The sequence below is a fragment of the Amborella trichopoda genome, chromosome 12 (assembly GCF_054954075.1).
Source record: "Amborella trichopoda isolate Santa Cruz 75 chromosome 12, AtrichopodaSantaCruz75HAP2 v2.0, whole genome shotgun sequence".
NCBI classification, from domain to species: Eukaryota; Viridiplantae; Streptophyta; class Magnoliopsida; order Amborellales; family Amborellaceae; genus Amborella; species Amborella trichopoda.
This window is the reverse complement of record NC_142347.1, coordinates 22,459,354-22,531,442: the sequence shown is the minus strand read 5'-3', so window position 1 is coordinate 22,531,442 and position 72,089 is coordinate 22,459,354. Positions and strand designations below refer to the sequence as shown.

General features: G+C 43.3%; 1 protein-coding gene and 1 long non-coding RNA gene across 2 annotated transcripts; both read left to right on the top strand.

Moving 5' to 3' along the window:
- Positions 1-32,713: 32,713 nt before the first annotated feature.
- On the top strand, positions 32,714-43,508 carry LOC18426844 (ubiquinone biosynthesis COQ9-like protein). The gene is made up of 6 exons (XM_006833482.4): positions 32,714-33,141; positions 33,224-33,331; positions 41,800-41,961; positions 42,061-42,232; positions 42,413-42,486; positions 43,239-43,508. Exons 1-6 carry the CDS (start codon positions 32,926-32,928, stop codon positions 43,317-43,319), a joined length of 813 nt encoding a protein of 270 aa, XP_006833545.3. The 5' UTR covers positions 32,714-32,925; the 3' UTR covers positions 43,320-43,508.
- LOC148779494 (uncharacterized) lies at positions 35,850-37,973 on the top strand. The gene is made up of 2 exons (XR_016046211.1): positions 35,850-35,946; positions 37,738-37,973. It is a non-coding gene; the product is annotated as an uncharacterized LOC148779494 (long non-coding RNA).
- Positions 43,509-72,089: the final 28,581 nt, after the last annotated feature.

The window sequence follows — 72,089 nt, the reverse complement described above, 5'->3', positions numbered from 1 at the left end:
CTAGGAAGCCCCTATACCCTCTTTTTCACCCTGTCGAAATCCTCGTTGAAAATCTTCTGATAGCACTATTGTCCTTAGGTAAAAGAATTTTCTTTTTTTAAGATGGGTGAAAGTGAAAGGGGGTTTTACTCTTTTATAGTTGGGTTTTCCCTATTTCACCCCTCTCAAAACCAAGAATGACACACAAGTCTTGAAGGACCCAAGTGTCATTTCAAGAAAGGCCAAGGGCAATTTCAAAAAAGCAGAAGCATGAAGAAGGCCAAGAGGTGATAGGCAGGGTCGAGCCTATCGAAAGCCCGACTCTAAGGCCCCAACAAATGGCCGAAAGTATTACCGACGCAGCCATTGTGTTTGTCCTCCCGCTTAACCACCGCGGGTGTCTTCAGCTGTCGTGCGTGTCTTCTCTTCGCCGTCGCGCATGTTCTTTCAACCGCCAAGAGTGTCAACCACTACAAATGTCTCTATCAGCCACCGTAATTTTTTTCACTGCCACGTGCGTTCTCTCTCATTTAACCATCGCACGTGTCTTCTCCTCACCACCGTGTGTATTTTCTCTCTTGTAATCTCCACGAGTGTCTTCAACACCGTGTGTATTCTCTCTCACTCACCATCGTGTGTGTTCTCTCACTAGACTACCACACGTGTTCTCTCGCTCAACCACCGTGTGTTCTCTCTTACTTATCACCATGTGTGTTCTCTCATTAGACCGCCTCTCGTGTTCTCTCGCTCAACCCCCACGAATGTCTCCTCCTCACCACCGTGCGATTTCTAGATGATTTAGCGACACGTGTCTCAGGTTTCAGGGGAACCCGGGACTTGAGATCGCTCTCTCGGGAACCTTGCTCAAGAATAAGGGCAGGTATACCAACCGATGAGAGATGAATTTAAGGTGCGTTCGGGACTTACTCGGGCGGGCTCACATGGGTGCCCTCTTAGATCATAAAGAAAGGTCCCTAGTCCTACAACTAGTATGGAATCGCCTCCCTTGGCTTGTATTCTCTTGTTTCTGCATTCACACACACACATGGTTAATGTTACTAGACAAGTGGGCTAAAGGACCCCACCTTGTCTTTGAGTGAATGCACACATGCATGCACATTCGAAGAGAAAAGAGAATATATGATGAGTGTTTGAAGACATTTTTTAGCACCATGGGTCCCCCGATGCGGAATAAAACGGAGAAGCCAGTCAATAAAGCTTGACAAACAGTGAAAATTTTGACAGTCTTAGAATGACCCCATAGTTGGTCAAGATCTTCATCAAGACTCTTAAAAGTCTCCTACTAAGTTTCGTCGTAATCCGACATGTCTAAGGTAATGCAGAATAAGAAACAGTTCCAGCAGAATCAACCTTTAGCACCGTTAAATGGACCCCTATAACTGAAACCCTATTTTTGAAGCATCAAACAGCCATGGGACCACCACCATTGAATCAGACATGGTTGAAAACCCTCAAGAGTCAAATTTCAACTTAAACTGACACTCCAGGAAGAAGTTATAGTAAAAAGATCAAAATAGGAGGAGCCGCACACTATTCCCGTGCAGCCACCCTGCAACTAAACTCCATTAAAGGGAAAGTCACGAATAGTGACTTGCAATGCTCATATCTCACTCGTCTCGAGTCAGACCATGCTCAAATTTTGTGAGTGTGATCGTCTTGTCAAGACGAGTGTTTAGATAGGTGGCGCGCCCCTTGACAATGCCAGAGAGAAGTTGTCGATCTGTGAAGAAAGTTGTAGGAAAATCAGTAGCTACACGCCTCACTTGAGCAGCCCAATCACGATGCTTGCAAACCTAATCGATGTGAAACCAGTTGCATCGCATGCTTAAGGTCCATGGCTACCACTGGTCCAAACCCTGCGCATGACATACGGTCAGATTTCATGCACAAAACTGATGAAGTGGTTGTAAATCCTGGTGCTGAAATTTCAGATTCCGGCCAAAACTCAAAAGTTGTGAAATCTTCGTCCGGGCACGAAATCGAGCTGCATTTATTGCCACGCGATCTTGACGGCATGCTCAGTGTGATTCACCGAAAAAATCATGAAAAAACATCAAGAAATGAACACACTATCGATCCGAAGTTCGCAAGATTCATCCAAATTTTAAGTCGCACGATCGTGGCTTAAAAACATGATCCATGACTCGAAGTTGGTATCAAATCGATCGCCATGCTGAGCCCTACAAGAACACAATCATCTTTTGGACAAACGGGCACCAGAGAAACCCCAGATCATCCATGAAAGATCACACACATTCTAAGGCAGCAGCATGGACTGTTTTAGAATTCGATGAATTGTTAGGAAGGGGCAAATAAGTCATTTTGTACCCTATTTTCTTATTTTGTTTAAATCAATTAAATCTTAATTTTTAGTAATTAGGTTTAATTTTGATCAATCCACCCATGTTTGGGCAAAACTCTAAAATTTCCATGGGAGAACATGGGAGAACTTTGCTTAATAAAATTTCCATCTCTTTTTATTGTTGGGTCAAGTTTTGAGAGAGACAGGAAGGAGAAAGAAAGTTTTGGGAGAGACAAGAAGGAGAGAGAAACTTTTACGTCGGTGCCCCTAGGCTTAAGGTAAATCTCTTTCTCTCTCTTCTCTTCTTTCCTCTCTTCTTCTCTCTCTTCATCTCTTTCTTTTCCTTCGTCTAAGTTTTTTTCAGAGGCCATGCACGGAAGTGGTAGTGTTGTGCATGCCTCTTTCATTCTTTCCTTTCTGGTGGTTTCACAGGTCGTGCATGGCGATGGCAGCGTCATGCGTGAGTTTCTTTCCCCCTCTCTTCAATCGTCTCTATCTCTCAACGAAGTTCGTAGACAATGTTGCTCATCGTTTTTCGCAGGAGTATCCTCGGTGTCGCGCATAAGCGCTGATGGCGATGCCTATTGCCACCCGCAGGGGTCTCATCCTGTTGTGCACCTATTACAGACGACCATTCCTATCGTCGTCCCCGAAGGGTTGCAGAAACACCTATTGCCGTCCGTAAGCTTCTCTTGCGTCCGTGCCTATCACAAATGATGATGCCTATCGGTTCGTTGCCAGCCCCTTTTTGCACGATATTTCATGGCATCTCGGTTATTCAACCCGTTCATCCAAGTTGGGGATTTTCTCATCCCCGCACTCGTGATCGTCCCAGGGAAGCGAGCTTCTCAAGCCTCGTTCCCTACACTTCTATTGAGTTAGGACTCACAATCCGGCTCCCAGGTTCTCTCCTGGATTGGTGCGAGAAGGGACTTGAAGGTTCCTAACTCCCCACTTCCTGACCCCGGTGGACCCTCCACCAAGGCCCTTCGCATTAGTGGCACACATGCCGCCACACACAGCCTGCACCCTGCTACTGACAAGTGACTTGCCAGCCACATTGCTAAGGTATGCCAAAAGGCTGCCCTGGCTGCTTTCGTGAAAGGAAAACAAGTTGTCATCACCATTGAGGGTCGCCGCAAGGCCACCCCCCATATTCCTTCATCACCCCGAACCTTTATGTCTAGAGGCTCGACATATCAAGGGGGAGATCCTAGGGCCTCTACCTCTCACGCACACCTAAAGACTCGTGGTCCGTCCACTCGAGCCACACCTCAGGGAAACTTTCATGCTGCCTTGAGTTCATGCTCAAGGCTAGGCCTTCTCGTGCCGAACCCTACACGTGCCATGCATTTGTATCTCACAACTCGGGGTAAGCCAATTCTGTGCCAACTTGAGCACAAGAGGGTTGACCACTTCGTCCTCCCTCTCTGCACACACGACTGCATCCTGAGAGAGATAGGCTCCTATCCAGTCCCTCACAGACACGAGCTCTTAGGCCTTGGCCTCCTAAGGTCGAACCAACTGACTGAGCTCGGGCTGACCCCCAAGTCACCCGGATGGCTACCTTCAAAAGTGCACATGCACCAATGTCACAGGTTCCTCCTTGATCCTGACTTAGGCGGAGTCATGATCCAGCTCTTTTTTCTGTCGCTCTTCCTTCGCCAGGAAAACACCTTGAGACCTCGTACTCAAAGGTTTTCCCTAAGAGTACCATCTTGAGTCAGCCACCCTAGGTCAGCCATGCACTCGAACCTCATAAGGGAATTCGAGGCAAAGGCCTGATGGCAGAGAGAAGCCTACAGACTCCAAGGCGGCAACCCTAATTTCCCTCTATCCTAGGACCTCATTCTCTACTCCAGTTGATAGACACAACCCTCACATGCTCAAGAAAGATGGGGCAGTCCAAGTCTGAAGCTCGATTCTTAACTAAAATCTATTGCAGTCTCAGGATCAAGCAGAAGAGGGGCCTACAACTCTTGATTAGAGAGACTCCTAACGCAATTGAAGTTACTACTCTTGATGACCTCTTGCCTCACAAGCCCTTCTTCCCTCTTCGGATTCCAAAACCTGAGCATGAAGTTCAAGATTGCTCGGTGGTTACCGTCACAGGAAAAGATCGAGCTGCCAAGAAGTCACGGTCCCAAGACCGTCAAGAACCGGTCCTCACACGGTAGGCATACAAGGTTCGAGTCCAGTCAGGGCATGTTGAGCCCCTACAGACCGTCTTGGCATGTACGACTCGTCAGCCTCAGCAGTTCATAACTCCACTTGGCTTCGACCTTCCAGAAGAAAAGTCAGTGTCATGGTGATCAACGAGCCAGATGAAGCCCAAGAAGAGCGGATGAACAGGTTCGAGGTGATGATGCATTCCATTCTTGAAAGGATGGATTTCATAGAGGCCTCTAAGTCCCCTACTTCGCCTCCTCACGCCAACTCCCAACCTTGAGAGGGCACAGCTCCCGGGCAAACTCCCCCACTAGCCTCCCAAGATAGCTACGCTCCCCGCATGGCTTTGCAAACCGACATAGATGCCATGGTGACTCACAGTCTTAAGAATAAAGTCTCGGGCATGCAAGGGGCGCCGCTTTACTAAAAGACGTACCCCTCGTATATCGATCAGGTGTCGTTTCCCTGAAACTATCAAAAAGGGAAGCTTCCCCTGTTCAATGGTACTACATCCTCGCACCAGCATACCTCTCACTTCTAAGAAGCTTGTTGAGAGACGACAACTGACAGGCGACTCCTCCTCCGTCAGTTCATCGAGACTCTCGAATGGTCAGCCTTCCAGTGGTATGCTCGGCTACCTCCAAGCTCGACACACACATGGCAGAAAATGGAGCAATTGTTTTACCAGCGCTTCTATGAAGTCCAGAGAAATGTGGAAACCATTGAGCTACTCACTCTAACTCAAGACCCTAGTGAACCAGTCGATAAGTTCATCGCCTGATGAAGAGAGTTGACAACTTATCATGCTACTTCCATGACTGAAAGACAAGCAGTTCTAACTTGCATACGAAATATGCTGCCCGAGATCGCCTTGCATGTTTAGGCCTCCAATCCACCCTCCATGTCAAAGCTCATCTCTAAAGCAGTTCGTAAAGAAGGTCTGTCCAGCACAATGGTGGATCTCACCAGCGGCCCTCTAGCTCGAGAAACGGTCGCGCCAAGGGCAATTCGAGAAGCAGCATCAGTCCTATAACATGGTCCCACCCTCTAAAAATATAAATCAAAGTGACTACTGGATCTAGCACCAAAACAAGGTGTACCCCTTCGAGAAGGAGTGGGTTTCTGTGTTGCTTGGATTATTACTAGAGCAAACATGATCCAACTGCAGGAGGTCAACACCCCATAACAAGTTGGACAGGAGACACACAAGAGGTATTATGCCTATCACATGAGAGTAAGCCACCCACTCAAGAGTGTTATACGCTCAAAGACATTATCGAAGCCCTTATTAACAAGGGTCAGATAAAGCTCGTAGAGCTAAAGAAATCATTCAGGGCAACTGCGGCTTCCCACATAGTGACAATCCAAGAAGATGATGAGGCACATGCTATCTGTGCACTATTCTCAATAATGCTCGAAGAATGTCTCCCCATGCCAAAGCCGACAAGGCAGCCCAAGTTCCTTCCGCCAGGAACTGAGAACCTCTGGTGTCCGTGTCATCTGATACGAGGCCATGACCTGAGCGAATGCACTGGCTTCCACGAGCTCTTGGCAAAGAAGATGCAGTAGCACCAAGAAGTTCATGGTAGCCCAGAAAGACACTCCGAAGTCCCTGGTCCGCCAGGGCAAGAAGGCCTCCCAACACCAGCCCAAGGAATTGCTGAGTTAGACCCTCTGCAGGCCCTTTTCGAGGCGATTCTCCAACAGGGTCGTGTCACTCCTAAGCCCGCCAAGCATCCTAGGTGTCTTGCTAGGGTATAGAAAATTTTTGGTGCCCATATCACCGGGTATGAGGCCATGAGCTTGCAGAATGCTTTGAGTGCGAAGCTATAGTCTCGGAGAAGGTACAGGAAGGCCACATTGTTTGCATCATTCTCCCATAACACTTCCAAGCCATCACTCCCGTCCAAGAGGAAATCCCACTACAGGTCCCCTATGAGCCTACATTAGACTCTTCAGAGCCGTCGACTTCTCAATCCTGGGAAGTCTACATGGAAGAAGTAGGCCCAAGTCCTTGTAGCGTGAGGAAGTCCGCCAAGTCAGGGCTACTCATCAGCTCGATAGGACAGACCAAACATCTCCTAAGGGATCCAAAAGGAGACGATCACTCAGGTCGGCTCGTCAAAGGAACCACAATCCTCAACCACCAGTCGAGGAAGAATTCCTCAAGCCACTTCCTCCACTGCTGACCTTACAAGACTTCATCCCAAGCGCAACCCTCCTTATCCTTTCGTCCAATCAGGTGCCAACTGCACGAGACTCATCCAATATGAGTGACGACGTTAAAAGCATCTCCTAACAGTAGGAGCTGAGGCAAGACGTAAAATACCACCTACACGGGGTCCAATTCTGGCGATAATGTAAAAAGCTACCTAGAACATTCTAACTCTGTTTCTTCTCCTTATCCTTTCGCTTCCTCTTTATCTTTTACAGCTATAGGTCGGCAGTGCCCATATTTTGACGCTCTAAATAGAGAGCGAGAACGCACCAACATTATCAGGTCAGACCAGAAGCGTCTAAGAAGATGCTTGCCCAGGCCGCTGGATTCTTGACAGTCGTTGACGCTCTGACAGCCCAAGCCAAATCCAAGCCATCTTCGAGCTCCTATTCTCATGAGGCCTGTCACATGATTCAAGTCCATGAAGCGCCACCCAGCTCGGGGCAAGTACCAAGTGACCGCAAGCATGATGCCATGGACTCCATGTTTGAAGTTGACCCTTTCATTGCTTGGCCCGGTCAGAAACTGGAAATCGTCTCCCACATTGGGACCCTCTTAGAAGCCTAAATGTCAGAATCATGGGTCTCTGCACTCGAGATTGATAAGAAGCATCTTGAATCCCTGGACAAAGAGTTGCTAGAAGCTCCGAAAGAGTGGGAAGAAGGTGGCCAGGCCACAGTTGACGAGCTTGAAGAGATAAACTTAGGGGATGATGCCGACTCAAGGCCAACTTTCATCTCGATAAAAATGTCTAGAGAGGAGAAAGAAAGTTATATTTCCCTCCTCTGAGCAAACTGGGACGTCTTCACCTGGCATTATCATGAGATGCCTGGTCTAGATCCTCAAATCGTTGTTCATCATCTCGGTACTAATTTGGCCATCAAACCCGTAAAGCAAAAATCAAGAAGGTTTAGACCCAACCTCGAGATGCAGATCAATGCTGAAGTGATCAAGCTCAGGCAAGTTGGATTAATATGTGAAGTCAAATACCCAAGATGGATGGCAAATGTTCTCCCAATCAAAAAGAAAAATGGCCAAATTAGGGTCTGTATTGACTTTCACGACTTGAACACCGCTTGCCCCAAGGACGACTTCCCCTTGCCGTACACCGAGATGCTTGATGATTCTACGACTCATTGTCAGATCTTCTCCTTCATGGATGAGTATTCTGGTTATAATCAGATCAGGATGGCATCAGAGGATGAAGAGGCCATTGCATTCTTGACACCAAAAGGTGTCTTTTACTACACTGTGATGCCTTTTGGGTTAAAAATTGTCGATGCCATGTACCAGCGAGCTATGACGACCATCTTCAAGGATATGATGCACAAGGAGGTTGAATGCTATGTCGATGACTTAGTGGTGAAGCCTGAAGCAAAGGATGCTCACATGAAGGACCTTAAAAAGGTGTTTGAGTGGCTACGGCATCACCAACTCAAGATGAACCACTTGAAATTCCCCTTTGACGTATGCTCAGGAAAGTTCTTAAGGTTCATCGTGAGGTATCATGGGCTAGAGATCGAGCCAGTCAAAATCAAGGCGATTCAGGACATGTCATTGCTTACAACCTTGCGTGAGCTTCGATCTCTCCAAGGTCAGCTAGCCTACATTTGAAGTTTCATCTCGAACCTCTTAGGACAATGCAGACCCTTTTCACACTTGCTGAAGAGAACACTCCCTTCATATGGGACGAGGTGTGCCGAGCTGCACTTGATGATATCAAGTAGTACTTGTTGAATCCTCCAATATTCTCCATGCCGGTGTTAGGAAGACCTCTCATCCTATACGTGATCGCTCTTGATGAGTCAGTTGGGGCACTCCTAGCATAGAACAATGACGGGGGAAAAGAAGCAGTAGTCTATTATCTCAGCCGCAGGATGCAGGGGGTCAAGAAAAATTACCCTCCCATCGAAAAGATGTGCCTAGCCTTGATCTTTGTGGTACAAAAGCTCCGCCATTACTTGCTCGGTCACGAAGTCAAACTAATCTCAAAGGCAGACCCTATCAAGTTCCTTATGACCCGGCCATGCCTGTCAGGATGCTTGGCCAAGTGGGCATTATTGCTGATGGAGTTCGACATCACGTGGGAAATGTACTTTGACGGAGCATTCAAGTCTGATAGAGGGGGTGCTGGAGTTGTGCTCCTGACTCCCGATGGTGGAATGAGTCCTCTATCCTTCTCACTCGCGGAAGCGCCTCCTCATAATGAGGCTGAATATCAAGTCCTCGTAATCGGATTGGAGATCGCCCAGGAGCTAGACCTGAAGCAGCTGAACATCTTCAGCATCTCTAAGCTAGTAATCCGATAGCTTAAGGGGATTTATGACAAGCAAGAATACTCTCAAGCCTTATCATGGCACGGCCAAATCTTATATGGCTCAGTTCGATGATATCTCTCTAAGTCATATCCCTAGAAGGCTAAACTCGCAGGTCAATGCGCTCTCAAAAATTGGGGCCACCATTCAACTATCCTCATTAGGGCCCATGCCTGTCTCGATAACAGAATGGAGATATGTTGATTTAAGAACTGAAGTTGATGCAGATGATGAGAGAGGTCTTCCTTGAATTCCCACCTTATCCATTCGGAGCACTCCTTGCAGCCAAGGATGTCATTAAGGCAGAACGGGGAATGTCTCGAGATAAAGAATCTAAGGCTAAGAAGCAGGAGCCCGAATTCTTTGACCCAATATGTACAGAGGTTGAACAAAAGTGGAAGACTGGAGGGAGCCTATCATCAACTTCATAAAGCATGGAAGGCTGCCTGAGGATCGTGCGGAACGCAATGGTATGCGACTGATGTATACCAAGTACACCCTTCTTGATGAGGATGTTCTCCTTCACTGATCATTTGACAGAATTCTACTCAAATGCGTCCATGCGCCAGAAGCAAATAAAGTATTGAAAGAAGTGCATTCAGGTATCTGTGGGCTGCACCAATCTGTCCCTAAGCTCTATGAATGCATACGCAGACTCGACTATTATTGGCCTTCAATGGTGGCTGATGCCTAAAATTATGCTAAAAGATGCCAGATGTGCCAAGTGCACTCAAGCCTCATTCATCAGCCTCTAGAGCCTCTCCATCCTACAGTGACATCATGGCCCTTTTCCCAATGGGGTGTGGATGTTGTAGGACTCATTGACCCGCCTTCTGCCTTGGGTCATGTCTTCATCCTAAAGCAGGTTCGAGGGGCCACTGTGGTCAATTTCGTGCATCACCACATCATATACCAGTTCGGGGTTCTGGACCGAATAATCTCCGATAATGGCCCTCAGTTCAGAAGCCATCAGATTGATCACCTAGTTAACCAGTTCGGTTTTGAGTGGAAGTACTCGACCATGTACCACCCTCGAGCCAATGGTTTAGCTGAGGCGTTCAATAAAACCTTGTGCGGGGTGCTCCAGAAGTCAATTTTGAAGTCAAAGAAGAATTGACATGAGAGGCTGCCTGAAGCCCTATGGGCCTATCACACCACCACTCGGAATGCTACAAACTCCACTCCTTATTCCCTGGTTTATGGAGGTGAGGCAGTTTTACCGCTCGAGGTTCAAATACCCTCACTCCCTGTCGCTATACATCAGGGACTGACTAAAGATGAGAGGGTCAAGCTCCGTTATCAAGAGTTGGATTCCCTTGCTGAAAAGAGACTAGATGCCCAGCAAAACCTCGAGCTCAATCAGGGAAGAATGAAGAGAGCCTTTGACAAGTCTATCACGGCTCGCTTGTTCACTCGTGGAGATCAAGTCTTAGCAATCAAGAGATCGATTGTCATGCATGGGCGCCACAAAGGAAAGTTCGAACCCAAGTGGGAAGGTCCCTTCATAATAAAAACGGTCACCCAAACGGGGCCTATATACTGGCAAACTCTAATGGAGAAGAAGCAATGCCCCCTATCAATGGGCGATACCTAAAGAAGTACTATCCTTGATGTGCTCGTAAAATGCAGTGCATGCAATAAAGAGAAAGAAATGGAAAAGAAAAATAGCAACCCAACTCAAAAGAGATTCATTTCTTTTATTGCAAAAACTTATTATTAAGAAGGTTACAGATATAGTTTCAACAGTTTCTCTTGCTTCAGAGAAAAAGAGGATGTTCATGCTGAAGTGTTACTCTTGCTTCCAAAGAGGACCAACCATTTCCTAGTCAACTTCAATCCATCTGACAAATTACGGTTGGTTTCCAGGAGAGGGAAGAAGTACTCTGATAGAGTCTTTCAGACATACAAAGTGGACTTCTCTGGCAAGGAGCTGGCCTATGGTGGATGCCCTTCCTCAAAAACATTATGGACTTCACTGTTGTGCTAGAGGACTTGGCTTCCAACAGACCACAATGGCTAGGCCTTCTCATTTTCCATCACTCTTGACCCTCATAAGGAATTTCCGTCCGTGGTCACCGCCGCGTGAAACTCAATACCGCATGTGATCATCGTTGTGCATGGCTTAACGCCGTAGGTGACCACTGCCACGAGCAGCTCAATGTCGTGTTCTACCATCACTATATGTAGGCCAACACCACCTACGATCATTGCCGTGAGCGGCATGCTATCGAGCATGGCTGTCACCATGTGAAGCTGAAGGCCGCGTGAAGGCAGCACTGCATGCGACTTAATGTCGTGCTTGCCCTTGTTGTGCTCTGGTTACCATTGTCCCTAATTCCCAGGGGGCATTAATCCTCGCACCTCTTTAGTTTCCCCAATTATCGCCCCTCGGTGACGGTCAACCTTCTCACGACCTTTCTCTTCCCCTACAATGCTTTGGGTTTCACACAAAATTCACCTCCGTCTGCCGGGAACCTACTTCTGACCATGTTCTTTCCCCTACTGGTGTTTCTTCTCCATGCCAGGAATTCACTCCTACTCACTGGGAAACCCTGCCCCGTCTATTCCCTCTCTTCCACTAATGACTGAAGCTAATGAAAAACCACTAGAATTCTTGTAGAAGCTCCCCTGTGACCCTTTGGGTTTCCCTTCTCCCTTCTTCTCACTCCTCTATCTATCGAAAAAATTACAGAGTTTCCAGCAGAGCCATTGTACCTTCTCCTTCCCTATCGCTGAACGCAAGACTATCAGAAGCCCACCAAAGACTCCTTGTGCACACCGCAAATAGTATCACAACCTGATGGCACCACTATTTCTCTCACGATAGCTTCAATGGCCACCGTTCTTCACCAGAAAAACCTCGGAGAAGCCCTGTGAAGCTCCTTGTTCCCTACTCAAGAGGCCTTGACACTCTTTGAAAACATTCGCAAAACACCCCATAAGGCTCAAGACTTGCTAAAGAGCTCCTGAATGCTTGCACGCTGCGAGTTTTGATCGGAAGTTCTTGTCAGAAGACTCTCAACCAAAGCACTGGCTCTCTCTAAAACTGACTTCACTGTTTTACCTTTCGGTAAAATAGTAAAATGGGCTTTTACCCCCTTTTATAGTCTGCAGTGTCGCAAAGTGCCCCTCACGAATTCAAAATGACGCTCCAAGTCCTTGTCTTCTGACAGCGTTAGGTCCAGGTCGAGGAGGGTCAAGCCCGAGGCCCGAATACGAATTGCTGCCTCCTATTCCTCATGAACCTGCTATCATCTGTTGCTATCGCTATGCCTTATCACCATCCGTCCTTCGGATGCTATCGCCGCGCACTTCACTAGAGGTTATCACTGTGCGCCTTACCAGAAGCTATTGTCGTGTGCTTCACCAGAGGCTATCGTCACGTGCCTCACCAGAAGCTATCACCACGTTCTTCACAAAGGGCTATCGTCGCATTCTTTTCCAAAGGCTATCACCGTGCACTTCATCAGAGGCTATCGCCGCGCACCTCACCAGAAGCTATCGCCGACTGCTTCACAAAGGGCTATCACCACACGCTTCACCATAGGCTATCATCGTGCGCATCACCAGAAGCTATCGCCGCACGCCTTTCCAGAAGCGATCGTTGTGGGCTTCACAAAGAGCTACCGCCTTGTGCTTAACAAAGTGTTATCGCCGTGCACCTCACCAAAGGCTTAAACACCGTGCACCGCACCATTTAAACTTTCCTATGCTAGCGCCGTGCTCATGCTATAGTGCTACTGACTGTGGATTTTTCGCACTTTCCTAAGATCGTGACCTGTCATCCCCATAATCTTGCCACCAGTTTGCATCCCCAAGGAGTCAATTCTCCAGTTATGGCTCTATTCCCCATGGAGTCACATTCCCTACCCACCTAAATAGTCTAGGTGCACGACCCTAAACTACATGGTTCAAACTATATGACCTTAAACTGTAGCGGAGGTCTAGTTGCATGACCTTAAACTGCACAGTCCTCGTTGCATGACTCTAAACTACAAAACCGTGGTCCAGATGTATGACCTTAAACTGTAGTGCACGTCTTGACCGCATGACGTTAAAAGGCTTAGCACCATGATCCAAACTATATGACTTTAAATTGTAGCGGAGGTCTACTTGCACAACCTTAAACTACATGGTCCTAGCTGTAGGACTTTAAACTACATAACAATGTTCCAAGCGACAAGACCTTAAAACTGTACCGCATGTACATGTAGCAAGATGTTAAAACGGTGCGACAAATAGTCCATGTGCATGACTTTAATCTATGAAATGGACGCACCTCCCTCACCCCCAGTAGGAGTCACATTCTTATACCGGTTCATTATCTCCAGTGGAGTTAGGGTCATTCTTATCTCTTCAATCCCTAGTGGGGTTGCACCTGTGCTCTGGCCTGTCATTCTCAGTGGAGTTATAGGCATACTATTGCTCATTATCCCCGTGGAGTCATGCTTACCCCTTCAATCCCCTTGGGTCAATCGTGCACCAAGCTATCCTATCCCAAGGAGTTGGGTTACTTTCCCATGAGCCATGAAGTTCCTTCTTTCAACTTAGGGAGTCATACTTGTCCCCTAATCCCCAGTGAAGTCCGCTTCTCTATCTAAACCTCTTGTTGGTTTTAACCATTTTACCCCTAGGGAGTCGAATTGCCACTCACAAAATTATTTCTCATGGAGCTTTACTTACACGGCAACCCACCTAAATGGGCTAGGTGCACGATCCTAAATTCCATGGTCCAAACTATATGACCTTGAACTGTAGTGGACGTCTAGTTGTACCACCTTAAACTCCATGATTCCTGTTGCATGACTTTAAACTGCATAGCTGCAGTCCAAGCTATATGACCTTAAACCATAGTGTGTGTCCTAGCTGCATGACGTTAAACTGCTTTGCCCAGGTCCAGGAGGCATGGCCTTAAAGACGTCCCCACACATACGCACATGCCCTTTACATGCATCTTATCGCATGCCTTCCCTAACCGACCCGTTCGTGTGCACGCACCACCTTCATCATTACTATTCATCATTCCTCAATGAGTCTCACCCATGCTCACAAAATGGTGAACCATCCCGTCATTCATACTCGTCGTAAGCTAGTGGGTCACCACTTTTCATCTTGCATTCATACATCTTCCACTTTTCATAAGTAGCCTCGTGTCATCTCCCCAAAGTGAGTCAAAACCACCACCACACTCACTCCATGGCCTCTACAGACTGCCATTCATCTCCACTATGGTCCAGCTATATAACCTTAAACTATATTGTACGTCCTGGCCGCATGACCATAAAAGGCTTCACACAAGTCCTGAAGGCATGACCCTAAACACATCTTCACAAAAACAAAAAGAGAAAATAATGGGCATGGTGTATACATGGATAAGGGAACACCATGAGTAAAAATGACGGACAACATGGTCATGAAATCATGAGTAAAAGAGTTATGTGAAAACGAAAACCGGGGCACGGTGGAAACCCCAAAAGGGCATCGTAAGAAAAAACAGATGAAAGGGGTGGACATGGCCGTGAGGTCATGGGTAAAGGAGACCAAAATAAAGGAGGTTGGTGAAAACCGTCTTTATGGCACCACTTCCCCAGTCTAGGAGAAAACCCACAAAGGGCACTTGGACCAATAAAGCAGGTTGACATAGCATCACAGCCTCAGCCGTCACCCAGTTGCCAAACAGGTACAATTCTGGCTAACGACGTCCATACAAAGTCCTCAGCTATCAGGATTTAATCAAAAACACAAGATGGCTCACCTGAGAGTGAGAGCCTCATAAGATCTCCTAAACACCAAATAAAGAAGAGTCCCTAAGGGTAGGGGCGATGAACAATATATCCCTCAAAATAAAAAAGAGTCCTTGAGGGTGAGGATGAAGTTCGAAAAGATCCCACCAAAAATAAGAAAAGTCCTTCAGGGTGAGGACGATGACCGAAAGATCCCTCCAAAATGCTAAAGACACTCACGAAGGCAAGAAACTAACAAAGCCAGGGCAGAACCTGTCAGAGACTTCAGGGTGATGCCTCGCCATGAGGTCGCCTCGCCAAAATCCCTCCCTAGCCGACAAGCCCAGACTTTCGGGACAGGCCAACAAAAAAGCCCCTGATTGGACCTGGCAGGATGAGAGCCCAAGGAGGTACCTTGATTGTCAAAATAAAATCTGATATAGCAGCAAACAATGCCGACCAAAGGCTCATAGCACTTGACCTCCAAATAGGCCCAATTCTGACCAACGAGGTCCACACAAAATCCTTAGCAGTCAGAATCGCAAATAGTCTCTCGAGGGTGAGGGTGTTGAACAAAAGATCCCTAAAATCTCTTCTCCCCCTAAAGTCTCCATGGATGGACCTGTAGATTACATCCAAACATCTGAGCATCCTAGTTACAGGATTGCGTGGATCTCCTCGACGTTCATGTAGTCATGTGGCTAGGAAGAAAAAAGAAATAAAGCCAGAGGAAATTTTTTGAATGTTGTCCTTCTCGCTGCTCTCGAAGCACAACATTCGGCGGGGCGTGCTATTTGAAGATAATTTTTAGCACCATGGGTCCCCAATGGGAAATATAACGGAGAAGTCGATCAATAAAGCCTGACAAATAGTGGAAAGTTTGATTGTTCATAATAGCCCCAGAACTGGTCAAGATCTTCATCAGGACTCTTAAAAGCCTCCAGCCAAGTTTTGTCACAATTCGACATGTCTAAGGCAGTGCAAACTGATAAACAGTTTCGACAGAATCAAACTCTAGCACCCTGAAAAAGACCCCTATAACTAGAACCCTATTTCAGGGAATCAAACGGCTATCAGACCACTGCCATTGGATCCGACATGATTGGAAACCCCCAAGAGTCAAATTTCAGCTTAAACAAACACTCCAGGAAGAAGTTATAAGTAAAAGATCAAAACAAGAGGAGCTGCATACTATTCCCGTGCGGCCACCCTGCAACTAAACTCCATTAAAGGGACAATCATGAATAATGAATTGCGATGCTCATATCTCACCCATCCTGAGTCAGATCGCACTCAAAATTTATGAGCGTGTTCGTCTCGTCAAGACGAGCGTTTTGATAGGTGGCATGCGCCTTGACAATGCCCGAGCAAGGAGAAAAGCTAAAGTTACAAGAAAATGAGTAGCGACATGCCTCGCTCGAGTGGCCAAATCACGGCGCTCATAAGCTCGATCAACATGAAACTAGGTGCATAACATTCATAAGGTTCATGGCTATCACTGGTTCGAACCCCACACATGATAAAAGATCAAATTTTGCACACAAAACTGATGAAGTAGCTGCAAATTCCAACGCCAAAATTCCAGATTTTGGGCAAAACTAAAAAGTTGTGAAATCTTCACCCAGGCACGAAATCGAGCTACGTTTGTTGTCACATGATCGTGACGGCATTCTCAATGTGATCCAGTGAAGAAATCATGAAAAAACACCAAGAAACTATCGATCCGAAGTTTACAAGATTCATCCAAATTTCAAGTTGCATGATCGTGGCTTAAAAACACTATCCATGCCTCAAAGTTGGTATCAAATCGATCGCCATGCCGAGCCTTAGAAGAAAACAATCATCTTTTGAATAAACAGGCACCAGAGCAACCCCGAATCATCCACAAAAGATCATGCACGTTCTAAGACAGCAGTAGGGACTGTTTTAGAATTCCATGATTTGCTAAGAAGGGGAATATCAGTTATTTTGCACCCTATTTCTTCTCTTTCTTCTCCTTTGTCTAAGTTTTTCTCAGAGGCTATGCATGACAGTGGTAGTGTCGTGCATGCCTCTTTCTTTCTTTTCGTTCCTGTGGTTTTGCAGGTCATGCATGGCGATGGCAGCACCATGCATGAGTTTCTTTCCCCCTCTTTTCATTTGTCTCTATCTCTCAATGAAGTTTGTAGACGGTGCTGCTCATCACTGTCCGTACGTGTATCCTCGGCATCCCGTGAGCTTCTCTCTTACACCCTGTGCCTATCGTAGACGGTGATGCCTATCGCCATCCGCAGGCTTCTTTCGTGCCCTCGGTGCCTATCGTTGTCCACAAGCTTCTTTCGTGGGCTCGATGCCTATTGCCCAGGCTTCTTTCATGCACTCAGTGCCTATCACTGTCCGCAGGCTTCTTTCATACACTTGGTGCCTATTGTCTTCCTTGAGCTTCTTTCGTGCACTCGGTGCTTATCTTCGTGCACAGCCTTCTCTCGCATCCCACGCCTATCGTAGTGCACTTCATAAGAAGCTATCGCCGCCCACGGAGGGATGTGTTGCCTTCTTGTGTTGCCAACAGCGATGCCTAACACCATCTAAAGTTCGCTTCCTGCCCCATTCACCGTGAGTAGTAGTGTCCAACGCCGTCCAGGGGACACGACACTGTTACTCCACGGCCGTGGGTGGTGATCTTCACGCCGTCAGGACCCTCCCTCTTCACCGTCTCTCACCTTCTCTTCTTTCTCTTTTCTTCTCTTCTCTCCTCATTCTTGTTTGACTAAAGGACAGACTCAGTCTAGTACTGTCACAGTGGTCTGGTTGTCGAGCAGTATTGCCATCATGCTGGTTCTGGGTACCATACTCGTGTTGCTGCCACACCAGATTAGGACAGTCATATCGACCTTGGTTTCGGGTAGTATTGTTGTCACGCCGGTTTGAGGTATCGTGCTCGTCTTGCTATCACTCTGAGTCGATCACTGTACTGGTCTAGCTATCATGCTAGTCTCGTCCCCTTATCAAGTTCTCTTCTGTTTTCTTTCTTTATTCGAACCTTCTTCTTCATCACCATAACTTCTCATCTTCTCTGCCATATGAATGTGCATTGCCCTAAGACAAGGGTGGGTCCTTCGACCCACTTGTCCATGACAGTCTTATGCAGAAAATAAGGAGACTGTAGGTCAAGGTAGGCAATTTTGAACTAGCTGAAGTAGTTGGGGGGCTTTCCGTCATAATCTACAAGGGGGCCTGTGCGAGTTAGCCCAAGTAAGTCACAGACCCAGGTGAGGTTGATCCCCACCTCACGAATAAAATTCCTCTCTCACTAATTGGGCAACTGCCCTTGTTCTGTGAACAAGGTTCTCGAGAGAGCGATCTTAGGTTCTGGGTCTTCGAAACCCTAGACACGTGTCACCCGATCACCTAGATCCGAGGACGAGAGATCGAGGCATACGACCAATGAGATGTGGGTTGGAAGAAGGAAGAACAGAGAAGAAAAGAAAGAGACATTCTACCGGTGGTTAGTCTAATACAGCCACTAGATTAGCATGATGATTGAACTGACGTGGTAGCAAGACAAGCACGATAACTTAGACCGGCACAACAGTAATACTACTCAATGAGAAAACACTAATATCAATCATCCTGATAAAATGGCTAGTTCGACGTGGTAGCAAGATGGCCATGGTAACATAGACCGACGCAGTGGCAATACTGCTTGATGACAAGACTATCATGAAAGTACTAGAGTTAGCCGATCTCTTGATTGAATGAGAGACGAAGAAGAAAGAAGAGAGAGACAAAAGAGAGAGGAGAGAAATGACAGAAGAAGAGAAATGAAAGAGAGAGAAAAAGAGAGAAAGAAGAGAGAAGAAGAGAAAGAAAGCAGAGAGGTGAGACAAAAAGAAGGGGGACAGAAGCATAGACGGCGATAGACTTCTGCGATTCATGACAGAGGAAAGAAGAGAGAGAAAGAACATGGACAGTGATATACTTCTACCATCCATGATAAAGGAAAGAGGAGAGAGAAAGAACATGGACAGCGATGGACTTCTGCAGTTCATGACAGAGGAAAGAGGAGAGTGAAAGAACATGGACAGCGATGGACTTCTGCCGTCCATGGTAGAGGAAAGAGGAGAGGGAAAGAACATGGATGACGATGGACTTCCACCATGCATGACTGAGAGAGAGACAATAAGGAGAAAGGAGAGTCATATGTAACGATGAGAATCGCTGTGCACAACATAAGAAAAGGGAAACTTGAACAGAGGCCCAACCCGCCACTCGGGATAAGGCCCAGCTCATTATTCATGTTCCCAGAAGATAAGAGAAGCATGGAAATGTCATGCCCGGCGATGAGGATCACCGTGGGTGACTGGAGAGCAAAGAGACAGGAAGTAATAGAGTGAGCGCAAGAAAGACAGGGAAGAAGAAAGTGGATTTAAGAAAGAGGAAGAGGAAAGGAAGGTAATGAGAAAAGAAAGGAAAGAAGGGAGCAAGAAACACGCACGGCGTTGCCATTCCCCTGTGTGCTAAAGAGAGAAGAAAGCAGAGAGAGAGTTTCATGCACAGTGTTGCCATCGCCATGTATCTGAGAGAGAAGAAAATAGGGAGAGAGATTCGTACACAACATTGTCATCGCTGTGTATGTTTAGACAAAGAGAAAGATAGAGATGGGAGAAACAGAAGAGAAACGGAGAAGAAAGAGGAAAAGAGAACAAGAAAAAAAAGAAAGCATAGAAAAAAGAGGAAAGGATAAGAAGAAAGAGAAAGACAAAGAGATGCACGGCGATGATTACTGTCAGGCATGTTTGACAAGGACATGAGAGACAAAGGGAAGAAGAGAAAGAGAGAGAAAGAAAGAGATGAGAGAGAAAAGAGGGAGACAAGAGAAGGAGAAAAAAAGAGATAGACGAGAGGAAAAGAAGAGGGGAGAGAAATATAAAGATGAGAGCAAAGAGGAGGAGAGAGAAAGATAAAGGTGAGAGAAAAAGGGGAGGGCAGAGAAAGATAGAGATGAGGATAGAGAAAAGAGGAGGAGAGAGAAAGTTACCTTTGTCGAGGGGTACTGAACTTTTTCTTCTCTCTCCTCTCTCTATCCAAAATGCATCTCTCAAATTCAATGAAAAAACTCAAACTTTATTGATCAATTGAAAATATGAGGGGGCCCTTTTACAATTAAGTTTAGCATATATTTGTAGAATTGGGCCCAAAACATGGGTGGATGCCGAAAAACTATCACAATTGATGATAATTACACTTATTTTAAATCAAAATAAAATCTAAAAATGGGTGTAAAATGAATGTTTTGCCCTTGCCTAACAATTCATGAACTTCTAAAACAGTCCTTGCTATTGCCCTATAACGTGAATGATCTTTCATAGATGATCTGTGTTGCTCTTGCTCGTTTGTCGAAAATATGATTTGTTTCTTGCAGGGATTCGTATGCCAATCGATTTGATACCAATTTCGAGCCACAGATCGTGTTTTTAAGCCACGAACATGCGACTTAAAATTCATGCGAATCTTGAAAAACTATGATCGATAGTGCAGTCGTTTCTTCATATTTCTTCATTGTATTACACTGAGCATGTCGTCATGATCGTGTGGCAACAAATGCAGCTCGATTTCGTGCCCGGACGAAGATTTGCAGCCTTGAGGTTTTGGCCGAAATCTGAATTCCAGCCCCAGAATTTATAACAACTTTGACGCATTGGTGTGTGAAGTCCGACTCTTCATCATGTATGGGGGTTTGGACTAATGTTAGCCCTGAACCTTACGCACACAATGGAACTGATCTCAAGTTAATCCGTTGTACGAGCGTCGTGATTTGGCCGATCGAGCGAGGCGTGTCGCTGATTATTTTCCTATAACTTTCTTCAGGAATCGGCAACTTCTCTCTAGCTTTTCTCCCCACTCGAGTGTCATCATGAGGCGTGCCACATATCGAAACGCTCGTCTCGATGAGACAAACACGCTCACAAAATTTAAGTGCAATCTGACTCGGGATGAGTGAGATATGCCTCCAAAATTTACTGCCTGAGACTATAAAAGCAGTCACCTTTAATGGTGTTTTGGTGCAGGGAGGCCACACGAGAATAGTATGCAGCCTACCCCTTTTCTTTATTTTACTCATAATGGTGTCCTAGAGTATCCGATTAAGCCAAAACTTGACCCATAGGAGTTTTGACCATGTCAAATCCAATAGCGATGGTCCCACAGCTGTTTGATGTACCAAAAATAGAGTTAATAGTTATAGGGTCCGTTTTAGGGTGCTAGAGGTAGATTTTTCCTAAATTGTTTATTTGTCTGCATTACCTTAGACATGTCAGATTGTGACAAAACTTGGCAGGTGGCCTTTTAAAGTGCTTAAGAAGATTTTCACCCATTTTGGGGCAATTCCGAGACTTTCAAGAATTCCACTGTAATTCAAGCTTTATTGACCGGCTTCTCCTTTTATTTCACAATGGAGACCCAAGGTGTTAAAAAATGTGTTCAAACAGCTTGTCCCACCGAATGTTGTGCTTCGAGAGAAGCGAGAAGGACAACATTCGAAAAATTTTCTCGACTTTATTACTTTTTTCTTCATAACCACAGGACTACGTGAACACCGAGGAGATCCTCGCAATGCTGTAATTAGGATGCTCAGACATTTGGATGCATTGTTCGCTGGTCCATTCGTGGAGACTTTAGGGGGAGAAAAGACTTTTTGTGAGGGATCCTATTGAAGTCCTCACCCTCAAGGGACTATTTGTGATTCTGACAGCTGAGGATTTTTTACGGACCTCGTTGGTCAAAATCAGGTCTGTTTGGTGGCCAAGTGTCGTGCTTTAGGGTACTCTTCCCATTTGTTCTGGGTTTCTGTATCCTCTGGTGTTGGTCCATGTTTCGAGGATTTTGTTTTGTTTGTTCTAGATGGTCTGCGAAGGGCCTTTTGTCGGCGTCCGTCTACATTGTGCACCAGATATTCCTTGACGGGCAGGGTACCTCAGTTTATCGAGGTGACCAGCTTTGGGTATACCCCTGCTTATTGTTAGCAGTTTCAACAATCAGGATACCTCTCTTCTTTGTCTGAGGCAACCCCATAGGGCTCAATCCCGTTGCTACATAACAGGTCCAAAGTCATGGCTGACTTACCCTTCTTTGTGCATCTTCAGCATCTTGGAGTGCGTTTAGTGACATCCTGGGAATGATGTTTTTCTTCATGAGACTTGTCTCACCTTTTGGTGAGTCTTCTGTCATGCGAGTCCTTTATCAAATGGACTCAATCTATCTGAATTTTTCCTTGATGCTCGTGTTTTTAGGTCCTGGTATTGTGACACCAGGGATTTTTCTTTTAAATGATGGCTGAAGCCGCCTGTGGAGATGAACGCTGCATCAACCTGCTTATTGTTGTAGATATGAACGTTGCATCAACCTTTTAAATGATGACTGAAACCGCCTGAAGATATGACACCAGAAATATTTCCTTGATGCTCATTTTTTTGCGGATTTTCACTTGGAGTGGGAAGTGGCGTCGTAAAAACGGTTTTCACTAACCTCCTTTTATTTGGGCCTCTTTTACCCATGACCTTCGGCCACGTCTACCCTTTTCTTCTATTTTTACTCACGGTGCCCTTTCGAGTTTTCATTGTGCCCGGATTTCACGGAACTCTTTTACTAATGGTTTCGTGACCATGCCTGTCCGTCATTTTTACTCATGGCGTTTCCCAATCCAGATGTATACCATGCCCATTATTCTTTTTCTTTTTTCCTTCTTTTTTTTTTTTTTAATGAAGGCGTGTTTAGGGTCAGGCCTTCAGGACCTGTGTGAAGCTTCTTAACGTCATGCGGCCAGGATGTGCACTATAGTTTAAGGTCTTACAGTTGGACCATGGTAGATATGGATGGCAGTCTATAGAGGCCATGGAGTGAGTATGGTGATGGTTTTGACTTACTTTGGGGAGATGGCACAAGGCTACCTGTGAAAGATTGATGATGTATGGATGGAAGGTGGAAAGTGGTGACCCACTAGCTGACGGTGAGTATGGATAGTGGGATGGTTTGCCATTTTTTGTGAGCATGGGTGAGACTCACTGGGGAATGATGAATGGTAATGAAGGAAGGTGAATTGAATGTGGGTTTGATGAAGATGACATGCGCATGAGCCAGTCGGTTAAGGAAGACGTGCGAGAAAATGCACGTAAAGGGCATGTGCTAGTAAGTGGGGCATGTTTAATGTCATGCCTCCAGGACTTATGCAAAGCAGGCCAGGATGTGCACTATGGTTAAAGGTCATACAGCTGGACTGTGGCTATGCAATTTAGAGTCATGAGCCTTGGACCATGCAGTTTAAGGTTGTGCAACTAGACCTCCGCTACAGTTTAAGGTCATATGGTTTCGACCATGATGCGAAGCTTTTTAACGTCATGCAGCCAAGATGTGCACTACAGTTTAGGGTGGTATAGCTGGAACAAGGTTGCGCAGTTTAGAGTCATGCAACATAGACCATGCAGTTTAAGGTCGTGCAACTAGACCTAGGCTATGCAGTTTAAGGTCATGCAGCATGGACCATGCGGTTTATGATCTTGCAACTAGACCAAGGCTGTGCAATTTAAGGTCATACAGCATGGACCATGATGTGGGTCGCCATGTAGGTGAAGCTCAATGAGGGACAGGTGTATGGATAGTGATCCGATTCCCTGGGGATACACAAGTAGAGGGCTTAAACAGAGTGGCAAATGGAAGCAGACTTCACTGGGGGTTAGGGGGCAAGTATGAACCTTTGGTGAAAAAATGAGACTCCATAGGGAGAGTAGGTTTGTGGATGATAATCTGACTCCCTGGGATAAAATGGTCAAGACCAGCGAGGGTTTTAGATGGATAAGCAGACTTCACTGGGGATTAGGGGACAAGTATGACTCCTTAAGGTGAAAGGTGGAACTCCATGGCTCATGGAAAGTAACCTGACTCTTGGGGATAGGATAGCTTGGTGCTCGACTGACCCACAAGGGATTAAAGGGGTAAGCATGACCTTTTGTCATACACCTAACTCCACCGGGGATGATGGGTTGTGGCCTTGGGATAACTCCTAGTGGGGATGATGCTATAACACACACAGTGATGAACAGATTCTGACATGCTCGGCGTTAGCCATGGCTAGTAGCAACACATGCAGCGGTAACATTAACATGCACGGTGCTGGCAATTGCCAACGACACGCACAACATTGGTTGCATGCGGCGTTAGTTACAGGCAGCGATAGAGACCATAGCTGGCGTTAGCCTGCTATCGGGCCTCGAGTCTGAGCCCAACCCGGTTCGGCCTTGACCAATCTGAAAGTTAGTGATCAGCATTGTACAGGCAATGATAAGTGTCTGTTCAGGCCTCGAGTCTGAGCCCGACCAGGTTTGGCCTGTTGCTTGTTAGACTTCGGGGACCTATCTGGTATTATCGCTTTGTGGGGGGCACCTTGGGGAAGCTTGTCGTATATGACGAGGAAAAAAAAGCTCCATTTTACTGTTTTTCACCAAAGGTAAAATAGTAAGAGTGAGAGAGGGAGAACAACTTCCGGCGTGTGGATTCCGGCAAGCTCGCAGGGTATTTGCGAGAGTTCACCGGCGAGCAGTGCCACGCAGGGGGCTTCACGAGGGTAGTGTTGCCGGAGTGCGAAAAGAGTTGGCCGAATTTGGCAGTGATTCTAAGTCACCGCTGAGGAGGGAGAATGGTAGGCGAGGGTCACTAGGCATCTCCATGAACTTCTGGTCGTTTCTCGATGGTTCTATAGTGTTGTAGAGGGAGAAGGGAAGGTGTGTTGGCAAGTTTCCAGTGAGTGGAGGTGGTTTCCAATGAGTAGGGGTGCTTTCCCAACGAGTGGAAGTCTTTTCCCGACAAGAAACCGAAGGTTGCAGGGAAGGCAACAGTCGCAGGAAGGCGAACAGTCGTGAGGAGACGAAGAGTTCTCCGGAATTCGATTCATCGCAGAAGACGAGAAGTCTCGGGAGTTCGATTTGTAGCGGAATATGAGGAGTCTCGAGAGTTTGATCCGTCACGGAAGATGAAAAGTCTCGGGAAGTTGCACAGTCACCGGGGAGATGAAAATTCATAGGCAGCAGAGAGGTCACGGGGAGTGAATACAGCCGGCATTAGCTTCAGTCCGCATTAGCCTCAGCCAGCATTAACCTTTTGTCCAACACAACCGACGTTAGCCTTAGTCGGCATTAGCCCTTGGTCAGACACTGCCGGCGTTGCTTCTGAAAATCATAGCCAGCATTAGCCTTACGCAGTGCTCATCAGCGCCTCAGTTGCTCGTGGTCAGCGTCATGACACGCACGATGTTGATTACGTGCGGCGGTGGCTACTTACTTGATGATCCTTTCATGAACGACAGTAAGTTGCTTTCATCTATGGTTATGCTAGGCAAAGAGTTGCGCACGGCAAGTCACAAACGGCGAAGACTTGGGTAGACAAAGGGTGATGGCCAATGGTAAGGCTGGATTTATGATGCCTATTGGAAGCCAAGTCCTCCAACACAACAATGAAGGCCATGTTGTTCTGTGGAAGGCCACTCACTGTGAACAAGGTATGCTCTCCATCATAGTCTAGTTACTTGCCAAAGAAGTTTGCTTTGTATGTCTGATATACTTGATCAAAGCGCTTCCACCACCTCCTATTGTGAGAGCCATTTTTGGCCTTTAACCATCCTCCTTTCCTCATATGCAAGAGCGATGATGTGGTTAGTTGTCCTCTTTTCTTATGATGCGAGAGGAATTTTGGGCTGTAACCATCCTCCTTTCCACAGATGCAAGAGCGACACTGGGGGTCAACCGTCTTCTTTTCCTTGGATGCAAGAGCAACACTTCGGCATAGTTTTTCCCTTTTCCTCAAATGCAAGAGATTTGTAACCTCCTTAATAATGGCCTTTGATTGTAACTTGTAACTCCCTCTAATGCAATAAAAAGAGTTAAACTTTGTTTAGACTGTCTCGCTTCTTTTCCTTTCCTTTTCTTTTATACTTAACTATTTTCGATTGTACATTGGATCTTTTAAGAGTGTATTAGTGATAATACTTCTTCAGATACCGCTCATTGATAGGGGGCATCGCCTCCTCCCCGTCAGGATGTGCCAGTATATAAGCCCCATTTGGCAAGACTTTCTTAACTATAAAGGGACCTTCCCATTTGGGTTCAAACTTTCCTTTGCATTGCAATGCATAACAATCGGCCTTTTGAAGGCTAGAACGAGGTCCCCACGAGCGAATGAGCGAATTTTGACAGACTTGTCAAAGGCCCTCTTCATTCTCCCCTGGTTGAGCTCGAGGTTCTGTTGAGCTTGTAGCCTCTTTTCATCGAGCGCATCCAACTCTTGATAGTGAAGGTTGACTCTTTCATCTTTAGTCAGTCCTTGATGTATGGCGACCCATAACGAGGGGAGTTGAATCTCAAGGGGTAAGACTGCTTCATCCCCATAGACCAGGGAATAAGGAGTGGAATCGGTGGCATTTCATGTGGTGGTGCAATAAGCCCACAGTGCCTCAAGAAGCTTCTCATGCCAGTTCTTCTTTGCCTTTGATACTGCTTTCCTTAGAACACTGCATATTATTGAAAGCCTCGGTTAAGCCATTCGCTCGAGGGTGGTAGTTGAGTACTTCCACTCGAAATCGAACTGGTTAACCAAGCGATCGATATGATGACTTCTGAATTGAGGTCTGTTGTCTGATATAATCTGGTCAGGCACCCCAAATCGGTATATGATGTGATGCCGCACAAAACTGACCACCGTGGCCCCAGGAACTTACTTGAGTGGGACCGCTTCAGCCCATTTTGAGAAATAATATGTCGCTGCCAGAATAAAGACATGTCTCATTATAGAAGGAGGGTTGATAGGCCCTACGATATCCATGCCCCATTGTGAAAAGGCCCATGATGCCACTGTAGGGTGTGGAGGCCGATGAATGAGGCTCAAGTGCACTTGGCAAACCTGGCACCTCTTGGCATAGTGTAAGGATTCGGCAATCATCAAAGGTTACTAGTACCCCAATCTGCCTATCCGTTCATAAAGCTTAAGACCAGACTGATGCAGTCCATAGATGCCTGAGTGTACTTCTTCCAACACCTTATTTGCTTCTTGTGCATCTACACATCTGAGAAAAATTTTGTCAAAAGATCGACAGAAGAGAATATCTCCATCGAGAAGGGTGTACTTGGTAGACATTCGGTGCACATTATTACACTCAGTACGATCTTCAGGCAGTCTACCATACTTTATGAAATTGGGGATCAGCTCTCTCTAAGCTTCCACCTGCTCAATTTCTGCACATATTGGATCAAAGAACTATGGTTCTTTTCTCTAAATATCAGTTCCTTGACTTTGTATGATTTCTTGCTAGCTTTAAGAACCTCTTTGGTTGATAAAAGTGCCCCGAATGGATAAGGTGCGCACTCAGGGAAGAGATTTCTCTCATCATCCGTGTCTACCTCGGTCCTCAGTTCAATATATATGCACTGCCACCCAGACAGGTGCGGGTCCTGGTGAGGACAATTGAATTGTAGGCCCGAGTTTTGCGAGTGCATTGGCCTGTGAATTTAACCTCCTAGGGATGTGACTCAGGGATAAGTCCTCAAACTGATCCATATACGATTTTACAGTATCATGATAAGGCTTGAGAGTGTCTTTTCTCATGTCATAGATCCCCTTAAGTTGTCGAATGACCAACTTAGAGTCGTCATAGATTTTTAGCTGCTCCAAGTCTAGATCGAAGGCAATCTCCAACCCAATTATAAGGGACTGATATTCTGCCTCGTTATGGGAAGCAACTTCGGTGAGAGAGAAGGATAAAGGAAGTATCCCTCCCTTTGGAGTCATGAATACTACTCCAGTGCCTCTGCGATCAGATTGGAAGGCATCGTCGAAGTACATCTCCCATGCTTGAGAAAGTTCTACACAAAACACTTCTCCATCAGGTAAGTCATCTGACAAAGGAGATTTTGCCTGTGCTAGATGTGCTACATGAAAATCGGCTAAAGCTTGACCCTTGACAGCCTTTTGAGGTACATATGTGATGTCAAATTCCATCAATAATAACAACCACTTAGCAAGGCGTCCTAATAAGCATGGACACACGTCATGAGAAACTTTACAGGGTCAACTTTCGATATGAGTTTTACTTCATGACCGAGTAAATAGTGACGAAGCTTTTGTACCACGAAGATTAGGGTCAGGCACATCGTCTTTATAGGGGGATAATTCTTCTTGGCCCCTTGGATCCTGCGGCTGAGATAATATAGTGCAGTCTCTTTCCCCTCGTCATTTTTTTTGTGTCAATAAGGCTCCGAGTGACTCGTCGAGGGAAATCACATACAAGATGAGAGGTCTTCCCAACACTGATGTAGAGAGCATTGGAGGATTGAGTAAATACTGCTTGGTGTCATCAAGGGTCGCTTGACATGCCTCATCCCAGATGAATGGGGTATCCTTCTTTAACAGGTGTGTAAAGGGTTTACAACAACCCGAGAGATTTGAGATGAACCTCCGAATATAAGTCAACTGTCCTTGAAGGGACCGCAGCTCACGCAATGTAGTTGGTGGCGGCATTTCCTGAATTGCATTGATCTTGACAGGCTCAACTTCGAGGCCTCGATGTCTAGCAATAAACCTTAAGAATTTTCTGGAACTCATGCCAAACACGCATTTTAGCGGGTTCATCTTGAGTCGATAAAGGCATAATCGTTCGAACACCTTCTCAAGATCTCTCATGTGAGCATCTTTCTCTTCGAATTTTACCACCATGTCATCCACATAACATTCGACCTCCTTGTTCATCATATCTTTGAAGATGGTTGTCATGGCTCGCTGGTACGTAGCGCCTGCATTCTTCAACCCAAAGGGCATCATTGTGTAGCAGAAGATGCCTTTTGGAGTTAAGAATGCAGTGGCTTCCTCATCTTCCTCCTGAACTGTTACTGCATGGGAGGCTTCAGTGCCTCGAATGCTTTCTTAAGGTCTTCGAGCTTGATCTAGCCCTTTTGGATTAGAGCCTCGATGAGGTCTTTAAGTGTATATCACTCTTCTGTGGAGTGGTTTACCCTTCGATGATAAGCACAGTATCTTGCATGAGTATCGAGACCACCTTGATCGGGGAACTTGATCTCGAGCAGCTCAATCATGTTCTGTTCCAATAATAGTCAGAGCAGCACAAGAACCCATTCCTTTTCAAAAGGATATACCTTATTCTGATGTCTAATCCAATAGTCATCTCGATTAAGGTTTGCAGGTGGGGGTACTCGGTTGTATGACTGTTGTTGTTTGCCTGCCTGAGTGCTGCCTTTGTTGTGCTTACCCCTTTAGAGAGGTCCAAAGTCTGAGAGACAAGCTTTTTTGGATCGCTTATGGTGACGGCCACACTGATCACTCCTTTTTGTTGATTGTCCAGGGCGTTGGTCCGAGAATTACCATTGCCCCGATTGTTTCTCAAGCTTGAAGACTGTTGTCGTGACCCGCCATGGTGGCGTCACAAGGTCTCTATGCGAACCAACTTAGCGATCAACTCTGACATGGAGGTCGGATTGGAGGCTTCAACATGTAAAGCAATCTCATGGCGCATGTTTCGCACACAGATCTGAACTGCTTCCTTCTTAGGCATGGGATTGGGATGGCGAGGGCAAAATCCCTCCACCTTGCTATGAATTGATCCATGGGTTCGTCAGGTTCTTGGGTTAAGGTGAGGAGGTCTATGGTTTGGACCTCTCACTTGACCTCATAGAAACATTGATGGAACAGTTTCTCCATTTCCTCCCAAGTATGTACTAAATTTTGTGGCAGTCGAGCGTACAACTGGAAGGCTGGGCCATAAAGAGTTTCAATGAACTGACTGAGGAGGAGTCTCCCATCAGCCGTTGTCTCTCGACATGTTGTTTGAAAGTGGGCGATATGATGGTGCGGGGATGTGGTACCATTGAACACGGGAAACTTCCCTTTCTTGTAGTTTTAGGAAAACGACACCTGATCAATGTATGAGGGGTACATCTTCTGGTAAGCGTTACACCCTGTATTACTGGGATTTGTCTCCTCTTTAGGCTGTGAGTTACCATAGCATCAATGTCTGCCTGTGAGACAGGGTGAGGGACAAAATTGTCCTGTGAGGCAAGAGGAGGAGGCTGCCTTCGAGGTGTATCATCTGGATGATGGGAATTGGCCTCATGGTTAGCCGAGTGTCGCACGGCCTCTATGCGATCAATCTTTTTCATCATTTCTTGCACCATCTGTTCAAACCTTTCCATGTGTGCTTCCTGGTAGTCGCTCGGTTCGTTTACCACCATTACACTGACCATTTCTCCAAGGATGGCAGCTTTAGGTGTGGCTGAAGGTTTCTGAGCTTGACAGGTTTTATGTGCCCCGACTGGACTCGACTCTTGTATAACGAGCGTGTAAGGACCGGTTCTCGACGGTCTTGGGACCATGGTTGTTGAGTGGCTGGTGGTTAGGTGCCTCTATCTTGCCCTCCTGGTAGGGTTGACCTGGTGGCGTGGTTCTAGGTTCGAGATGGACCCGAGACTTGAAATCGCTCTCTCGGGAATCATGTAAAGAAGACGTGGGCAGGAGTACCAACCGGTGAGAGAGGAATTAGGGTCATGAGGCAGGACTTATCTCAAGTGGGTCCGTGACACACTCGAGCTAGCTCGCGTGAGTGCCCACGTAGATCACGTTGGAATGCCCTCTAGCCCATGGCCGGTTTGGAATCGCCTCCCTTGAGCTATTTCTCCTTGCCTACAAACACACACACACATTAGAAGTACCAACAAGTGGGGCAAGGTCCCCACCTTGCTACAGGATGAAATAAAAATAAGAGACATGAATTAAAATAAAAATAAAAATAAAATAAAATTAGAAAATAGAATTAGAATTAAAATGGAATGAAGTGAAGTGAAATAAATAAAATGAAGTAAAATAAAGTAAAAAGGATGGAAGAAAATAAAATAAGATGAGATAATTAAAATAAAATAAATGGGTAAATATAGAGTAAGGGATAGTAGGATGAAATAAGTGGAATAAAATAAATAAAATAAAATGGAATAAATGAAAATGAAATAAAATGAATGAGGTGAGAAAACTAAAATAAAATAAAGAAGATAAAGATAAATTAAAATAAAATAAGTGGGGTAAATAAAATAAGGTAAAGGAATAAATTAAAATAAAGTAAGGTAAGATAAAATAAATGAAATGGATAAAATAAAATGGGATGATGGAAATAATATAAAAAGAGATAAATTGAATAAAATAAGGTAAAGATGAATGAAGATAAAATGAATAAATAAGATAAATAAAAATAAATACAATTAAATGAAGTAATTGGATAAAGTGAACTAAAGTATAATGGGTGTTGTGAGTGAAGGTAAAGCAAAATAACAAAAAAATAAAAAACGGATAAATCTATTAAGAGAAGGAGAGAAAAGGTTCAATAAAATAAGGTAAATGAATTAGTTAGGAGAGAGAGAGAGAATGTTTGTTTGTTTGAGTTGAGAGAAGTAAAAAAAACGTTGGCCCAAAAATGCATTAGAAGATTTACTATTTTCAAAACTTGAAACCCATTTTTTTTCTCATGCTCATGCATCTTGAGGTTGAGATGATCAATTTGAGGATATTTAGGCATCATAACAACCTCTTCTAATGGAATTTTTTAGTTGCGCCCTAATTTGCTTGTTTAGAGCCTCACACTTATAAAAATGTTTTCCAAATTATAAATACCCTCCTATTTTGTACTTTTTGGGCATGTCTTTCCCCCTACCCCTACCCCACTCCTTTTGATACTACACTATTAACCCCAACACTTTTTTGTTTTCGGGAAAATTACATATACCCCCAACTTGGACTTTCTACAAAACCTCCCCCCAACCAACTTTATTTTCACTACTTTTACAATAAAAAATATTTTTCTAGGAAATTCCCCCAAGTCAAAAGTTATAGTTATTTAGATCAAAATGCCATTGTCCGTACATGCTCGTGTCACATCTTTATAAAATACACAACCAAACATTGACTTCCAGACCGTAGTAAACAATTGTCGGACTGACGCAAAGACGTGCTGGACTGAGGTAAAGACACGCCGGACCGAAATCATCACGTGCTGGATCGTGTAGAACAACTGCCAGACTGACATAAAGACGTGCGAGAACGACGTAAAGACACGTCGGACTGAAGTCATCATGTGCAAGACCGTGTAGAACAATTGCCAACCCATAAAAAATTTGCCAGACTGAGGGCACCCAGTGCCGGACCACATTTCCTTTTGCCAAACTAACAACCTAGACAGAAAAACAATTGTCAGACCGAATGTTGGATGTGTCGGACCACGTGCAGTTAGTGTCGGACTACCTATCCTATTGCCAGATCGAGACCATGACTGGAAAAGAGAGAGGCCTTTAACTTAAAAGAGGGCATTTTGGTCTTTTATTTATTTTGACTTAAGGTGTATTTGCTAGGAAAGTAGATTCGGGGTAAAAGTTGCAAAGAAAAGTTTTGTTCAGGAGAGATTGCATAGAACGTTCAAACTTGGGGGTATCTGCAATTTTTCCGTTTGTTTTTCAATCAACCCAAGTAAAAAAAAGTTGACTTTGTTTTTACTAAAATACTCTTTTCTTGGGGCATGTTTTCCACTCTCTCTAAGTCGGTTCGATGAAAAATGTACCAGACTGGCAGAAAGTGAATATATAACCGATCCAATGCATTTTGCGTCAGATTGGTACAATTTAAATATAAGCTTCTTCGACACATTTTGTGCAAAGCCGGCCATTTTAATGTCAAAAGCAGGCCCGACACATATTGTGTCGGATCGAGAATTATAATATTAAAAGTCTATCTATCACAATTTTGTGCCAGACCGAAAAAACCTAGTTCAAACATTTATACCGGACCGATCATGTTGGCGTGTGATTTACCGCCATATGTTGGGAATATGTTTTAAAAACATGTGTTAAAATGGGGGGTTTCGTTTGTCCACGAAAATGTACCTTTTTGATTGGGAGATTGGAGTGATTGTAATGGTATCAAAAGTGCTGAGAAATATACCCAAAAATCCCCCAATTCAAAGCTCTAATGGCGTGTACAGCTCTCAGGAAAATGCGCATGCCAAGCACGTATTCCATATTTAAACTACCCCTCACTCGTCGGATGACCCGACTTCAATCACAGTTTCGGAGAAGTGAAAATTAACACACAGAAAAGAACCAATCCTCCATTTTTTGTTAGGGTTTCATAATGCTGCCACTGCGGCCTTTTCAGTCCAGGAATTTGTGGCGGCAATTAGGTAGAATGATGCCCCTTTCTACTCTTTATCGTCCCTTTTCAACTAAACCACACACAAATCACAAGAATCAGAAAGAAGCAGAAGGAGACAAAAGGAGACAGAGAGATTGCAGAAGAGAGTACAGAGATGAGCAGGCTTGTGTTCTTGATGCTGCAATTTCCCACGTGGTAGAGACTTTTTGTTTTTTTTTCCTCTCCTATTTTAGGGTTTAGTGTTTAGCTTTGATTGAAAGTGAATCCCTGGTTTTAGGTGAGATTGGGATGGAGTGAGGAAGCGATGATTTGTGGTGCAAAAGACGTGGGCCTTTCTCCTTCAATTGTTGGATCATTTGCGAGGAAAGAAGCTGCACTTGTTGAGGTAATCTGCTGTCGACTTCTGGGAATAAGCATGGAAATGCTTCTTCACGTTTTATGATTCTTTAGTTCTTTTGTGCATTTGGTGAATGGTATTGAGTTTATTTCTTCTGTTATTATTGTTACTTGTATTTCTGCTCAGATTTGATTGGAAACTATCATTTCCCTTGTTCTTCTGCTTTTTTTTTTTTTTTTTCCGTTTACTCAATTTTTTCTTTTCTGTTTCTTCTGTGGCTACTGCATTTAGTCTGAAGTACATATGCCCAGCTAATTCTCTTCTTGCATTCTGAGGTTACCCTTAATTTTACTTTTTCTCATCAGGATGGAACTAATATAAGTCAAAGATGGATTGCAGTTTAATTTCTCTAAGTCGTCCTGCTAGCACGTAATAAACCTTAACTCCTTGAATGGTGTGAGGTTGAGCCACCTATCTGTTTGCTTACTAGTAGTTATTCATGAATTTCATGAGCCAGTTAGTGTATTGTACTGCCTTATGTTTTGGAGAATTTTATGACTGATTTCCGAAGAGGTTCTTTCTAGTTTCTAGACCCATGCCTTCCACTGTAAGGAGTGTGTACAGCCTGTGATGGCAAAGGTTCGGTTCTAGAAATTCCAATCATCTTTTCATTTATAGAATCTTGGCATAGAACATGATGATGATTATGATAAACAAGGGGATCAATCATATCATGGCTTTGTAAACAAGATTGTTCCTATTAATATTCACACAATTTTGATTAAAGCATTAGAAAATGGCTTGAAATGTTTTGAAGTGGGCAATTTAAATTGATGGAACACATAAATGTTGTTGATAAGAGGATCTTAGTATTTGCTTATGATCTGATTTTTTATGAATGTTAGACTTTGTAATGCCCAAGACTGTGAAGTACATGTAAAGAATATTGTGGCTAGCAACAACTAATCCAACTGTGCACCTTCTGTAGACCAACAGTTCTCCACTTTTACATTGGAGGCATGAAGCATATGATAGTGTCCTCCACATTGGTTCCACTGTTCCTCATATAAATTGTTGCCTTTTGATAGAAAAATAATCAATGTGACCCTTAATATTATTAAGGATGATTCGAATGATTCTCAAAAAAACCCAGATGCTGGCCAAGCTAGAGGTATTGTTTATTTGATCAGTGTGCGATGTTTCATACACATCTGAGCATTATTTCTACTTAAGCAATAGTTTCTTAAAAAAAAAAAAAACAGAAAAAAAGGAAAACCAAAAACATGATAGCTGATTAATGTTGAGGGTCGGATTTGCATTGTGATATAGCCAAAACCACTTGTTGGTCTCTTCTATTTAATTTGTGCACTAGATGTCATTCACCATACTGCAGTTACTACAAGTTTTGACATCAGGTTGTTCTAACTTGTAGTTAAAATGTTTTTCTCTTACAGTAGTTGCAATGCCAAAACAGCTAATTTCATCAAATATCGCTTCCCTTTTAATTTGATTACAACATTACCTTCTAACTATATCCTCACCTTTGCATAAACATTAGAAAGCCATTTCAGACAAATGGTATAATACTTGCTGTGTTTCACGAGTGGTGATTCAACTGGTAGATGTCTTCATTATTTAGCTAAAATAGTCACCTCAGATGTTTCTTGTCATTTCCTATAGTTTTAGTGTCTAACATTGATGCTGGATCTTTTCCCCATCTTTCTTCAACTAATTTCATCCATATGATGCAAGAAATCTTCTTTCTTCCTTTTTCTTAGTTAGCTGGGTTGGAGGGCTTAAATAAGAGCTAACATGATGGTAAAAGGATGTCTAGAGATCCTTGTGGGTAAGGAAGGAGTAGCCATTTAGAAACCCTCATTACTTAAATATTGAAGTTGTTATTGGATTATCCAAGATGTTAGTTTCATCTGCCATTTTTTTGTGTTCACAATGAAATGGGTGGAAATTATGACAGTGTTCTATTTTATTTTGAAAAGATTTGAATAATACGCTGGAATTTCAGATATGTATACCTCTTAGAAGCAGACCAACGTATGACAAATATCCTTCTTTGCTCTAGATTCCTTAGGTAAGAGTGAGTGGCTTCTCATCATTTGTAAGGGCCCAGACTGTTTTGCATGGAATTCCTAATCGCCGTGTGTGTAATTCCTGCCTGACCGCCGCGTGTGTAATTCTTGACCTTTGTGTGTGTGTAAATTCCTGACTGTCGTGACCATTGTGTGTGTGTTTTCCTGGCGCCGTGCGTGTTCTGTCTAGCCGCCATGCGTAACGTTTTACGATGGTGTGCGTTGAATAGGGTGGTCCAAGGGGGGGACTTCCTCTCCTTTTTCTCCCCCTTCTTTTCCTCACCCATGTGCTGCCACCTCATTGCCACCTTACCCCATGCATGTGTGCCACATCAGCTCATGCATGTGGACACCTCTCTCTCTCTCTCTTTTTGCATGCAAGCCACTTGGCCTTGCATGCAACCCTCTCTCTCTCTCCCCCTTTAATTTATAAAGGCCCTCCCCCAGCTCATTCACCTTTTTGCTCTCTCTCTCTCTCTCTCACTCACGTTTTCCCCTTTAGACTTTAGAACCTTAGGCACTGAAGCCACACTAATGAGCTTGACAAGGGAAGGGAGTTGGAATCCCATGGTGCAGGTAAGTAGGATCTTCCCCATGCTTTCATGCCTTGTGTGATGCATGTTTAATCTATTGCTAAAGTATGAAATTGATTTGTGTTTTTTTAGTGCTGCATGCTTGATTTGTTGGTAAAAACATGAAATTGAAGTGTGATTATGCATATGCTTGTGAAATGGGGGTGGAGTTATGTTGTCTAAATTTGGTTAAAAATTCCTGTAATTTTCTAGAAATATGTATTCCCTGTAAATTGCACTTTTCACCGACTTTTATATGTCCAAATGAGTTCAAATTTGATTCAAATGAAAGATGGGTGAGTTCTCTTCAATTGTTCTTATGGTTGCAGAGTGAGATTCTTTATGAATTGGGAGATAGGCTACATTTTCCAAAAGAGTGTCACCTGAAATTCTGAGATTTTCCAGAAAACCACACTCTCTGTGCATTGCACTTTTCACCGACTTTTATATGTCCAAATGAGTTCAAATTTGATTCAAATGAAAGATGGGTGAGTTCTCTTCAATTGTTCTGAAGGTTGTAGAGTGAGATTCTTTATGAATTGGGAGATAGGCTACATTTTTCAAAAGAGTGTTGAAGGTTGTAGAGTGAGATTCTTTATGAATTGGGAGATAGGCTACATTTTTCAAAAGAGTGTTGAAGGTTGTAGAGTGAGATTCTTTATGAATTGGGAGATAGGCTACATTTTTCAAAAGAGTGTTGAAGGTTGTAGAGTGAGATTCTTTATGAATTGAGAGATAGGCTACATTTTTCAAAAGAGTGTCGCCTGAAATTCTGAGATTTGCCGGAAAACTACACTCTCTTTGCATTGCACTTTACACCAACTTTTATATGTCCAAATGAGTTCAAATTTGATTCAAATGAAAGATAGGTGAGTCCTCTTCAAGGTTGCTTTTGGTTGTAGAGTGAAATTCTTCATGGTTTGAGATTATGCCACTGATAATATATGTAATGTGATATGTGATATGTGATAAGTGATATGTGATAAGTACTGTGATTTCATATGTGAGCATAGACTTGCCACATAATGTGATATAATGTGTAAGCATAATATGATATAATGTGTAAGCATAATATGGTATAATGTGTAAGCATGATGAGATATGATGTGTAAGCATGGACTTGCCGCACGTGTGTGATATAATGTGTAATCATAATGTGATAAGACGTGTTTATGAACTAGTAAATGTGCATGGTTGTATTAAGATGTGCTTGTGATGCAATGAATGTTTACGAAACAGTGAATGTTTATGAAATATTAAATGTGCATAATTGCGATAAGGCATGCTTATGAGCTAGTGAGTGCTTATGAAATAGGGAATGTTTATGAAATATTGAATGTGTATGAAATGAAAGTATACCCTGAAATGAAAGTATGCCCTGAAATGAAAGTATGATCTGAAATATGTATGTGCTATGTGATGAGGGGCACTATACAATGGGTTATCTATTGGTAGTGTGATGCGATGTGGTATGATATGTGTGATATGAGGCACTCTGCAATGGGACACCCATTGGTAGTGTAATGTGAAATGTGTGTGATGATACTCATAAAGGAAAGGTTCGTTGAACTGCTAATTCATATGATATCTGATATCTGAATTGTGATTGTTCCACCATGAAAGGAATCACTTATGATACATTACCAAATTAAATGTTATACATGGTTTCAGGTTACTTAGACTTGCATAAATCTGGAGTATGAGATTGAGTTATTGTATGTGGGCAGGAACACATGGTGCTTTGATCTACTTACTGGGCTTTATAGCTCATTCCATTAATTTTCTATCTATGTAGAGTGATAGCTCGCAAGGGAAAGGCGAGCAGTTTGGTGAGTACAGTTGACGATTGGAGCCCTGAGCTTGACGCCCTGAGCTTGACGAGGACGCCTTTTTTGATGTGTTTTTTTGGCAGTTTGGCCATATAGTTGTTAGGATTTTGATGTTATCTAATGTTTTTGGGCCATAGGAGCCTTGGACACTTTTGTTATACCTTGGAGCTAATGATGGTTCGGAATTAATTGTCCGGCTTTTTAGGTGGTTTTATGTGTTTGGTGTTTTTCTTTCTTTCATGGTTTGCACTGATTACTGTTTTATAAAGCGTTGAGTCACTCCAACCTAAGTGGCGTTTGCAACTTCATGATCACGGTCTATAAAGAGGGAAAACTTCATGATCACGGTCTATAAAGAGGGCAGGAAGCGGGGTCGTGACATCATTGGTGGGGCGAAATTTGTTATGACCAAAAGATGTTGAGCACCATTATAATTGCTTAAAATACCTCATACTTACTCGATTGGCACATGACAATCCATTTAAGTTGGCAGAGTATTCTTGCAGTGCACTGTCTATGATTTACTTTAAGTATGTGAAGTTGGTAGTATCCCAATTGATTTTCTACGAGGCTAGGATATGTATTTCTCTTTAGAGGATGAATATTTGGTTGTGTTTGGGAAAAATAGTCGAGTGACTCAAAATAAGTGCCGAATGTTAGGAATTTGACATATTCTAAGGGTGCATCTGATGACTGAAAGTACAGTTTTCCCTCTACCCAGGGAAACTTGGAGGCTTGGAAACTATGAGGAAAAGAAAAACTAGTGGCCTGGAAACTGTGAACCGTTACACTGTCTAAATTCCCTGGTGATAGCAGTTTCCCAGGTTTGGGAACCTAGAAAGCTGGAATCCTCCTGTTTTAACTGTCCATTATATGATTAATTAATTAGAGATTGAAGTTTATCTTTTGAATGAAATTTTTTATTATAATAATGGTTGTAAAAAAAATGATTCGGATCATCATCATCATCAGAGCCTTTCTCAACTATTTGGGGTTTGCTATACTAATACTGATCAGCCATTCTGCTCTATCAGAAATAAGTGATTTGGATCCTAACCTTATTGGTCCTATTAATCGATAATTTTTCGGTCTCTATCTCTTGTACTCGCTGATCGTAGTTAAATGGATGGCTCATACAGATTAGAGGTGGGAGGAGAGAGTGAAAAAATAGAGGGGAGAGCGAGTGGAGAAAAAGTGAGTAGAGAGTGCTGAAAGAGAGTGAGCAGATACTTGAGCGAGTCAATGAGCATAATTTTGAGTGAGAGAGTGAGCAGAGCTTTGAAAGAGTGAGAGACTACCTAGAGAGAGAATGAGGATAGCCTTGAGCGATAGAATGAGCATAGAGAAATGGAGTGAGGAGGGTAAAGAAAACCTTCACCCTCAAAGTTCGACTTTCTTTTCTATGAAACGCCAGGATATACCCTGGTGGGCTGCTTTCCCAACATCCCTGAAAGTCGGGTTATTGACTTTCCCCATTCCTGTACATTATCCCCCATCAGATGGGGGAAAGCTATAGTAACCGGCAAAATTGGAGGTTTTCTTGGACTCCTGTTATGCAACTCCCCCAAGGGTGTGCTTGTTTTTGCTGCTTGCTCTTTCCTTGATAGAGTATATTTTTTCCATTTGATTTTGGGGGTAATATCATTGGGCCTACCACCTGAGTGTGCTAGTTTTCGTTAAAATTAGGGCATTGACCCTAGAGAACCTGGTTACCACAGTAAATGTTACACTTACTAAACACGACCGTGACTTCCTTTCTTATCATTTATCAATGTATCATTTTACAAAGCACAATGATCTAGCTTAGCCTTTATTGAGGGGAGTTTTAACCTGATTCTCCCGCCTTCCTCTATCTCTATAGTGATGCCTTTCTTATTGTTGGATATTTGACAGATTTGGCGCAAGAGAGAATGGCAAGCGATAAATAAGCCATGATGGTTCTAAATGTTTTCCAAACATGGAGCATGTTTACTTGCAAGTTGAATTCTTATTTTTATTTTCTTTTCTATTTTTAAGGATAGACTCTTTAATCCCTCTTAGAAAGTATGGAGGCTCCCGATTTCCTTTTACCATCCAAGAATGCAAAATAAATTACCTTCCGATTCAAAAGAGAGGAGCCATGAGATGCAAGGAACACTGGAGACTGCCATGGGTGGTAAGGAACAAATAGCCAACAGGGCTTGGGGGGGGAGTCTAGCCAGTGTTAACTGGCCTTGGTGGAATGGAATATCATAGATGAACTTCTGAGTAGTCGAGAAGATGCTATAGGGATTGCTTTGCTTCTCCAGGGATATGACGTCGGTGAGAGGAGCCACTGTACATTGAGAACCTTCAGAGATGCTGCTATCCTTCTAGTTTCAACCTTCCCCAACATTTCTGGTTTGAAATTGGTGGGGAGAAAGGACGATAATCGTGCTGGATGAGGAGAGAGCCATGGTGAAACTATAACTTTTATAGGTTTTGCTGATAGGTGGACATAGTTGGATGTTACACAACCACCTGAGGAAACAGAAGGGTGGCTAGGTGATGCAAGTGGGTCTGATTCCTTGGGAGTGACTGCCATGGACAGGGGTGACCTGCTTTTTTTGTTTGCATTTGCGAATGATTTTCACTTGCGTGTTCAGGACAGTTAATGGCAGAGTCCATGCTTTACACAGGGGTCTCCAGGGCAGACTGGCTAAGTGAGTTCTCAGGGTTGAGGTCTCCAGTGGTGTTGTTCAGGAATGTTTCTTGAGCTGTTTTATAAGTTGGTTGGATACCTTAGGCCAAGCTGTTGTAAAAGGAACCATTTTGCTGCATTTCACATGGATATTCTGTCTGTCCATCTCTTCTCTTCTCCCACGAAGTTTGGCAGGCATTTCTTTAACTGTACCCAAACAGGCTGCAAGACAATTCACTGACAACAGTAGAATCCGGGAGAAGTCCAGAGCATTGGAAATCTGTAATGCTTGCAAATTTACAATAAAAAAGAAGAAAGGAGAGAGAAAAATGAACCTATACCAAGAAACAAAGAAAAACAAATGAAAAGAAAAGAGAGAAAATACGAGAGAATATTCAAAGAAGAAATTACATTACAACTTGTACCCATGCATTGTGGCCAATCACAGCTAGAAACAAATCTCTAAACAAGTGATTTTATATTAATTCAATCTCTGGATTGGTATTCATTCTGGCACCATATATTCTTTGACCAATTTCGTATGTTTTTTTCCACAAGCTCATGTTAGAGTTCAAAAATGTAATTTTCTGGTAAAATCTTGTATGTGTTTTATGGTTTCTCCACTTGTTTGACCACAATGTTTTAAAATCGCTGAACCAAGTTAGTACTTATCCAAGTCTCACTTGGGTTGGGCAGGTGCCAAGTCCCTTGCAGGCCCCTTCATTCCCTAAATGGCATTTTTTAAATTAATTAGCAGTATGTGAGTCTGTGGAGGAGCAGTTAAGTAGGTAAAGTTTGAGATGATGAAGCATTTTGAAGGGAAGGGGCTGGTTTCCATGGAAGGAGAACCAAAGAGCACAGGCTAGGATGCAATGGTGGTTGATATGGACCGTCACTTAGTTGAGTGAAGCTGTGATGATGGATAAAGAAATAAAAGAAGGCTGCAAGATTGGCATTGTTTTTTTTTTTTTGGGTAATTCAGCGGGGATGACGAGCCCCTACCTATTTTCTAAATCGTTAATGGTTTTTGAATGCGTTAGGTGAGAATGAAAGCTTAGACCTTAGCTGGGGCACAGGTGGTGTTACTATCACGACCCCAACCCCATTCTCAGCAAGATTGGCATTGTGGATAAGCTATTCTGCATGATTTTGATCCTTGTTAATTTTTTCTGCTGACTTTTTCTGTTGGGGATTCCAACAACTTAACCCCGCTTGTTTTCTCTTTGTGCCGACTCATTAAATGTGGATGATTTGCTTCGGAATCTAGGTCCAATCATATTTCTGTATTAATTGCATGTACAATTGGTGGACTTTTCAGTTAATAAAAAAAAGTGTTGACCCTCTGTTTTCCTTTTCTGGATCCCTTCAGTACTTTATGGACCTTTGTCTGCAAAAGCTGGCAGATAAAATCGAATCAGGCCTGGATTTGCCAGATCAGATACTGAGTCAGCGCATCTCAAAGATTGTTCGAACTCGCCTGGAAATGCAGATACCCTACATTTCAAAGTGGCATCAAGCACTTAGTATCCAGGTTGGGCTTCTCCTTTGTTAAGTTGTATACTACTTTTTTTTTTTCCTGAACATTTTTTCAGCTATAAAACACTCTTCTCAGACTATGTTCCTTTAACAGGCACAACCAGTGAATATCTCAACAAGTTTGAAGCAGCGGGCAATTCTGGTTGATGAGATATGGGATGCTGCAGGAGATCAATCCATGGACATTAACTGGTATGTGAAAAGGACTGTTCTTGGGGGTATATACTCAGCAACCGAGGTGTACATGCTGACAGATCATTCACCAGGTTCTTTCCTCTCAATGAACCCATTGATTTTTGCATAATTTTCATGACTCTTTCCAATGAACCCATTAATGTTTGCATAATTTTCATGACTCCACCTGCTTTTTTCTCTTCATAATTAATGGATGACCCACAATTTATAAGTATGGTGATTATTTCTTTTGCTTTGATCATCTTAACCAGATTTTCAGGACACTTGGATGTTCTCGGAGCGTCGGATCAAAGATGCTTTTGATCTCCAGAAGACATTTCAGGAGGTAACACCTATTCTATATTGGTCTGCTGAACACATTGTAATTGTAGCAGGAAGCTTACTTCAATTGTGCCAAAATCTTGTTATCATGAATATCCAGATGAGATAACTTCTTGGGGTTGTTTAATTTTTTGATTTCATAGAAAAATTATCGAGGAAACAGAGTAGTAAAAAAGAGATCTTTAGAAAAAAAAATTGAAAACAATTTGAAAGAGTAAAGAAAAATTAGTTTTCCTGGTATTAAATTTTAAGATTCTATAATTGACCCAAGAAAAAATTAAGATTGAGCTTTCTGTATTTCCACAATTTTTTTAAAAAAGTTCTCTATATTTCCAAAATAATTGAGGAAAAAAATGGAAAAGGAGCAAAGAGCCTATGCAACTCAGTGCCTGCTTGTACGTGCAAAAAACATCATAAATGTAATAAATGTCTCTGGGCTTTCCATGAGAGAGCTTGTGGCTTCCATGAATCCTCATTAAAGTTGAAAATCAGGTTGTCATAAAGAAAAAGGCATGAAGGGATTTGTATGATTTATTATTTGCCTAAGAATTTGGCCCTCTCATCTAAGAAGGTTGCATTGATGTCTCTTCATACTAACCACTTTTCTATAAAACGTCTATTGCTACCCATTGGCATCCAATTTTATTTTGGAATTGGTGCTTTTGGGGATCATCGTTGTCAGTTCACGTGGTAATCATGTATGCTCTCTTAATTACTCTGAGAGAATATGAGCTTAGTATGTAATATTTGATGCAGGCTATGTATTTGGCGGAAGCAGTGGGTGCCGGTTTAGGGAGTTCTTTGCAAGGGCCCATGAAGAGGCTATTTCGTACATGAATTGAAAGCGGTTAATATCATCTTATCTGCAAGCCATTGTACAAAAATGTCTTGTTTTTGCTGCCAGTAAGAATTTATGCCCCCATTGTTTTTGGGCAATCATTAAAAAGCTTAATCATGCGCCACCAAGATGCTGTATGAGACTCTTCTTTATGGGAATAGAATAAACCACAACAGCTCTTTTCTTTTTGTTTTGCCTCTTTTAGCATAAATAATAGAAGGGTGCAGTTGGCATATGGATGCATCCGTAGTTATAGAGGTAAGGTGCACCTTCAAATTTTATCATGGTATGTAATTTTGATGTAAAATGTTTTCAGGATTATCTCAAAATCTATTTTTATACCTAATTATAAATTTTAAATTTCAAAAATGGTTAAAATCAAGTAGTTCTATAAACATATGAAAATCTGGAAAATGGACTGTGTGGATAATATATTGTAAAATGCACTATATCTGAGACTTAAAATCTTTTTATTTTTCATGGTCATGTATCTCAATGTCGAGATGATCAAAGGGATTTTCAACATTAAAACTACTTTTTCCGATGGATTTTTGAGGTGCATCCGTAGTTCTACATTATAAGGTTGCATCCTTATATAAACTTTACATAATAGAATGACTGTTACCGATGATACTTCTGGATATCCTTCCTTACATAAACTTTACATAATAGAATGACTGTTACCTATGATACTTCTGGATATCCTTCCTTATATAAACTTTACATAATAGAATGACTGTTACCTATGATACTTCTGGATATCCTTCTGCGTGCAGGTGCACGTGTTCATGCAATTTGCCCTAGAATACATCTCTAATCCAAATTAATTAATTTATGATCTTAATATTTCATTTTATTGACATCCATCAAGTGTTAGATAATGTATTACTTAATTGATATTTATGGAGATTCGTTTTGAAGTTAATGTGATCTATTTGTAAGGTACTATGGGAATCAAATGCCAGTTTTTGCGGTCTCCTTTTTTTATCATGTTTTGTAATTGAATTAATGTTTTGTTTGGGGTCTGCTTCTCATCAATGATTTTTTTATCATGTTTTGTAATTGAATTAATGTTTTGTTTGGGGCTGCTTCTCATCAATGATTTCTTTGCTTTCTTTCTTATTTAATAACCTCTGCTACTTATTTTCAAAAAGAAAAAAAAAGAAAACTCTGCTACTTTATGGGCATGATTCCCTGCTCCTATAAAGAAAGAGGAAAATTCGTGCCTCGTACTGTTATTTGTAGGAACTGCATCTTATCTGCGAGCTTTTACGAGGTCTGAACTCTGAACCAACCATGGTCACAACTTAACCAGGAGTTAAAACTTTTGTGATTCTTGTTGGAAGGTTACGATGCAGCTGCTCAAATGCAAACTGCAATCACTCTTCCTTTTTGCTTCTCGGTTCTGTTTTCATATCAGCCAGGAAGTTAGCGCAAAGTTCAAGTCTATATATATATATATATATATAGAGTACTTTCAGGAAAATGAAGTTAGCATAAAGTTCAAGTCTATGTATACTCCAGGCATTCAAGGATCATGCAGAGAGAGAGAAACTAGCACAAAGTTCAAGTCTGTTTACACTCCAGGTAAGCAGCGTTACGCTGTTGTCTGTTCCGGTGTTTGACCTCGGGCAAGTCTGGTGACTCTGAGATTTTAAAAAAAATTATAAAAAAATTCAACTAAATAAGAAATCTATTTGTAAATTTTTTTATGTGTTCTATCATTTAGGCAAAGATCGGAAGTACAAGGTCATGAATACTTATTTTCATTTTTCCTTCTTTTTGGATTATTTTGAAAATACCCTTGGTCACAAATTGAATTTTTTAAAATCCAATTTTCACTACTTTTCAAACATCATTTAGATGTGTTTTGTTTAATTTTACTTTAACCATGTTTTTCCTATTTTTAAAAATTTTACATTTTTTAAACATTTTTTGCTGTTATAGTAATCGGCCCTACTCGCACCAAGTATTCGGATCGGGCATGGGTTGAGTACTCGGCCTGACTCATTAATTCAAGCACTTGTTTATGCAGAATTGGCTACATGATTAAGTAAGTCCGATATTTTGTTGTTGGATAGTATGTTTCTGATATGGCCATGTGGGTGAGGTCACCTTATACTATACAAGTAAAGTGTGCCTCTAAGTTTTGTTGGAAGATGTTGTTCAGGTGTCAGAAATCTTACAATAGCTTAAAAATCCATGTGCAACCCCAACTATGAAATTTAATACTTAAAAAACAGTGTAGATCAAGAAAATAAATGAAGACTTGAAAATCTTGAAAATAGACAGTCTAGATAATTTGTTACAAGATATACTATTTTTTTAAGATTTATTTATTTTCTTCTTTATATTGACACCTATCGAGGTCGAGATAAGGGATAGAATTTTCGAAATAAATACATTTAGGATAACTTAAGTGTGGCCCCAATAGGCGATAAGATGAGATAAAGTAGATTTAGGTGGGTTGACCATGTGCGGTGCAAACTTAAAACAACACTTATTAGAAGGCACAAGTTTGTTCAAGTGGAAGACTCAAAAAGGGAAAGGGGTTAGGCCTAAAAGGATATAGTTGAAAGCATAGTTATCGGGAGCGGGAGCTGGAACGGCTCCAATTTTGGGAGCGGGAGCGTCGGAGCGACTTCTGCCCAAAGCTTCGGAGCTCGAGGAGTGGGTTTCGATGAGGGTAAAAGTAGCAGATCGAGATCTCGTATGAACAGGGAGCGTGTTCCCAATACATCGGGATCGAGATCCCTATTTAACGGGAACGATTTCTATGTCAAATGGGATCATGTTCCCCTATTCATTAGGATCGTGCTCCCATCAACATCAGGATCGCACCCCTATTTAAGAATGACCGTGTTCCTATTTGGAAAGGATCTAGCTCCATTCAAGGAAGGATCGCATCCTGTGCATGATTAGTCCACGGTCCCATCGCAGAACTCCACTCTTATGAAAATTTGGCTTGAAATATAATTATTTTATTTTAAAATTTAATTTTATTTAAGAAGTTTCTTTTAAGATGTTTTGGGAAAATAGGGATGGAGTTGCGGAAATGTAGGGATCGTGCTCCTAAAACTTTGGGAGTAGGGATCTAATTGATTCAGGAACGAGATCCTAAAATTTCGTGCAGTATAGGGAGTGAGCTCCATTGTGAACGGGATCAAGAATTCTAAAAATAGGAGTGAGCTCCCAAAAAGTAGGAAACAAGTTCCGATCGAGATTTTGAGTACGGAGTGCTGGAGCTGGGTTTCGAAGCGGGAGAAAGGTACAAGGCATAAGCCTAATACCCCGGAGGCACGGTAAAAGACACAAACTTCTTGGGTACTAGAAAGCCCTAAGGTCGGTCTAGTGCATGGACCTCCTCAAAGAATGTAGGAGAAGAGGGGAAAGAAAGAGGAGATAAGAATGAGGGGGAAGAGGGGAAAGAAAGAGGAGATAAGAATGAGGGGGAAGAGGGGAAAGAAAGAGGAGATAAGAATGAGGGGGAAGAGGGGCACTCTATGATTCTATAGCCTTTCGGAGTTGCTTCTCCAAAACAGTTGACCCAAAAAAGGTACTAGGCCTAAGCCTAATACCCCGGAAACACAGCAAGAGATGCAAACTTCTTGGGCGCTAGAAAACTCCAAAGTCGGCCTAATGTGCGGATCTCCTCAATAAAGCATATTTAAAATAAAGCCGAAAGAAAATAAAGAAGATAAAGAGAAGTAAAAGAGAGAGAGGGAAGAAGAAGAGAGAGTAGAAAGAAAGAGAGTAGAAGAGATTGAGAAAAGGAGAGGTAGGAAGGGAGAAAGAGAGTGAGAGACAATTGGGGTAGCTTAGCTACCTCACTCTTGGGAACAGAGAGAGATAGGGGAGATGAGGAGGAGAAAGAGAGAAAAAAAAGGGGGAGGCACCCCAGCCACCTTCTTTTTGAGAGGGGAGAGAGGGATAGTGGAAAGAGAGAGAGAGGCTGAGAAGGAGAGGGATAGTGGAAAGAGAGAGAGGGTGAGAAGGAGAGAGAAAGAAAGGAAAAGAGAGAGAGAGAGGGAAAAAGAGGGAGGAAGAGGGAGCTGGGCAGCCCAATCACCTAGCTCTTTGAGGTTGAGAGAGAGAGAAAGAGAGGGAAAGAGAGAGAGGAAGAGAGAGTTGAGCGGCCCAGCCGTTGATCCTCAGAGAGGTGAGAAAGAGAGAAAGAAAGAGAGGAAAAGAGGGGAAAGGAGAAGAAGATAAAAGAAGAAAGAAGAAAATGAAAGAACGAAAAATAAGAAGAAAGAGAGGAGAGAGAAAATGACAGAGTACCTAACAAGTGGGCTGAAGGCTTGGACTCGGCGACTAGGTGTGCTCCAAACGGTCCTTGAAGTGCTCTTGAAAGGTAGAAGGTTAGAATACAAGGTTGGATTTGAATGGACCTAGGTGGACTATGGTGTATGGTTGGTGGGGATAAGTAGGGCTAGGGTGTATATATTAAGATAAGTAGTCTAGGGTGTATGGGTTAATATAGATGATTTATAGTGCATGGTATGATGAGGACTAGGGTGTATGGTAGGTTTAAGTGAAGACTAGGGTAGAATGGGTTGAGATGGGTAGTCTAGGGTATAAGGTGTGGTGTGATGTGGGGAGTAGGGAGTATGGAAGTAAAAAGTTGGAGGGTTGGAAGTTTAGGGTGTGGGAGTTTGGGAGTACAATTGTATTCCTTTCAATGCCAAAGTATTCCCTCTCTCTTCTCTTTTGAATTAAAAATAAAGGCAATCTCACAAGAAAATGCTCACAACTCTAAGCAACTCTTCCTTATTTTCAACTTAGTGTTACAAATGATGTAAAAGGATTTATATATGATCTCCACAAAACAAGGGTCGATGACCAAAAGACAATAAAATTGCTAAAAATAATGTTAAAAGTGAATAAAATAATCAATCTCCTTTTTGTGTGTAATGAGCATTTGTCCTTGGCTAGAATCTTGGAAAGGACAAAACCATCCCTCTTGTTGGGGCTTCTTGTGATAGTCATGCCTCGAGGCTCTTTTCAGTGCTTATGGTGGTATTTCGGACAATCCAACACTGTAAAAATGATGATCATCTAGAGATGATTGATTTGATATTCATTATTAAGCTTGAATATAACTTTTGAGGTTGATCCCAAAATCCGATTATTCTTGAAAATTTGATTATTCGATTTTGCTCGTTTCACCTTTTTTTCACGTTCTTTATAACTAATCGAAGGGAAAGTCATTGTGACCATTTTGCAACGAAAATCCCCCAATTTTAGTGTCGATTGATCACTTTCTTAATTTGGATGGTCACTAGAAAATGTGATTTCGGCGACCAGAAAGTATGCCTTTTTTTGAACCTTCATTGGACGCCTTCCCAACCTCCATTTCAAGAAAATAAGTATCAAAATGAAGCCCTTCTAATCATGTTACAACAGACCCATCCTTGAGCTCATAGGAGTCCGAAATCTTGAGATATGGCCACTAGAGCGATGACATTCACTACTGAATTTTCCCACGTTTTAATAGTTTTTGGAGACTTTCTCTCTAAGATTGCTCCCTATCCGTGAGTCCCCATGGTGCGTGCCACCTGCCAAATCGTCGATTTTGGTGAGGGAAACAACATACTCGAATTTGGGGTCGATCCACTCCAAGACGAGAGAGAAACATGCTTTACAAGTTGCCTCATTTTTTGGAAACACAGTTACTATAACTAGTAACTGGTTCAAATGAGTTGAAGTGAATAGTAAAAATCTTGCCATTTATGGAACGTACATCCTAAGAAGATTGGATTGAGTTGAAAATTGGTAAAATAGTTGTTCTCAGCCTTTTTAATCCATTGGCAGTTGATCACATGGGCACTAGAGTTCTCTAGAGTAGAGTTCTACCTATGGTGCACCATAGTCATATTAATGGCTTGGGCCAAAAACTGATTTTGTACCTGTTTTCTCTAGTTGCGCCCGAATTGGACAAAACTTGGAGGGAATCCTTGGATTATCATAGGAGACTCATATGCCTGATTTGGGACCGAGATGACCTCTCTATCAAGGCTCTTCAAAATAAGGTTTATTTGTGTAAGGCTTTTGTAGTCCATAGACGTGACTGACACGTACAGGTTTGAGTTGCAACCGCCTCCTCTATTATTCGTATCGGGGAATTAATGCCACAAAAATATGCACTAAAAAAAATGAAGGCATAGAGTTCCAATCCTCATCACGCACCAGGTCATGGCTACTGTTATGCCAAATATTTACTGCTTTTATTTCAAGCCAAGGCTGTTGGACTTTCTTATTACTCTCTTTATTATTCCATCTCCAAGATTATAAATGGAGTTATCGATTTACGTACCTTTCACACATGATGTCTACCTCCATTCCACACACTTCCCAATCATTGAGGCTACTGTTATAACTGTTTAATGATGCTGGAATCTCATCATAATAGTGAGGTAAATTGTTCCTACCTTGCTATGAAGTATTGTAACATTGGTATTTAATTCTCGTTTGACGTGGTGTATGTCCTTGGTTCATTTACTAAACCATTAAATGCAAACTGTTGTGCCTTTATGCTGTTAGAAAAAGAGTGAGCATTTAGTTTATTCCATGCACCTAGCTCATCCACTTTGACCCTATAATTATAATTGTTTAGTACCTTGTACCAAATCCTTCGGCCAAGACTACACTGTTTGGAGCTTGTTTAGAGTCAGTTTTCTTCCCATTTTGGCTCTATGATCCTATGTCCATATTAACCCTATTTTAAGAATCTTTTATGATAAAGATTATTCTATCATGTGGTAAGACATTTACTTTCCGATATTAGATCAAAACCAGACCCTTCTTGCATTATCGAAAGTGAGTGATAGTCAAGGGTTGTAATTATACCGTTGCGGTATTCACACAGTGGTGATTTAGAAATCGACTTCCCATTTAATACTTTAAGCTCATGCATATTATTACTTAGTCTTTACTTTTTTATATTTTATTTCATTTGATTTGTAAAAAGTTGTACTCAAATTATACAAGCATAGTTTTTGTTGAAGAATATTGTAAAGATTGATCTTATAGTTTGTAGTTAGTGGGGGATTTTTCTAAGGTGAAAAGAAAGATTGTGTAAGTCTTTTGAAATTTTTTTATTTTACATAGCTTGTGCGATTCCCTCGATACTAGAAATTGTGCAAAAAATTAATTTAGTATCACGTTTCCCTAAAGAGAAAAGTTCTTGATATTTATAAAACCACATTTATCCATTTACTAGTCTTTTTGAATGCCACACATTCTCTCTCATTCACATGTGCCATTCAGGCCCGGGGGAGGGATAACTGTTTAGGTATATTTTTGACATAGCCTGAACTTTTGTTAAAAAACACTCTTGAGAAAATAAGGCCAAGCATAACAAGTACTAGATCTAGTCCAAGTATTGAACCCACATGAAAAAAGTTTTATAATTTGGCAATATTAAAATCCTAGGGATAATATCTAAACAAATGACTTGTTAGATCGAGACCAAGTATTCGATCCACATGAAAAACGTTTGACGATTTGGCAAAAACAAAAGCTAGGGATAATTTTTAAAATAATGACCCCCTGGTTTATGTCACTGGCCTTTGATTCACCCTTCAACAAATTTTCCAGTGAATCTACACTCCATTATACTGCGCTTTGGTGCATAATTATATAACTCATGCACTCATCAAAATTTTTGTTTAAGCGCTTTGGTGCATAAAATAAATGGCATCGGTCTCCTCATTTATTTTCCTCTTCTCAAGATTTATTATTAGCAAAATATCACTTTTAACTTCTACTTCTAAAAATGAAATTAAAAATTCATCATGACAATTGGAGCAATGGAAACACGTTCCATATGAAACTATTTCATACTAACCAGAAGGGCAAAATGAAATGCGATCCCTTTTCTTCAGGTCACTCCTGACATTTAAAACAATTTTCAAAGATAAGGTATGATATAGCACACGTTCAAGATGGGGTAAACGCTCTACAACCCACTTGAGGACATGAATATTGCGTAGGATCACGTGTCATTTCATGAATTAGATACGTGGACCACTCCTCACACATTATTGTAACTACCGTACACAATTATTAACTTGTCCTCAAGAACCGCTTGATGCCTATAAATAGATCATATGCAAACACCCAAAAGTGGGGTGCACAAAGAGAGAAAATTACTAGAAAAAGGAAAGTAAAGATTAGAGAAAACCCTTTTAATCCATCTACAAGCGATTAAACAGAGGGTTTCCACTCCTCCATTGCATGAGATATTGAATGCAATTAACAAGGTGTATAAAGATACCTTAGAACTTGTTGACCTAAAAATAAACAAAGCTTTGTGCAAGGGTATACCCTGTCAAAGTGTTATTTATAGTTATCTTGAGTTGTTTTACGCATTCATTCTTATACAACTTGGGATCACCCCAAACAGTGGGAAGCCCATGACTAGTACTAAATGGTCTAAGCCCTTAAAGAGCCTGAACTGAAGTGTTGACGATTGGAACCAGACCCCTGGCTAAGTGCTCTATTCCTAGTAGGTGGCCCTTGGATTGATTGACTAAGTAGTGTTGAACGCTCGAGGTTACTTGATGTGAGTTGACTGGCTCAAGATTACTAAAGGTCTAAACTTCTTGCCTATCTTGCCTATGCTTACTAGGTTGAATAGTTTACGTCTAGTTAGTTAGGTCTTATAGAAACGCTTGCTCTTTAAACCTTTCCTAGAGTAGATCGAGGTCGAGACCCTGACTCCTACTGATGTTAGCATGGGTTGGTGCAGTTCCCCTAGCAGTTAGTGCCATGGTAATTAGAATCATGACTAAGTTCTATAGGCCTATGTGAGCCTCAGCTCACTTGACCCCTGGTTGATTGGTTAAAGTTTGGAATGTTGGGATTGTAACTAAGCACTAGGTTTATCCTAGCCTAGGTCGGCTGACCTAAGGATTTCAAGGATTTGGACATTTGACCAACTTTTTCCTTGCTGACTAAACTTTAAATTAGTCCCCATATCTTTGAGGATCGCCCCTTGGCCTAATCCCATAACTATTAGGGTGTCATAGTCCTGTGTACTTTGTAATCCATGATTTCTAAAAGATGATCCCAAGGACTATAAACATGGAGATCTGGACTGCTAACTATGGTCCTACATGGGTTGAGACTAGAGTCTCCCACATGGGTACGATGGGTTTGAGGGGCATCAATATGGTGCCTCTCAGGGAACTCAATGTCCTGGACCTAGGCTCGGATGAGGTCATTGGGTTGGTATTTAGATCGGACCTCACCTTAGTTTGGTATTGAACATGATATCTAAACTATGCTAAGCTAAAGGCTTGGACCTAACAAACCTAACTAGAATTAGGCTAGGCAAAACATGAAATGAAACGGTTTGAAATTTTTGACATGGTTTCTATGGGTAGGTTAAGAATCAAGTAGGGTTCCTAACTAAGAAAAAGTCGAAATGTTGTTAGGTCTCAATGGGTACTACCCACATAAGTCTCGGGCACCTGTTAAAGGAATTAGTCAGGGTCTTATTGTATGTAGGAGGCTTTAGGGCAAAAAATTGAACACACAATTCTCATTTTAAAGTTGTGAAATCCCAAAAAAATCTTCTCCCAATAGCAAGGGGCCCTCACGACTGAAACACTGGTTTTGAAGGTTTTCAAAATTTTGAAAAATAGTTCTTTAAAGATAGTAGTGTGCATAAGTAAAAAATCGAGTGTGCAGTGCAAAGATGTGACAAACAAGTGACAATAACAAGCAAAAACATCTAATTTAAGAAAAAGAGTAGTAACGTTTTTTTACGGCAACCAGAAATTCATCAAAAGAGTAGATCCAAAATAGGAGGCCGAAAATAAGGAGCCCCAGAATAACTTTCTAGGGGTCTCTGTTAACAGCAATGCATTCTACGCCACTACAACATACTCTTCAGTGTAGTACACTTAGCTCATGATCACTGCCACAGGACAATTCGAGGCTCCTGATCATTGAGTTTTCGGTATTTGATTTGTGAGCAACATACCCTACAATGGATTTTTTGGATCGTCTTTGTTATACGTCATTTTTTACGCACCTCAGCCCTTCAATCAAATAAAGGAAGGAGCCGACTACATTCCAGTCACTGCGGCGCACAAGACATAGCCGCACGGAACACAGTAGCTGCGGAAGAATTAAAGCCTCGAATAAAGTCGACCAAAGAAAAGATGCCTACACGAACAAGAGTTGAAGCCTTATCCCTGCCACCACGTGTATAGGAGCCAGATAGGCATGCTTAGGGACCATCGTCATCTTCCAATAGGCCCGGGCTCAAATGGGTCGACCCAGCGGCCCTAAGCCTGGACTATCACGAAGTAGGGCAGAGGCATGCCTTCTGCTGGACGGCCTCACCGAACCAGTCGACAGCCATGGCAATCTCTGGCCACTCCGCGACGAAGCTTGCAACTCCCTCCCTACAGCAAAAGAGTAGCTAACGCCCCGAACGCCCATGGAGCTTCAACAACGTTCCTCTCCCCAAAACAAAATGGTCGCGAAGACAAGTCTCCTCAACAAGAAGAAAGAAAGACAACCCGAATCCACAGACGTCGGAATCTTCAAAAGGGCATCTTAGCGCTCCCAGAGAGAACTTGGTCACACGAAAGCTGATACCGAGAAAAGGAATGCTTCCAGGAAGAAGACCCAATCAAAACACCACCGACAGCATTCAAAGCAAAAACAGGAAAAGGCACAAAACCCAAGGTCACTACAATAAAAGCTAGAAAATCCCCATCGCCAAAAATCCCTTCTCTGACGATCCACTGAAAGCCCAAGAATACTGTTGAACAGATTAAAACCTTTTGCAAAGAGAAACACTCGAAGAAAAACCTTTCCCAGATTCATTGAGATGCTGCAAATCAAGAAAAAAGTCGTCAGAAGAACCCACAGAACTGACCAGGCTCTTTCCCTCACAAAAGGGATTGCCGCAACACGATCAAAAGACATTAAAATGATGACAAGGAAACAAACAACAAGAATACAACAAAAAGATCAACCAAACTCATGCTGCAGTTTCCCGGGAAAAGCTCTCAAGTTTTTGGCAATGGCGGTGGGCTCCTCAAAGAAGGACGAGTTTGTCATATGTCCAGAAGAGTTCAAGGGAATTTTGGTCATTGTACCCAATTTCGAGACTTTATTTTAATTACTCTTAATTGTATTTAAGCTTAGTTTTTGAGTATCCACCCCATTTTGTGAAAAACTCTATATAAACAGGCTTAAGTCAATTGTAAAAGGAGATGACAATTCTATAAAGAAGAGGCATTACGCTTGATTCTGCTTGTCTTTTCTCTTAACCCTAACGTCCTAAGGAGAGGAGAGAGAAAACTTTTGCAAGAGAGGAAAATACCCCCAATCGCGCGAGCACGCACTTTCCTCTTCTTGAAAACGTTTATCGCTTTCGAAGCTTTCTCTCTTCTTCTCCTGCACACGTAATCTCTTTCACATTCGAGACTGCGTGGGTCCAAGGAAGCCAAAAGAGGTTCGAATCGACACGCATCCATTTCTAATCCCCCTTCCTGGCTTGGACGGCCCAACGGGAACAACAAAGCTTCTCATTCTTTTATTCGATCAATGAAAAAGAAGTCAACCCCACACGAAGAATCAAGACATTTATCTGAACTTAGACTCGAGAGGAGAGAAGAGGGTTGTAGCGTCTGAAGAGAGTCCCTGACCAAACCGCGCTGGTGAACAGCCGGATGGGCTTTCGTAATTGGTTTAAGAGGGCAAGCTGCCCAGACCACTCCCACGAACTTGCAACGACAAGGTAAGCGAATCAACCCTTCCTCGTCGTAAAATTTCTCTCTTTGTTGGTAGCCTATCTGCACTCTAGAAAGTTAACGCCCTCGCGTCACCCGACTCGCCATGTGTGCTAACCTTCAGCGGTTGTTTGAGAGAGGATATTCTCATCGTGCCCCTGCACGAGGGAACTAGCTAAAATCAGGCCTCGACCAACTGGCGACTCCACTAGGGACACACCACCCTACAGTTGGCTCGGACTGTTTTCAGATGAAAATCCTCTTCTCCTCTCTTTCTAAAATCTTGATGGATTCCCACTCTTCTCCTCTTCTCCAAATCGAAGACTTTCGCATCCCTATCTCGGTGACTCATTCATCTACGAGTGAGTTGACCAGCTCTGCTACCATAATCCGATCTATGGTAACACTGAATGAGGGCATCCACGTCAACCCTCCTTCCTTCCCTTTGACCGGAGGGAACTCACAAAGACTGCGCCGTGGTCGCTCTTCCACACGTTTACGACTGACACCTAGTCAGTTGTAGGCCTAACTGTGAATTTCCCCACCACTTGGTGAACCCTAACAGGGCCGCCACCTCTATTGACATCCATAAAGTAGGACAGTCTATCCCGTGCACCATTAGCACAAGACCGTCCTCCTTCACAAACACTCTCGTCACAAGTGATGGTCTAGCCATCGCTATGACAGGTCAGGGTAGGGGCCAACCCTTCTCGATCTCTTCACCCACCTTGGGTCTCTTCAGACCCAAGTCCACCACACGTGGTCTGCTGACCGGCTCCATGCCCTATGACAAACACGCCACTCGGGCAAATCCACACAGTAGGCCCACAAAAGCACACGACCTTTAGATCATTCGAAGGGCACAAAAAGCCCTGCACATATATGTCGAAGGCCTTAAGGCGCACCAAACCAGACAGGTAGGCACCACAAATGCTGAGTCCTGTGCAACACAAAGGATTGGACTTAGGCTAATCCCAAGCTCGCACACACCCGTGCAGGGGCGAACGTCCTGCTATCATGAAGAAGAGGATGTCAGAAACCCAAGACGATGACCAAGTTTCGGCCACCTCCTGGTTTTCGAATAAGTTCCCTGTGAGCACTATCCATTCGACCTCGCTTGTGCTATGCTCACAGGAGCCCCCCCCAAAATAGAACACAAGGCAAGCCATGCCTAAAAACGACCCGCCAGCTCATCCCTTATTCAGAAACACAACCATCACGATAAGCAAGAGCGAGATCGTCCACCACGAAGACCAACCCGCTCCCTCGACACGAGAGGGCAAGGCTGACCCAAGTAGCCTCAAAAGGGGGACGAGCTGAACACTCAACCACAGAAAGTCTACTAAAGAGCAACCAATTCTACCGGCTGCAAGGTGCAGACCTTCTCTCGATGGAAGACATCGAATGTCATGTCGTCAAGATATGCGAAGACGAGTCCAACCCGCCTGACTCACAAAGCTCAGCAGAACCCCATCAAGTTAAAGAGATACGCTCTCAGGATTGTCACACACCCATCAAGGACAAGCAATGGCCCAAAGCCTCAATGCACCACACTCGACAAAACCTCGTCTTTCAGGCCGCCCGGAACCTGTGCTCACACGGGTTATGAGGCGATTTTAGGCTCAAGAAGGACAAGCTCGACCACTTCTAACTGGTGTCCCAAATCGAGGCACCAAAAGGCCCTGGATCACGCCACCAGCTTAATCGTCGAGCCCCGATGAACGAGCCAAAATAATGGTGGTGAACCACGAAGAAGCAGAAAAAGAAGATCCACCTTCGGGCATTGAAAGCATCCTAAGAGATATCCTTGACAAGAGGAACCGAGCACAACCACCTCCCATGCGCTAGGCATCAATATATGGCGATCCAACCGCCTCCTCCCAAGGTCAACATAATGCAGTCTCGCAAGTCGCCTCAATAACCTTCGTCTAAGAAGACGTCCAAGCGATGATCAACAAGAGTAACCAAGGCCTTTAGGTGTCAAAAATGCTCGAGAATCACCAATACAAAAAGGCTTACCCACCTTCAATCGGCCAAGTTCCCTTCCCCTATGGATACCAGAAAGGGAAACTGCTGGCCTTCAACTGCACAAGGTCGCCACAACAACACATAGCCCACTTCACGTCCGCATGCAAAGAGTCAGTTGCAGACACTAGATGACTCCTGCGATAGTTTGTCAAAACACTTGAGGGACCTGCATTCAAATGGTATGCATGTCTGCCACCAAACTCAATCCACTCGTGGGAAGAAATGAAACAACGGTTCTACAAGCACTTCTATGAAGCCGAATTAGAAGTCCAAACCATAGAGCTCCTTATCATGACACAAGAGCCAGATGAACCTGTAGGAAAATATATCCAGATATGGCTATTTGAACATACTTTTCAGCACGTTGGGTCCCCATTGCAGAATAATAGAGAAGCCAGTCAATAAAGTCTCGAAATACAGTGGAATTCTGGATAGTCTCAGAATTACCCCTGAATAAATCAGAATCTTCCTAAGAATTCTAAAAGCCACCGACTAAGTTTCGTCTCGATCCGACATGTCTAAGGCAGAGTAGACAAAGAAACAATTTCAGAAAAATCAGTCCTTAGCACCCTGAAACGGACCATGTGACTAGAAATTTATTTTCAATTCATCAAACAACTATGGGACCACCACTATTGGATCCGACACAGTCGAAAAGCCCTAGGGGTCAAGTTTCGGCTTAAACAGACATTTTAGGATAAAATTATGGGTAAAACATTAAAAAAGGGTAAGCCACACGCTATTTCTGTGCTACCTCCCTGCACCAATCTCTATTAAAGGAGACTGGTGTTTACATTCCCAAGTAGCAACTTCGAAGACCTGTATCTCACACATTTTGAGTCGGATCGCTCTGAAATTTGGTGAGCATGTTCGTCTCATCAGGACGAGCATTTTGATATGTGGCACGAACTATGATGATACCCAAACAGGGAGAAAAACTAGAGAAAATTTGATGATTCGTTAAGATAGTTGCAGAAAATTCAGTAGCAGCACACCTCGCTCGAGCTCCCATAATACACCTCTTGTATGCCCGATCGATGAGAAACCAATTACGTTATGTACGTAAGGTCCGACGCCATATCTGGTTCGATCCCCACATATGATGAATGGTTGGATTTGGCACACGAAGGTGGTAAATTTTCTGATGATTTTGGTCATCGAATTTCAACATCCGATAAAAACCTAAGACGATGAAATCTTCGTTTGGATACGAAATCGAGCTGTGTTTGTTGAAACGTGATCATGATGGAATGCTCAGTGTAACTCATTGAAGAAACCAAAGAAAAACATCAAGGAACAAGCACGTTGTTGATCAAAAGTTTTCAAGATATATACAAATTTCGAGTTGTGTGATCGTGGCCTAAAACTGCAATCCATGGCTCTAAGTTGGTATCAAATAGATTGTCATGCCGATCTCGACAAGGAAGGAATCATCTTTTAACCAAATGGACGCCGGAACAACCCTGAATCATCCATGGAAGATCACGCAAGTTCTAAGGCAGCAGCAGGGACTGTTTTGAAATTTTTTGTATTGTTGGGTAGAGGCAAAACAGTCCTTTTGCACCCATTTTTATAATTTCTTTTAATTAAATTATAATTATCATCAATTTAGGTAGTTTTAGGTATACACCCATGTTTGGGCCCAATTCTATAAGTACATATTAAACACAATTGTCAAAAGACCTGTGGGCACGTCTCGGAGATAGAGAGAGAGGAGAGAGAAAAAAAGGTATGATACCCTTTGATGAAGGTAATTTTCTCTCTCCTCCTCTCATATATCTCTTTCTCTCTTCCTCTCATCTCTCTCCTCCTCTCATTTCTCTCTTTCTCTCTCTTCATCTCATCTCTCTCTTTATCTCTCCTCTCATCTCTCTCTTTTTCTTTCTCCTCTCATCTATCTTTGTCTCTCCTCATCGCCATCTCTCTCTTTCTCTTCTTTCATCTATATCTCTCTTTCCTTTTTCTTCTCGAATCTTCTTTATCCACTTTCCTTCTCTCTCTTTATCTTTCCTTTATTTTCCCTCTCCTTTTTGCTCTCTCTATTCTCTCTCCTTCCTCTGTGTTCATGCATGGTGGAGCGTATCACCTGACATGATGTCTTCTTGCTTTAGGGACACAAACAGTGAACTAGGCTTTAACTTGAGTGGTAGGCCGAGCATTTGTCAAAGTTTTCTTGTCTTCCCCTCTGTCATGGACGGCGGATGCTCATCGTCATCCATATCTTCTCTCTTTTCTTAATCCTCTGTCATGGGAGGCGAAAGATCATCGCCACCCACATTTCCTCTCCCCTCTCATTCCCTTGTCATGGACAATGGATGCTCATCACCATCCATGTTTTCTCTGTCTCGTCTTCCCCTCTGCCATGAACAGAGGATGCTCATTGTTGTCCCTATTTTCTCTCTCTTCTCTTAATCCTGTGTCATGGACTACGGATGCTCATCGTTGTCCATGTTTTTTCTCTCTTCTCTTAATCCTATGTCATGGACGGTGGAAGCTCATTGCCGTCCATGTTTCTCTCTCTTCTCTTAATCTTATGTCATGGACGGTGGATGCTCATCACTATCCATGTTTTCTCTCTCTTCTCTTAATCCTATTTCATAGACGGTGGAAGCTCATTACCATCCATGTTTTCTCTCTCTTCTTGATCCTACATCATGAACGACGGAAGCTCATCACCGTCCATATTGTCACTCTCTTCTCACTCCTCTATCATGGACATCGGATGCTCATCTCCATCCATATTTTCTCTCTCTTCTCACTCCTTTGTCATTGACGGCAGATGCTCATCGCCATCCATGTTTTCTCTCTCTTCTCACTCCTCTATCATGGACGACAGATGCTCGTCGTCGTCTATGTTTTCTCTCTCTTCTCACTCCTCTGTCATGGACGATGGATGCTCATTGCCGTCCATGTTTTCTCTCTCCTCTTGCTCCTCTGTCACAGACGGCGAATGCTTATTACCATCCATGTTCTTCTTCTCTCTCTTTTTCTCCCTATTTCCTTCACTCCCTTCTTTCTTTATTCTTCCCCCCTTTTCTTCTTTCTCACTGCTCCTCTCTTCTTCTTTTCATCTCTCTCTCTTTCCTTTCTTTTTCTCACATGCACGACATCAGTAGTACTGTGCATGCCTCTACCTTTCTCTGTCTTCTCTCTCTTCTTCTTCTTTCCGTCTAGTTTGACCACGGGAGGCTAAGTCAGATACTACGATAGTCTCATCTCTCTCCTCCTCTTATCATTCTCTATCTTCCTTTCATCTCTCTTTTTTTCTCTCTTCTCATCTCTCTCTTTCTCTCTCCTCATCTCCATCTCTCTCTTTCTCTCTCCTCATCTTCATCTCTCTCTTTCTCTCTCCTCTCATTATATCTCTCTTTTCTTTTTCTTCTATGATCTTCTTTATCCACTTTCCTTCTCTCTCTTTATCTTTCCTTTCTTTTTCCTCTCTTTTTTACTCTATCTATTCTCTCTCCTTCCTCTATGTTCATGCATGGCGGAGCCTATCGCTTGACATGATGTCTTCTTGCATCAGGGACAGAAACAGTGAGCTAGGCCTTAACCTGAGTGGGGGGCCAAGCCTTTGTCAAAGTTTCCTTGTCTTCCCCTTTGTCATGGACGGCGGATGGTCATCACCGTTCATGTTTTCTCTCTTTTCTTAATCCTCTGTCATGGGTGGTGGAAGCTCATCGCCACCCACATTTCCTCTCCCCTCTCATTCCCTTGTCATAGAATGTGAATGCTCATCACCGTCTATGTTTTCTCTGTCTTGTCTTCCCCTCTATCATAGACGGTGGATGCTCATCATCGTCCATATTTTATCTCTCTTCTCTTAATCCTGTATCCCATCCATGTTTTCTCTCTCTTCTCTTAATCTTGTGTCATGGACAGTGGAATCTCATTATCGTCTATGTTTTCTCTTTATTATCTTAATCCTATGCCATGGACGGTGGATGCTCATCACCGTCCATGTTTTCTCTCTCTTCTATTAACATGTGTCATGGACAGCGGAAGCTCATCGCCGTCCATATTTTCTCTCTCTTCTTAACCTACATCATGAACAGTCGAAGCTCATCACTGTCCATATTTTCTCTCTCTTCTAACTTTACTGTCACAGACAGCAGATGCTCATCGCTGTCCATGTTTTCTCTCTCTTATCTCTCCTCTATCATGGATGGTGGATGCTCATCACTGTCCATGTTTTCTCTCTCTTCTCACTCCTCTATCATGGAATGTGGATGCTCATCGCCGTCCATATTTTCTCTCTCTTCTCACTCCTCTGTCATGATCGGTGGATGCTCATTATTGTTTTCTCTCTCCTCATGCTCCTCTATCAAGGACGGTGATGCTCATCACCATCCCTATTCCTCTTCTCTCTCTTTTTCTCCCTCTTTCCTTCACTCCCTTCTTTCTTTCTTCGTCCCCCCTTTTCTTCTTTGTCACTGCTCCTCTCTTCTTCTTTTCCTCTCTCTCTCTTTCCTTTCTTTTCTCACATGCACAACATCAGTAGTACTGTGCACGCCTCTATCTTTCTCTTTCTTCTCTCTCTTCTTCTTCTTTCCTTCTCGTCTGACCAAGGGAGGCTAAGTCGAACACTACGGCAGTCTCATTGTTTAGCAGTATTGCCACTGTGCCAGTCTTAGTTACTGTGCCCGCCTTACTGCCATGATGGGCGAGCTACTTTGATAGGCTGGTCGATGATCGCTCTATCGTCTAGTAGTAAATCTGTTATGCCCGTCTAGTTACTGTATCCGTCTTGCTACCATGCGAGGTCATTCACTTGCTGGTCTAGCTACTGTGTTAGTCTTGCCACCTAATCAAATTTTTATCTCCCCCATTCCTCTATTTTATCTCTTTCTTCTTCTTTCATCTATTCTCTTACCCGTTTTTCTTCTTTTGAATGTGCATGCCTATGTGCATCTGCTCAAAGATAAGGAGGGGTCACTTGGCCTACTTGTCTTGTAAATTAACCGTGTGTGTGTGATTGCAGAAACAAGATAGTATAGGTCAAGGGAGGCGATTCTGAACAAGTTGTAGAACTTGGGGGCTTTCTTCGTGATTTAAGAGGGTGCTCATGCGAGCCAGCTCGAGTAAGTCCTGTACCCACCTTAAATTTCTCTCTCACTGATTGGTATACCTGCCCTTGCTCTTGAGCAAGGTTCTCGAGAGAGCGATCTCAAAGTCCCGGGTTCTCCGAAAACCCGAGGTGCATGCCACCAAGTCATCCCGACCTGGAGGGCGAGATCGAGGCACCTAACCAGCATGATGACTCCACTGAGGACTTACTACCCCTTTGTCGAATCGTCTTTGTTTGGCTAGTTTCTCCTTTGTTTGTTTGTTTCACACACCACATATGGCTTCTAGGTTCTTTAGCCCGTTCATCTGGATCGAGGATTTCCTCATCTCTGCATTCGCGAGTGTTCCCTTGGAATAAGTTCCTTGAACTTCGTTCTCAACTTTCCTTTTGAGCAAAGACCCAATGTCTAGCTCCCAGGTCTTAACCAGAATAGGCGTGAGGAGGAACTTAAAGGTCTCTAACTCCCCATCTCTTTGCCCTGGTGGAACTTCCACCAAGGCGCCCTGCATTGGTAGCACGTATCCTACCACTCACATCATGCACCCTGTTACCTGCAAGTCACATGTCGGTTGCATTGCCGAGGTACGTCGAAAGGGTGCCCAGTCCCTTTCTGCAAAAGATAAGGAAGTTGCCATTGCGTCTGTGGGTCGCTGTAAGGCTTCCCCAAACATTCCTACACCACCTTGAGCCTCTACGATTAGAGACTCAACACATCGAGGAGGAGACCCCTGTAGCGTCCAACTCACACACACACACTAAGGCTCGTGGGTCATCCACTCGAGTCACACCTCGGGGCAGCCCTTGTGCTACCTTGAGTAAGCATTCAGGATTAAGCCTCCTTGGGCCGAAACCTGTGCGCATGGATATGCATCCCACTGCTCGGGGCAACGCCATTGCTGTGCCAACTCAAGCACACAGGAGACGACCCCTTCGTCCTCCCACTCAGCACACACTCTCGCACCCTGTAAGGGGCAGGCTTCCACCTATTCCCTTACAGACACGTGCTTGCAATTCTCAGCCTCCTAAGACCAGACCACTTGTTCGAGCTCGGGCTGACCCCCAAGTCACTTGGAATGCTATTACAAGGGGCGTACACACGCCACCTTCCCTGCCCACTGCTTGCTCCTAGCCTATACATCATTGAGAGCCGCTCCCCTCTTCTTTCGCCCTTTCTTCTCCCGATGAAAACCTCAAGACCTGGTACTCGAAGGTTTTTCTAAAGATTATCATCCTCAACTAGCTTCATCAGGTCCTCTAAAGCCCACAATGGAGCTCGGAGCAAAGGGCTGATGATTGATGAAGTTTTACAACTTCCAAGGCAGACGCCCAAGCTGGCCCCTGTCTAAGGTCCACATTCGCTGTCCCATCTCATGGATACCGCCCTCTCATGCTCTAAGAAGGCAGGTCAACCTCGACCAACCCCAGTCTTAGTTCTTGAGAGTGGTCTATCGCAGTCTCAAGCTCAAGCAAGACAGAGCACTGTAGATCTTGATTAAGGAGCCAATTAGAAAGGCCGAGGAACCCTACTCGAAGGGTCCCCTCCCTCAAAATCCGTTCTACCCTCTTCGAATCACAGACTGAGTCACGACAACAGTCTGCAAGCTCAAGGAACAACCGGGGCAATGATAATTCTCAGACCAACTCCCGGGGCAACCAACAAAAAGGAGTGACCAGTGTTGTTGTCACTGTAAGTGACCCAAAGAAGGCTCCCTCCCAAACTTTGGACCTCCAAAGGGGTAAACATAGTGAAAGTGCATTAGGAAGGCAGACAACAACAATCATACAACCGAGTAACCCCACCTGCGAACCTTAATCGAGATGATTATTGGACTAGGCATAAGAATAAAGTCTACCCCTTTGAGAAGGAATGGGTCCTTACACTATTCCGATTATTACTAGAGCAGAAGATGATCGAGCTGCCAGAGACCAAGTTCCCTGATTGAGTTGGACTCGATACCCATGTGAATCACTGTGCTTATCATCGGAGGATAAACAGCCCCGCAGAGGACTGCTACACGTTAAAAGACATTATCGAAGCCCTGATCCAGAAGGGTCTGATAAAGCTTGAAGAGCTAAAGAAGGCATTTGAGGCAGCATAAGCCTCCCACACAGTGACAATCCAAAAGGAAGATGAAGTGCCTGATGTCCTTCATGCCTTGTTCGTCATTATGCTTCAAGAAGGCATCATCACTTCAAAACCAACAAGGCAGCCCCGACGCCTTGCCTAGGGAACTGAGAACCATTAGTGTTCATACCATCAGATATGGGGTCATGACCTGAGGCAATGCTCCAGTTTCCATGATATAATCACGAAGAAAATACAGGGATGTCAAGAGTCTTGCATCCTTCCAGAAAGAGATCCCCAAATCACTGCTCCACAGCTATAAGAGGGCCTCCCGACATAAGACCTGGGTAAAGATTACTCAGATCCTGCTGAACCCTCGACTTCCCAGTCATGGATAGTCCACCACGAGTGAAGAAGACTCAAGCCATTAAGGCGAGAAGCAGCTCGTCAAGTTAGGACTGTCTATAAACTAAGCAAGACGAATCAATCACTACCAATGAAAACCACAAGGAGACGGGCACCAAGGGCTGTTCGCCGGAGAAACAAGACTACTCAACTGCTAGTTGAGCAGAAATTTCTCAGGCCTCTTCCTCCATTGCCGACCTTACTAGACTTCATCCCCGTCGCGGTCATCCTTCCTTCCTCATCCCATCAAGAGGATGTCCCCGAGCCATCTTCTCCTCAGAGTACGCCCAACTCTGGTGATGACGTAAAAAACTACCCAGATCGGTCCAATGAGGGAAACGACCTTAAAAGTCCCTCACCTATTGACCCTTCTCCTCCTTCTTCTTCTTCTTCTTCTTCTTCTTCTTCTTCTTCTTCTTCTTCTTCTTCTTCTTCTTCTTCTTCTTCTTCTTCTTTTTCTTCTTCTTCTTCTTCTTCTTCTCTTGCCACATGGTACAGGTCCATGAAATATCAATTAGTATGGGGCCAATACTGCAGATACCCATGCGAAGACCGTGCGATTCATGTGAGGGTGCCTCTCTCCCCACAATCACTAAATCTCAACTTCCCTGTGACTTTCAAATCAAACTCCTGCATCCTGATATGCAGTCCATGTTTGAGGTCGACCCTTATGTTCCTCAGTTTGAGAAAGATTCAGAAATCATGACCTACCCTGGAGCTCTATTGGAAGCAGAGATGTGAGGATCACGAGTCTCTGCACTTGAGGTTAATGCGAAGACCTCTGAAGCCAATGATGAGGAGTTGCAGAAGGCCCTAGAAGAATGGGAAGAAGGCAATCAAGCAACATCTGACGAGCTCGAGGAGATAAATCTAGGAGATGAAGCCGACCCAAGACCCACTTTCATCTCTGCATATATGTCGTCAGAAGAGAAGGAGAACTTTACTGCCTTCTTGGGATCAAACTGAGATGTCTTCGCCTGGCATTACCATGAGATACCTGGTTTAGATCATCAAATCGTGGTTCACCGTCTCAGCATCGATACCTCTGTCAGGCTTGTCAAGCAGAAATCAAGGAGATTCAGACTTGATCTCAAAATGCAAATAGATGCTAAAGTGACTAAGCTCATGCAAGCCGGTTTCATTTGCAAAGTTAAGTACCCTAAGTGGCTAGCAAATGTTGTTCAAGTCAAGAAGAAAAACGGCCAAATTAGGGTTTGCATCGACTTCTGTAACCTGAATACCGCCTGTCTCAAGGAAGCCACCGTGTTCTTGACTCCAAAAGGGGTCTTCTGCTATACAATGATGCCTTTTGGATAGAAGAATGCAGGTGCCACATATCAGAGAGCAATAACGACCATCTTCAAAGACATGATGCATAAAGAGGTGGAATGTTATGTAGATGACTTGGTCATAAAATTCGAAGAGAGACCAAGAAAAGGTGTTTGGGTGGTTACGACTTCACCAGCTTAAAATGAACCTGTTGAAATGAGCTTTTAGTGTGCGTTCAGGAAGTTCTTAGGGTTCATTGTTAGACACTGAGGGCTGGAAGTTGAGCCAGTCAAGATCAAAGCAATCCAAAAAATGCCATCACCAACTACATTGCAAGTGCTGCGATCCCTCTAAGGGCAGCTGACCTATATCCACAGGTTCATCTCAAACCTCTTAGGTCGCTGTAAGCCTTTTACGCACCTGTTAGAGAAGGATACTCCATTCATCTGATATGAAGCATGTCAGGCAGCCTTGATAACATCAAGCATTATTTACTCAACCCTTTAGTACTCTCTTTACCGGTGTTGGGAAAACCTCTCATCTTGTATGTGGCCGCTCTAGATGAGTCACTTGGGGCATTATTGGTGCAAAACAATGACGAAGGGAAAGAGACCACGTTATACTATCTCAACCACAGAATGTAAGGGGTCGAGAAGAATTATGCTCCTTTTGAAAAGATGTGCCTAACCCTAATCTTCACAGTACAAAAGCTCTGCCACTACTTGCTCGATCATGAAGTAAAATGTATATCAAAAGCAGACCTTGTAAAGTTTCTTATGACACACCCATGTTTGTTAGGATGTCTTGCTAAGTGGGCATTATTGCTGATGGAATTCGACATCACTTATGTCCCAAAAAATAACATCAAGGGCCAAGCTTTGGCTGATTTTCTCGCAGCACATCTTGTACCGACAGAATCTCCTTTATCAAGTGACCTACCTGATGAAGAAGTATTCTATGCAGAGCTTGCTCATGCATGGGAGATGTACTTCGACGAAGCCTTCCAATCTAATCGAGGAGGCGGTAGAGTGGTATTCATGACTCCGAAAGGAGAAGTATTGCCTCTTTCTTTCTCTCTCACCAAAGCCGGTTCCCATAACGAGGTGGAATATCAGGCCCTTATAATTGGGTTGGAGATAACGTTTGATCTAGAATTGGAGCAGCTCAAGATCTATGTCGACTCTGAGTTGGTTATTCGGCAGCTTAAAGGAATTTATGACGTGAGAAAGGACACACTCAAACCCTATCATGATACTGCAAGGTCATATATGGCTCAACTTGAGGATGTTTCTCTAAGTCACATCCCCAAGAGATTAAACTCGCAGGCTGAAGCACTCACAAAGCTCGGCGTTACAATTCAATTGTCCTCACCAGGGCCCACACCAGTCTGGGTGGCAGAATGGAGACACATTGAATTGAGAACCGAGGTAGATGTGGATGATGAGGGAAATCTCTTCCTCGATTGCCCACCTTATTCATTCGGAGCACTTCTATCTGCCAAAGAAGTTATTAAGACCGAACATGAAATGGCACAGAGTCAAGGAGCTAATGTTCAAAACCAAGACCAGAGTTCTTTGACTTAGTATGCACAAAAATCGAGCAAGTAAAAGATTGGAGAGAGCCCATCACTAATTTCATAAAACATGGTTGAATCTCTGAAGATCATGCCGAACACAATATTGTGCGTCGAATGTCTACCAAGTATACCGTCCTTGAAGGAGATGCTCTCTTCAGATGGTCATTTGATGGTATTTTTCTTAGATGTGTCGACGCGCAAGAAGCAAATAAGGTGCTGGAAGAAATACACTCAGGCATTTATGGGCTACACTAGTCTGACCATAAGCTCTATGAACAGATATGCAGATTGGGGTACTGTTGGCCTTCGATGATTGATGACTCCTTAAACTACGCTAAGAAGTGCCAGGTGTGCCAAATACACTCGAGCCTTGTTCATCAGCCTCTAGAGCCCTTACACCCTATAGTGGCATCATGGCCCTTCTCACAATGGGGTGTGGACATTATAGGGCCTATTGACCCTCCTTCGGCAATGGGTCATGTCTTTATTCTAGCTGCAACATATTATTTCTCTAAGTGGGCTGAGGCGGTCTCACTCAAGAAAGTTCCTGGGACCTAGGTGGCTAATTTCGTGCGACATCACATCATAAATCAGTTTTGAGTTCCTGACCGGATTACATCTGACAACGGCCCTCAGTTCAGAAGTCATCAAATTGATCGCTTGGTTAACCAGTTCGGTTTCGAGTGGAGGTACTCAACTATGTATCACCCTCGAGCCAACGTATTAGCTGAGGCTTTCAATAAGACCCTGTGTAATGTTTTAAGGAAATCAGTATCGAAGATGAAGAAGAGCTGGCATGAGAAACTTCTCGAAGCCTTGTGGGCTTATCGCACTACCACGCAAAATGCCACCGATTCCACGCCTTATTCCCTAGTCTATGTGGGTGAAGCAGTTTTACTCCTTGAAATTCAAATCCCTTTACTGAGTGTTGATATACATCAAGGATAACTGAAGATGAGAGAGTCAAACTTTGGTATCAAGAATTGGATGCACTTGATGAAAAGAGATTAAAAGCTCAACAGAACCTTGAACTCAACCATGGGAGAATGAAGAGGGCCTTTGACAAGTCAGTCAAAGTACGCTCATTCATCCGTGGGGATCTAGTTTTAGCCGTCAAGAGGCCCATTGTTATGCATGGGCGGTGCAAAGGGAATATTGAACCCAAGTGGAAAGGTCACTGCCGTGTATTTTGAGAGTGAAGAGTGAGGCAGAAAGAGGAAGAAAGAGAATGAAAAGAGAAGAGATAGAAAGAGAGAGACACACACGATGATGGTTACTGCCGTGTGTTTGAGGCAGAGAGAAGAAAAAGAGGAGAGAGAAAGAAGGTAAAGGAGAAAGAAGAGAGGAGGACAGAGAAAGTTACCTTCATTGAGGGATCTCATACTTTTCTTCTCTCTCCTCTCTCTCTCTCTCTCTCTTGGACATGACCCTCGATCTCAAATCTAACTCTCAATTTTTATTGATCAAAATGAAGCCCCCTTTATAATGGGGTTTAACATGTATTTATAGGGTTGGGCCCAAAACATGGGTGGATGCCCAAAATTTATCCTAATTGATGAAAATTACAATTTATTTGAATTAAAATAAAATGTAAAAAATGGGTACAAAATGACGGTTTTACCCTTGCTCAACAATACATAGAATTCCAAATAAGTCCGTATTGCTGCCCTAGAACATGCATGATTTTCCTAAGCCGATTTGGAGTTGCTACAGTGCTCGTTTGACTGAAAGATGATTGCTTCCTCGTTGGGATCGGCATGACGATCGATTTGAAACCAACTTCGAGCCACGGAGCGCGTTTTTAGGCCACGATCATGCAACTTAACATTTGTATGAATCTTGAAAACTTCAGATATGTAGTGCGCTCGTTCCTTGATGTATTTCTTTAATTTATTTTCTAAATTGCACCTAGCATGCCGTCACGATCGCGTTGCAGCAAATACAGCTCGATTTAGTGCCCGAACGAAGATTTTTTCATCTTGGGTTTTTGGCCAGAATCTTGAATTTCGATGGCCAGAATCTACAGAAACTTAGATGCCTTCATGTTCCAATCCAACCGTTCATCATATGCAGGGTTAGGACCAGACATAGCTCTGGACCTTACGCACGTAATGCAACTGGTGTTGCGTAGATCGGGCATGCGAGCGCCGTGATATGACCGCTCGAGTGAGTCGTGCTACTGCTGATTTTCCTGCAACTGTCTTCATGAATTGCAACTTCTCTCGAGTTTTTCTTCCTTCTCGGGCATTGTCATGGGTCGTGCCACATATCAAAATACGCGTCTTAATGAGATGAACACACTCGTAAAAGTTGAGTGCGATCTGACTCGTAACGAGTGAGATATGAGTCTTCAAATTTACTGCTCGTGACTGTGCAAACCAGTGTCCTTTATTGGAGATTGATGTAGGGAGGGCGTATGGGAATAGCGTGTGGCCTCTCCTCTTTCAGTCGTTTACCCATAACTTTGTTCTTGAGGGTCTATTTAAGCTGAAATCTGACCTCTAGGAGTTTTCAACCACATCGGATCAAATGAAAGTAGTCTCACAACCATTTGACGCACTGAAAATGGAGTTCCAGTTATAGGGTGCAAGAGACTGATTTTTTTGGAAATTGTTTCTTGGTCTGCACTACCTTAGACATGTCGGATTGCGAAAAAACTTGGCAAGTGGCATTTTGCAGTGCTTAGGAATATTTTCACTCATTCTGAATTAATTATGAGACTGTAAAAAATTACAATGTATGTCAGGGCTTTATTGACCGTCTTCTCTTTTATTCTGCATTACGGACCCAAGGTGCTGAAAAATGTCTTCAAACAGCTTGCCTCATCGAATTTTGTGCTTCAAGAGAAGTGGGAAGGAAAACATTCAAAAAATTTCCTTATGCTTTATTACTTTTTTCTTCTTAGCCATAGGACCACATGAACGTCGAGGAGATATCCACACAATGTTGTAACTAGGATGCTCAGACGTTTGGATGCATTTATTGAAGATCCATCTATGGAGACTTCAGGGTAGTAGAGACTTGAGCTACTGGTGGGGGACATCTCATGAAATGTCCATCATCCAAGTTAGGAGCTCTTTTCGGGTTCCAACAGTTGAGGGCTTTCAAAAACTTGTAGACCCAGTTGGTCAGAATCTAGGCTTGTTTGGCAGTCGAGTGCCTTGCTTTAGAGCTTTCTTCCCAATCGGTCAGGGTTTTTGTGTTCTCTGATGGTGGTCCACGTTTGAGGCTACATTTTGGATAAACAGCCAAGGATCCCTTGGTGGGTGTGTGTGCTGCTACACTAGGTTTGCTTTTTGACAAGCAGTGTACCTCTCTGGGCCCCATCCTATCGAGTCTAGTCAGGGGCTTTTTATTGGCCTGTCTCAAAAGTATGAGCCTATCGACTAGGGAGGGGTTTTGGCGAGGTGGCCTCTTGGTGAGGCGTCACCCTGAAGTCTTTACCTGGCTTGACAGTTATGAGCCTTTGGGGAGATCTTTGGCTTGCCATTTTGATTTTTTTTTTTAGTTAATTTGTTGAGAATGCTGTCCTTTAGCTTGGGACCTTGACCTGCCATCTTGACGATTCTTCTGACTTCTGGGTTCTGTCATGAACAGACTCAGACTGTTGGATTCTTCTTGAAGCTCTAATTTTTGAGTTCTGATATCAAAGGATACACCAGGGATTTTTCTTCTGAATACTTGCTGAAGCTGCCCATGAGGCGTGTGCCGCATCAACCTACTTATTAGTCCAAGTGCCCTTAGCGGGTTTTCCCTTGGCCTTGGGAAGTGGCGCCGTAGAGACAGTTTTCATCAACCTCCTTTTATTCAGGGCTCTTTTACCCATGACCTTATGGCCACGTCCTCCCTTATTCTTCCATTTTTACTCACAGTGCCCTTTCGAGTTTTCATCGTGTCGGGGTTTTTATTTTCACGGAACTCTCTTACTCATGGTTTCATGACATGCTCGTCCATCATTTTTACTCGTAGCGTTCCCTTGTTGAAGTATACACCATGCCAGTTATTCTTCCTTTTTTTTTTTTGTGAAGGCGTGTTTAGGGTCATGCCTTCGAGACCTGTTTGAAGCCTTTTAATGTCATGAAGCCAGGACGTACACTATAGTTTTTATGGTCATACAGCAGGACTGTGGTGGAGATGGATGGCAGTCTATGGAGACCATGGAGTGAGTACGGTGGTAGTTTGACTCACTTTGCAGATTGCACGAGGCTGCCTGTGAAAGATGGATGGTGTTGGTATGGAAGGTGGATAATGCTGACCCACTAGCTGATGACGAGTATGGATGGTGCGATGGCTCGCCGTTGTGAGTGCGAGTGAGACTCATTGGGGAATGATTAATGATAATGAAGGAAGATGGATTTACTGAAGAATTGATAAAGGGCGTGTGCACGTGTGTGGGGCCGTGTTTAAAGTCCTGCCTCCAGGACCTGTGCGAAGTAGTTTAACGTCATACATCCGAGACATGCACTATAGTTTAAGGTCATAAAGCTTGGACTGTGGTTATGCAGTTAAAGTTATATAGCTAAGACCGTGCAATTTAAGGTCATGCATCTAGACTTTCACTACAGTTTAAGGCCGTCTAGTTTGGACTATGGAGATGTAGTT

What these genes read in the sequence shown, in the direction of transcription:
- LOC18426844 (XM_006833482.4), top strand. Translation starts at nt 32,926, where the DNA reads ATGCTGCCACTGCGGCCTTTTCAGTCCAGGAATTTGTGGCGGCAATTA. An exon ending in AAGAAGCTGCACTTGTTGAG is followed by an intron (nt 33,332 to 41,799) that starts GTAATCTGCTGT and finishes GGATCCCTTCAG; the next exon opens with TACTTTATGGACCTTTGTCT. An exon ending in ATCAAGCACTTAGTATCCAG is followed by an intron (nt 41,962 to 42,060) that starts GTTGGGCTTCTC and finishes TTCCTTTAACAG; the next exon opens with GCACAACCAGTGAATATCTC.